The sequence below is a fragment of the Canis lupus genome, chromosome 29, assembly GCF_003254725.2.
Source record: "Canis lupus dingo isolate Sandy chromosome 29, ASM325472v2, whole genome shotgun sequence".
NCBI classification, from domain to species: Eukaryota; Metazoa; Chordata; class Mammalia; order Carnivora; family Canidae; genus Canis; species Canis lupus.
In genome coordinates, this window is record NC_064271.1 from 20,914,436 (window position 1) to 20,986,524 (window position 72,089).

Genomic DNA, 72,089 nt, shown 5'->3' on the forward strand with positions numbered 1-72,089 from the left:
TTAGGCCACCGTGGTTCTATAAAGAACCAGATTAAATCTAACAAAGCAAATTTGTTAAGTTGTAAAACAGAAAATCAAAGTGTATGTGATCAAGACAGGATTGAAAGTGATAATCTGACATAAACTGAATCAATAAAGAGAAATGAGGAAGCAGTAGGAAAGATCCATTCTGTGTAAACTGGGCAGAAAAAGATCTGAGGTTCACAGTGATCTGCAAATAAATACTAACCAGTACTGTAAAAAGTGTCTTATGTGCTTTTGTGAAAATGGTTATTAGCATTAATACATAAATGGGGATATGGGGTGGGGAGGACATATATGAGTTGTTTTCTTGATTTTTTAAAATCAGACTAAGAGTTAAGTCAGCCAGCTGTGGCAAGCTGCCTTTGCTACCAAGCCCACCACATTAGGCTGCTGAGTTCTCCCAAAACGAGGCTATCTTTTTGCAGATAGGTTTTCCCACAATTCCCACTTTTTCCAGGCAACGGTGGCCACCGGTCTTGAGCATTCTCTCCTACTGCCCAACCTCACAGTTATGTGAGCATGAAGATGTAATGAGAAGGAACTGCCCCAAGAGGAGAACTGGGAAACAAGCTCTTCGGTCCAGCTGCTTTGCCAACAACACCTGGAAATTAGTGGCCACCCTTTGCAGCTGGAACAATTATTCTGTTACTCCTCAAAGCACACATAATCACCTCACCCCTCCAACAACATGCCCAGCAACCCCCACCCAGTCACTGTTGCCTCCCATCTGTCAGCACCAGTGAGACAAAGGAGCTGACTGGGAATGTAGGGACTGAGCTGGGACATAGATGCCCGGCACACACACACAGGTCACTGGACACCTGACTATAACTTCAATGTGCTGAACCAACTTGGAAAATACTCAAGAACAATGGTTTGGGTTTTTGGTTTTTGTTTTTTTTTAAATTGATTACGGATTTGGAAACTTGATCTGGAGAGGAAAAGAAAAATGAACTGTATGTATTTAATGAACAGAAGAGAATCCTGACAAAGGACGTGATTAAGGGACTCTGTTTGCAATGGTCAGCTGCCATTTTATGTGCTCTTGAGAACAGCTCAGAAACCTGCAGCTTGATGGCTTTAGGTTAAACATTAAGGCCTTCCTAAATGGACGATTTACCAAGATAATGAACTTTGCCATGGTGATACATACAGACTTTTGGAAAGTTTGAAATCACACTAAAGGCATGTGAATTCTGAACTATCACCAAAGGAGGACTTTTTGGGACACATTTGTACATTTAGGGGGAAAAATCATCTTCAGTAAAAGCTCAAATGTATAGGGACTTCCCATCAGATGGCCTTGAAAATTGTCTTATTGCTTCTATTCTCCATATTTTTTTCTCTTGAGCTCTGGAGCCATATTTTAACTAGGGTCGTAGTTACAGTTGAAGATAACTTTTAGAGTCATAGGAAAGGGGCATAGAAATGACTAAATAGGAATAAAGCTTAGTGACTTAACTGGCTCTGTGGTCCTGAATTAATTAGACTTTCTGAGCCTAATATTGTTCTTATATGTAAAATAGGGATAATTATAATGATACCTACTTTGCACTGTTATCAATAGGATTAGTATTGATTCAAATCAGACTCTTGACATATAATGACTCTCAAATTATAGCCATTATGCACCTGTCCACTCACATTCCCCATCCAGAGCTTTTTTTTTTAAAAAAAGATTTTATTTATTTATTCATGAGATATGCAGAGACAGAGGCAGAGACATAGGCAGAGGGAGGAGCAGGCTCCCTAGAGAGCCTGATGCAGAACTCAATTCCAGGACCTGGGATCACAAGCAGAGCCAAAGGCAGATGCTCAACCACTGAGCCCCCCAGGCACCCCTCACCCAGAGCTATTATACATATTGTGATGTTTATCTCTATAAACATGGTAGCCAGACACTCAGCTAAATTTGATATTTAAGTTTCAGATAAATAATGTTCTTCCTAGTATAAGTATGTACCATGCAATCTGAGGGACATACTTTTTTTAATTAAAGATTTTTATTTGTTTATTCGCAAGAGACACACAGAGAGAGGCAGAGATATAGGCAGAGAGAGAAGCAGGCTTCCTGTGGGAAGCCCGATATGGGACTTGATCCCAGGACCCCAGGATCACAACCTTAGCCAAAGGCAGATGCTCAACCCCTGAGCCACTCAGGCATCCCTGGGGGACATACTTATACTAAAATTTATTTGTTTTTATCTTAAACTCAAACTTAGCTGAGTTCTTGGCATTTTTATTTGCTAAGTCTTTTTTTTAAAGATTTTATATATTTATTCATGAAAGACACAGAGAGAGAGGCAGAGACATAGGCAGAGGGAGAAGCAGGCTCCATACAGGAAACCCGATGTGGGACTCGATCTCTAGACTCCAGGATCATGCCCTGAGCCAAAGGCTCATGCCCTGAGCTCAAGTGCTGAGCCACCCAGGCATCCCTTATTTGCTAAGTCTTGCAAGCCAACCTACTCAGGATTTATTCCCTGCTTGCCCCTTTCTAACTTTCTGTATATTTTCATTCTAGTAATGAGCTATCCCCAATAATAGTTGATTCCACCTGACCTCAGATGTGTTGTGCCTGGTCTAAGCCAATCAACACATAACATATTTCATCCCCTCTGGCCAAATGATTGGGTATTTGGTGGGCATGTGACCTGAGTCAAAGTGAACCTAGGGACTCTTGTTTGGAATATAGATAGAGTTAGGAATACTTGCTCTCTCTTGGACATGGATGAGAAGTGAAGACTTCTCCCAAATTGTTGATCATTTGGCTACCATTAGGGAAGATGATCCACAGAAGATGCAAAGCCCTGGAGTGGGATCAGCTTCCTTTGAGACACACAAACAAAATCTTTCTTCTTCTCCTCCACATTCCCCTCCTTCTCGTTCTCTTCCTCCTCATGCTCCTCATCCTCTTCCTGTACCTTCTCCCTTTCCTCCTCCTTTTCCTTCTTCTCTTCCTTCTCCTCATTCTCTTTTTCTTTGTTCTCTTCCTTCTTCCTTCTTCTCCTCCTTTTCCTTCTCGTCCTTTTCCTCCTTCTCCTCCTTCTTCTCCTTCTTCTTTTCAAGAAAAGAAGTAATAAAAGATACATCATAGGGAACTGCCAGTATCCACTATAGGGTAAAAAATGGAGCTAAGAGAAAATGTGTCCTCCTGTGAGTTAGAATGCCTTAGGTACAAGTAATAAAAAAAAAAAAAAATTAACCAGACAGGTATAAACAATCAAGGGAACTTAAAGTTACTATAACATAAAATCCCAAGGGTAGGTGAGCTTCAGGTTTGGCTTCAAACTATCTCGAGGAGCTCTCTATTTAATAGTAAAATATTGCAACAAAGAGAAAGAGGATTTGTTTTTGTTTTTTTTAACTTAGCCATTTCGTCTATTGTTATTATTCCATAATTCTATGATGATTTGGCAAACTCAAAATGCAGCTGTACTCATCAGTTTTCCAAATTAATATTTATATAACTTGATGCATTATCCAGGGCCAAATTTTTAGTAGAACTCTGCAAACATTTCATTGAGTTTCAGTCTTATCTGCTTGAGAAATGCAAGCGTCACATTTTCCTATACATATCCCAGAATTACTTTTGCCAATTCAGGATTTCATGAGTTTTCATGATAAGTTTGCATTTCTAAGTCTCATTTCCTGATTACTAGATTTGTGTCCTTGTAAATTATAATCCTGTGCATGTTCAGAATTAAAAAGACAATAAAAAATAAGGTCTACATGGCTCTTGCTGCCAAATTTAGATCGCAGATTTTTTACAGATATTTTTCCTACAGATGATTTTAATAAAATATATAATGATAATTGCTATGAAAATGAAGGACATGTGATAAGGAATCTTCCTTTCAACTTAGCAAACGTGTTTTGAACATCTTTATATCTAGCACTAGGATATTCTTATATACATAAATTACTAATATGAATATGATAGAAGATTCTTGATCCAGAAATCTGAACACTGGAAACATATAAATAGTGGAACTGTTCTGAGATAATGTTTTCAAATGGCTAACCATTTTTAAAATTACACATTGACTTACTTGAAGATAACATTATTAGGTACCTTGCAAGGAGCAGAAATGATAGCTCAGTGTTGCCCTATGGCCCAATAAGTGTCAAGGCAGCAGTCTGAGTAAGATTACACCTGGTAGGCTTCTGGGTACCATAGTTCCTGCCTCAGCTCTCAGCTGGTACATAGTTTGGAAGGCAACAACTCTAAAGCGTAATTTTCCAAGAATGCAAATATGCACTGTATAAATCATTCCTTAATTAGTATAATGAAAGAAATACCACAAGAATGCATCTAGTGTAACAGAGCAAGTGTTCCCGTAATTGCTGGGCTCCAGCGGAGTTAAGGTATCTCAGCTCTAGAAATACTGTTGATCTGGACTATGACGGATTTCAGATTGTCCCAGTAAATTATCCTCTACTGGAAATACCATTTTATTAATAATTGAAACAAGAATGGCTTCATGGTAAATATAACTACCAAACTGCTACTATGTCAGGAACTGAGCTAAGAGTCATACACACCATCCTATGGGTGAACATCTTTCTGAGTCCAGAGAGATAAGGGGCCACTTGGCCCATCACTGTAATAGCAGAGCCAGCACAAGGATGCCAATCATCCCTGGGTTCTGCTGGCATCATGAGCAGTAGGTTATACCCCTTAATATTAGGGCTATCTGAGACAGGTAGTAGTGTTCCCATTCTATAGAAGAGAAGAGCTAGTCATTTCCAAACTCACTATCTGATAAATGGAGAGCCTGGATTTAAATTTAGACTTCTGAACTCAACTTCATTGTTCTTCCTACTACCTATCTGCTATAATCCCATTCAAATGCTTTATCAATTTTTACTTATTTAGCATTAAAAGCTAGGAATGTTCATGACATCTCCCTTGACAAGAAGAAACATTCAATGACAGAGCTAAGACCAGCTAAGGAACTTTTGTGATATGATTGATTTAGGGGTGTAAACTTTTGAGAAAACAGTGAGCCTCAAAAACAGATCCTCTTTGGTCAGCATGAGTGAAGGTAGCTTAATCTAAGCAATAATGTTTTAAACTCTTATGTTTCTTTTACCCATAAGACAAAAAAATAAAACCATGCAAACAACATTAACTTGAAGAGAGATGTTTTCCTCACCATGCATTCAAACAGTATATACAAAGCTCTGTTACTGGCATTGCTGAGAAATTGTTTCTTTTATGTAATTTAAATGACAGAGTCTTTCCTTCAGGGTCTGGCTACAACTCAAAACACAACAAACTACAAATTAAGACCTCTCTTTTCAAATTATTCTTTTGTTCTGCAGAGCTGGGTATAGCCCTCTAAGCCAGAGAAATTGGTATTCCAGCAGAAGGCTGCTGCTTTAGGCAGAACAATCTTTAATATGGAAAGATTCTCCTCAGATTGCTGAACGTTTGCAATTCCACCCTAGTCAGCTGAATTATTACAATCTACCACCAAGAATTATCTCTTTCACTGTGAGGTCATGAGAAGCACATAGGATATTCTAAAGGTCAGCTTGCCCATTTCACCTTCTATTCTGTACTTTTCATTAAAAAGGATCATATGTGGCAGTGGCGCTTGTCATCTCATCTGGATGGGGCAGGTTCCAGAGCATGCTGTCCCTAACTATATAGGACTAAATGTTTGTGTGAATACATCTGTGTGCATATTTGTGTGGGTGCAGTCTGACATTATTCCACCTGCCATCTTGGAAAAGATCACTTGTCCTTTTAGATTGTAATGTCCTTATTAATAAATGAAGGTACTGAACTAGATCAGTTGTTCTCAAAGAATGTCTGGGAACATCTACGGATTCCCGAGACCATTTTGGGCTATCTCTAAGGTCAAAACTATTTTCATGATGACACTAAAGGTATTATTTTCCTTTCTCACTCCCATGTTCTTCTCATCAGGGTACAGTGAAGTTTTCCAGGGGTGCCATTTCATGTGATGTGTCTTATCTAAATGGCATGTCTGAATATGTGCTTATGGGTTTTTTGTTGTTGTTGTTTTAAAATTGTCTTAGTATCTAATACCATAAATATCAATATATATAATCCACATAAAATCTACTGGGTCCTCAATAATTTTGAGGCATGAAAAGAAGTCCTGAGATCCAAAAATTTGAGAACTGCTGGACTAGATCCTCTCTGCCTCAGTGGTTTCTTTTGTTTTTTTAAGAATTTTTTAAAAGAGAGCAGAGCAAGCATGAGCAGAGGTGAGGGGCAGAGGGAGAGGGATAGGCAGATTCCCCATTAAGCAGTGAGCCCAACGTGGGGCTTGAGCCAAGGATCCCAACATCATGACCTGAGCCAAAGGCAGATGCTTAACCGACTGAGCCACCCAGATGCCCTGCCTCAGTGGCTTCTAACTGCTAGTACTAGAGTTAATATATCCTATTTTTTTGTTAAATGATGGTGATGGTAGATGTTAAATATTGAAATACTTTTTAAGAATGTCCTATTTGGTAAGATAAAAATCTGTGGCCCTTTGTCAGTTCCTTCATTAAAAAATAATTATACTGCTAGTTTTTACATGGGCAGCCCTGTGATCCCTTTTTGTCATCTCCTATAATTCAGAAAAAAAAATCATTCCTTTCTATGTAAAGTTAGGGATTTTGAAATGTAATAAAAAAATTGCAATTCAGGATGAAATCAACAAATATTTTCTTTCCCAAACCTATTATATGGTAAAATAGGGTTATCATGTTCATTTAATCTAGATGAAGTCCATACCATTAAATGATAGATCAGCTAATTAATTGCTTCCAAATCACTTTAGTAGTGCTGAAGAATGCTTTTCTTACTCTCAGACTCCCTATTTAACTGGATTTCCAATACATGGTGTATTTCTCTTGATTTTAAGTACTTCTTTTTATTCTTCTCCATTACCTCATCTTTTTTCCTCCTTGTTGGACTGAAGTGACAAGGGACCTTGAATTCATGATGAAAGAAGATGTAATTGAGCCCAGTGAACTAACCACAGGAAAATCTGAGTTCAAGCTCTGGCACCATCTCCCCCTCATTATCAAACCCTGGAGTTTCATAATCGGGACAATGTATATTGATATAATACTTCATGGAGATGTAAAGATTACTGAGTACGTTTCCTTTGGCATCACTAGTCTAAAGAGCTAAGCAGAGATAAATGATTTTCCAAACACACTCCACTTCAGTGAGGGTGCAAGGTCTGGGAAACAACTCTCTTCCAAAATGCCAATCAAGTCAACAGCAGTAGAAACAAAATGACTAGAAGTATGCTTTTTTCACTTGTAGGAAGTTGTAATTAGCCTAATTTCTTTTGGAGGGAATCTGAGGGACTTGTCTATAGTCTAGGAAGTAGAACCTGTTCTTCTTGCTGTGAAATTGACTTCTTTCTGGTATTGGTTTCAAAGGTAGGTGAAAAGAGCAGGGAGCAGGTCTCAGATCTGAATACCCACACTGCTCCATTACACTGACCACTTGTCTTTTCATTTGCTCTCTGGGAAAGTACTAGTCAATGGTTTTCAGTGCAGAATCCCTTTGATCACTGCAGAGTTCTATTATGTTCCCATGGAAGAACCTGAACAATGGTGACATCTCAGTCTACAGCAGGCTTCTCAATCTCAGCACTATTGACATTTTGGAGTAGATAATTCTTTGTCTGGAGGTGGGAAATTGTCCTGTGTTTAAGAGCAACCCTGGTGTCTACCTGTTGATGCCAGTAGTTTCCCTCTCCACAGTGCTAACAATCAAAAATATCTCCAGACATTGCCAAATATTCCCTGGAAAGCAAAATCACCCTCACTTGATAACTGCTAGTCTGTAAATTGTCAGAATTAGAAGATAATGTAGTTCTTTTTCCCAAAAGTCATAGTTTATAAACTACTTGTGGTATACTTAATGAGTTTAGGTAGAAAACAGCATTAAGGGCAGCCCGGGTGGCTCAGCGGGTTAGCACCGCCTTCGGCCCAGGGTGTGATCCTGGAGACCCGGAATCGAGTCCCACGTCCAGCTCCCTACATGGGGCCTGCTTCTCCCTCTGCCTGCATCTCTGCCTCTCTCTCTCTGTGTGTCTCTCATGAATAAATAAATAAAATCTTTTAAAAATTTTTAAAAAAAGAAAACAGCATTAAATGGCATCAAAGCACATAACAGAAAACAATGATCTTGTCTTTTAAAAAATTATTTATTTTCAAGCTTTTATTTAAATTCTAGTTAGTTAGCATATAGTGCAATATTGATTTCAGGAGTAGAACTTAGTGATTCATCATTTACACATAACACCCAGTGCTCATCCCAACAAGTGCCCTCCTTAATGCCTGTCATTCATTTAGTCCATCCTCTGCCCACCTCCCCTTCAGCAAAAAAATAATAAAATAAAATAAAATAAAATAAAACATTGCCTAAAATGGAAAAAAGAAAATAATTATCTCTTCAACAGTCTTTCAGGTGTTTCTTTAGTGGAGGAGTCTCTGTTCAGCATTAGAGCACTATTAGCATCCCTTAAATATTTTCCTGTGATAGCAATGAAAGCAAGAAAGGTCTCAGGTACAGATCTCTCAGAGATATTAATTATCTGGCTATTATTTGGTAACATTGTTTTCTTTTTATGGTATTTATTTTGTATGGTTGTCTTCTGTTTATGAAGTCCATACCATTAAATGGCACTGGTTGTCCTACTGATGTAAGGGTTTCTTTTATTTATTTTTTATTTTTTTATTTTTATTTTTTTGGGGGGGTTTCTTTTAAAATTAATGTATTTGGTAACCACATTGGAAAACATTTACCTATGATTTAGCAATCTCACTTCTAGGCACTTATCCCATGGAAACGAATTTATATTCACCAAAGACATGTGAAGAATGTTTTAACGGTCCTGTTTATAATGTTCCCAAGTTGGATTTTATCCAAATACCCATGAAAATATACACAAATATGCTCATCCAGTGGAATATATGCAGCCATAAGAAGAATGAACCAAGACTACAATAAAGATGAATTTCACAAACAAAATATTGAATGAAAGAAGTCAGGACCATCCCCCTAACCCCCAAAGAAGCACATATGATATGATTCCATGCACAGGAAGGCTCAAAAACAGGCAAAAATCAATCTATTCAGTTAGAAATCAGAATAGTGGTCACCCTTACAGAATAATGACTGAACAGACTATGAAGGGTGTTTTGGGTGCTGGTGACATTCTGCTTCTTGATCTGGTGGCAAGGGTGTGTTGTTTATAAAAGTTCATCTCACATATAATTGTCATTTGTAGACCTTTTTATCCATACATTATACTTCAATAAAATTTCAAATAAATAAGTAAAATAGTAAGTAGATTAAGAGAAAAATACTAAGCAATATTAAATAAATGAGTATACAGATCGAATGTCAAATAAGGGAATACAACTGTGTACATGGTTTATAAATGACTGAAGTCAGGGAAATCATGGTTTTGTATAACCCCATCATTACAGATGAGGACATCCAGGGCCAGGAGAAGTGGCTTGCCTAGAGTCATCAGGTAAAAAGTCATTGATGACTCTGCAACTATGACCAAAGTTTAACTCCCAGGCCAGTGCTTTTTGTGATGAAACAGGCATGTGCCAGATTTCCTCCCCACCTGGTGTCAACCCTCAGTTTCTGGCACCCACTATTTCTGCCTCCTAACTCAGCCTCTTGCCATGGTCACACCAACACTTTGGAGTTACAGGTCTAAGACTTATTGATCTGATGCCCTCACCTTTTTTGTCCAGTTCCTTCAGAATATCCAGATACCCAGAGGTCTGCGATAGCACTCAGGTCCCTGCTTCTGACTGAGATAGGCCCCTAATCTTTCCCTGTCAGTTGAAATAAATGAACAAAGCAGAGAACTCCCAATCACACTTATTCTCATTATCTTAGTAGAAACCACACTGATAAATTCTAACACATGACACTGTTTTCAATAAATTTCCAATTATTATTGTTTAACATGAAAGCAAAATGAACAATATTGATTTAGAAAAGGGAAGAGGAAAGAGTAAAGGCTCTCTTCATTCAGCAAAAAACATCGACTAGAAAAGATCCTCGCCAGGACCATAAAAGGTAGCAGTCTCCAACCATTGTACTCTGATGCTTGCTCATCAGTTCTGCCAAGAATGCTGCTTTTTTTTTTTTTTTAAAGATTTTATGTATTTATCTATGAGCGATACAGAGAGAGAGGCAGAGACATAGGCAGAGGGAGAGTCAGGCTCCCTGCAGGGAGCCCGATGTGGGACTCCAGGACCCCAGGATCACTCCCTGAGCCAAGGGAAGACGTTCAACCACTGAGCCACCCAGGTGCGCCCCCCCCCCCAAGAATGCTGCTCTTAAGCTCAGATCTACAGCAGTGAAGGGGTAAGGGTGCTGAGTTTGGTGTGGTATACTTCCACAGAGGTTGCTTATCTCTCTTCATCATCTGTGAAATAGGGACAAGCAAACTATGTCCAATTTATCCCACAAGGCTGTTATAGAAATCAAGTGGGAGAAAATATGTGGAAGTGTTCATGAAGTGTAAAGTAAGGTGTAATGTTTCTTCCATTAAGCAGCTCAAATACTTTACCTCACCTAGTGGACATTATATTTGGCATATCTTAATATTAAAATTAAAGTGGCAAAGCTAGTTAGCCTCCATAGCATATTTTAATGTGGCAAGATAAAGCATGTTAGAATTGCCTAATTCATAAGAGTGTGACCCCAGGCTTAAAGTTCTGTAAGAAGTTTTACATTTCATAGCAACAATAAATTCGACTTTAACAGATTTACAACTACCCTGTCACTAGAATGATTATTCTTCTAGATGGAAGCACTTTTTTGCACTTTTCCCCATGATAAGCAGTACTGCGTTCTGGGAATCCAGCCAGCTCCAGTGGAGAACAAGGCATCATGGAAAGTTCAACGTGCATAATATACACAGTGATTCTATATCAGTATTAGAAATTATGCAAAGGCATGCTAAGTGATTGGGCTGATAGTTCTCAAATGCTACTACATCTCTTCGAATATGAAATCAAAGTGAGAATAACATTGATCTTTGGCTTGCATTGCACTGAGATTTGATTTCTTTTTCAAGTGATTTTTAAGCCTAAGTGGTAAGATTTCTTACTTCACAGACCAAAATTATGTCAACAGCAAAGGCTTAATCGCTGTCTTGTCAATGTGTTTGGGTACAATCAAAGGCCCTTGTTTCTACTTATGTGTGACAGTTACATCAGCCTGAAAGAACAGGAAAAGCTACTAGGATGAGAAATTCTACAGCAAAGGGACCCAATATTTGCAAGTTTACAAGTTGTTGGATTTCAAATAGCATGAGAGGAAGCCCTTTGGGCCGGAAGTTGACATGTCATTCTGCTGCCCTTAGCCTGACCTTCTCTAAACATAAGCCCAGACACAAAAGACACTGTGCTCCAAATGACTTTTTTACCTCCAGGCTGGTAACCCTATCGTCTTCCTGAATGACACCTCTACCACATCCACTTTTGTCAGGAAGGAAGTCTTTTAATTCTTCGAAGCTCAAAGCCAGCAATGTTCTTCACGGTGACCTTGAGGGACTGCTCACCCTTTGGTACTTGGCAACTGCAGATTAATTTCTATTGTTTAGCCCAGAGAAACCTGTCAAAGAACTATGGATGCATGTAAGCCTCCCTGATGGGCTAACTCAGTTTAAATTTATTTGCAGATGAATTTGTTTGTTGAGATTTTCATGGGAATTACAGAACATACGAGGCTATTTAAAGCTCTGTTAGAAAAATAGTGTGAAACATCAGTGGAGATGAATTTATTTGCCTCCATATAAGAACTGCAAAATTGTGAAAAGAAAAAAATAGATGTTAAACTATTCTGTTAACTCTACCAAGAGAAACAAAGCCAAAGACTAGATTTGAGGGTTGGCCTCAAATAGTTTCCTGTAATGAAAATCGGGATGAGAGAAACAATCCAAATGCAATGAAAACCAAGTTTGATTTAAATAAAGTTGTTGAAAGCTCTGAGAGTAGTTTTCCTTGCTTTGTTTTCCATTTAAAAAAAATCTTCTTTCTCACTTAGGCTACGTGAGAAATTGCCCAGAGATTATTGAAAACACTTGTTATATGAGACATCTAAGATACTTTCCTTCTGAGCAACAAGAGAAAAAGCTCAGGAGTCCCTCAAAGACATCATTCAAGAACAGAGCGGCTGGGAGTTGAATTCAGAGATGCTTTTTACAGCTCTGTGTCCTGGCATTGAATTGAAATAGAAGGTCTTTGGGTCTGCTGCAGCACCATGCACTTCTGGTTGTCCTGTGTGTTTTAGGGCCTGTGTAACCTTTACCTCCTTATGGACGTGTGCGTGTGCATTTGTGTGTTTTCATTGACATGAAATTCACATAACACAAAAATAGCCCTATTAAAGTGTTCAACTCATTGCTTTTTGGTATATTCACAGTGCTGTAAAACCATCACCTCTATCTATTTCCAAAACATGGTCATCCACCCAATGAAATCTCATACTCATGAAGCAGTGCCTCCCCATTCCCCTCCTGCTGGTCCCCAAGCAACTATCAACCTACTTATTATCTCTTGGATTTGCCTGTTTGGGATATTTCATATAAATAGAGTCACGTAACATGTGACCTTTTGTGTTTGGCTTCTTTCACTCTGCATAATATTTGCAAGGTTCTTCCATACTATAGCATACATTAGACTTTATTCCTTTTCATGGCCAAGTAATATTCCATCATATAGTTATACCATATTTGTTTATCTATTCATCCACTGATAAATATTTGGGCTGTTTCCAGCTTTTAGCTGTTATAAAGAGTGCTGCTGTGAACATTTGTGTATAAGAATTTGAATCCCGATTTTCAATTCTTGTGGGAATATGCCTAGGAGTGAAAGGGCTAGATCATTTCATAATTCTCATTTTAAGCTCTTGAGGAACTGCCAGCTGTTTTTTGTAACATGCTCTCATTTACTTGTGTATATAATCCATCTCTTCTCTTTTACCATCTTTTTGAACAGGACTCAAGTGAAAAAGACTGTTAGGTGACCTGATCTTTTTGAATCTTTTCAGTGTGGAACAGAAGCTGCAATGGTTCAGTATTCCATGTGGGAAACCTGATAATATTGGGGGCTGATAATATGAGATTCTGTTCAGCCTGCTTTGAGAATCACAGCAAACTCTAAGTCTGTCTCCACATGGGGGGACAGCTGTCATATTTGCGGAGTATTAAATACAGTTAACAGTTATTATGATACAGTCTTTTAAGGCCTGAATCTGAAATTAGAAATCTAACCCCTTTCCTCATATTTATGTAGAGCAGCAGGGAGATTATTTTATTTATTTATTTATTTATTTATTTACTTATTTACTTATTTATTTACTAACTTATTTATTTATATTAGTTTCAGAGGTAGAATTGAGTGATTCATCAATTGCATATAACACCCGGTGCTCATCACATCACATGCCCTCCTGAATGCCCATCACCCAGTTACCCCCTCCCCAACTCCCTTCCAGCAACCTTCAGTTTGTTTCCTAAAGTTCTGTGTCTCTTTTGGTTTGCCTCTCTTTCAATTTTCATCTGATTTTTCTTTTCCTTCCCCTATGTTCATCTGTTTTGGTTCTTAAATTCTACAATAAATCAAAGGAACCAAGCCCCTGAGGCCTTTGAAGTGTCTGAGATCACTGTGTTCTTGTTACTTCTCCTGGATCACACTGCTTTTTCTTCTCATCCCACTCCTTCACATATCCAGGAACTGGGCCCCTGAGTCTTGAGAGAGATGGAAGAAATTTGGCAGGTGGGCCCTAGGAAGGAAGGAGACCTCAGACAGAAAAAATGCTCTGTGGAAACAGATATTTGTAAAGGGTGCATGAGGGGAAGAACTCTTCAGAAGGACATGGAGCATTTTCAACTCTGAGGGAAGTGGAACAGGCAAATCAAAAACTGCTGAGAGGAAGTAAGGAATCCCCTATACAACAGGAATCATCTTTTTAAAAATTTATCAGTTCTTTTTTCATTTTCTTCCAAAGTTAGAAAGAAAGCTCTTATGCTCTGTCAGAAAAAACCCACAGACCCCTCTGAACACTATACATTACCCAAATTCATACACAGATACATAAAAAATGAGGTTTTGACATTTTGGAAATTATTCAAACCAATTGTTTAATTTTTTTAATTTTTATTTTTTTAATTTTTATTTATTTTTTTAATAAATTTATTTTTATTGGCGTTCAATTTATCAACATACAGAATAACACCCAGTGCTCATCCCGTCAAGTGCCCCCCTCAGTGCCCGTCACCCATTCACCCCCACCCCCTGCCCTCCTCCCCTTCCACCACCCCTAGTTCGTTTCCCAGAGTTAGGAGTCTTTATGTCCTGTCTCCCTTTCTGAGTTCTTCTCCCTTCCCTTATATTCTCTTTATGTTCTGACTCCCTTTCTGATTTCTTCTCCCTTCCCTTATATTCCCTTTCACTATTATTTATATTCCCCAAATGAATGAGAACATATAATGTTTGTCCTTCTCCGATTGACTTACTTCACTCAGCATAATACCCTCCAGTTCCATCCACGTTGAAGCAAATGGTGGGTATTTGTCGTTTCTAATGGCTGAGGAATATTCCATTGTATACACAGACCACATCTTCTTTATCCATTCATCTTTCGATGGACACCGAGGCTCCTTCCACAGTTTGGCTATCGTGGCCATTGCTGCTATAAACATCGGGGTGCAGGTGTCCCGGCGTTTCATTGCATCTGTATCTTTGGGGTAAATCCCCAACAGTGCAATTGCTGGGTCATAGGGCAGGTCTATTTTTAACTCTTTGAGGAACCTCCACACAGTTTTCCAGAGTGGCTGCACCAGTTCACATTCCCACCAGCAGTGTAAGAGGGTTCCCCTTTCTCCGCATCCTCTCCAACATTTGTGGTTTCCTGCCTTGTTAATTTTCCCCATTCTCACTGGTGTGAGGTGGTATCTCATTGTGGTTTTGATTTGTATTTCCCTGATGGCAAGTGATGCAGAGCATTTTCTCATGTGCATGTTGGCCATGTCTATGTCTTCCTCTGTGAGATTTCTCTTCATGTCTTTTGCCCATTTCATGATTGGATTGTTTGTTTCTTTGGTGTTGAGTTTCATAAGTTCTTTATAGATCTTGGAAACTAGCCCTTTATCTGATACGTCATTTGCAAATATCTTCTCCCATTCTGTAGGTTGTCTTTTAGTTTTGTTGACTGTATCCTTTGCTGTGCAAAAGCTTCTTATCTTGATGAAGTCCCAATAGTTCATTTTTGCTTTTGTTTCTTTTGCCTTCCTGGATGTATCTTGCAAGAAGTTACTGTGGCCGAGTTCAAAAAGGGTGTTGCTGTTTAATGGTTTTGAAGCCATACTTGTTTTTACTCAGTCTTTCCTGGGGGCTTCCAAGTTCTCATGAATGAATGAATGAATGAATGAATGAATAAATAAATAATAAATAAATAAATAAATATCATTTAGCCATTTCTGAGAATTGCTTATGTTGGAAAGACATTTCCACCCTGTAGTCTCCTAGCATCCCTTTTACTGTTTGCTGATAAGTATTGATACAAACATTCCTTGATTCCCTGAGTGTTCAACTGGGCTAGAGTTTCTCGCTAAACAGAATTTCAAAAGGAGCTCATTCTCTGTCTTCAAGTCATAATGACTTCTCCATCTTTACTCATTTATTGGGAAGACAACTTCCTCCTGGAACTATTTTCTTGGCTCTTGTAAAGTCACTGAGTTAGAAGCTTGCTACCAGATGGCTTCATAAAGGGCCTGGATTACTACATTGCTCCCCCTGGTGGTGAAAGAGGTCTTAGATGACACTCCCAGCAGTTAATCTAGGATCCCGGGGCTTACTTGAACACAGTGCAGGGGCCCATCAGTCTTGAATTTTTTTTTTTTTTTTAATCGTTGAATTACAAAGTCTTTGAAAATCTTGCCTCTACATTTTCTCTCATCATGGAATACTATTACTTGCGAGACCAGGAAATTTTAATGGTATCTCAGCTACCATTTCTTTTCCCTATTATAAAAAAATGGGAGAGCTCATATTTAAGAATGATTTCCCAGATGCCAGGGTGGCTCAGTTGATTAAGCATCTGCCTTTGGCTCAGGTCTTGACCTCAGGGTCCTGGGATGGAGCCCTGCAGGCTTCTTTTTTTTTTTTTTTTTAAGATTTATTTATTTATTTATTCAGAGAGAGCGAAAGAGAGGCAGAGACACAGGCAGAGAGAGGAGCAGGCTCCATGCAGGGAGCCTGACGTGGGACTCGATCCTGGGACTCCAGGATCACACCCCGGGCTGCAAGCAGCGCTAAACCGCTGCGCCACCAGGGCTGCCCCCTGCAGGCTTCTTGATGAGCAGGAGGTCTGCTGCTCCTTCTCCCTCTGCCCCTCCCTCCACCACCACCCCCTTGCGTTCTCTCTCTTGCTCTCTCTCAAATAAAATCTTAAAAAAAAAAAAAAAAAAGAATCGTGTTTCCAATGACTTGAATAAGTAGTGATGTTATGAGAAAGGGGTTGAAAAGAAATAGATCTCCCAGGTCTTCTGGAAAAGCCAATGTAATGCCCTGTGTGTTGTTCCCAGAGAGGTACAAAGTTGAGCTAGGGCAAGAGCCAACACTGGAGACAAGCTGGGATGCCAGGTCACAAAAGAGCCACTGCTGAGCTCCCTGGAAGGAACTTAGTTGAATCAATCACAGAATAATCCACACTCTTTTCTCAGTTATTTTCAAAATACAGCGCTAAATGACATAGTGAAGTGTTGAGAACTCTGGTCTAGGGTCATGGCCTGTTTTATTATGTGTTTAAAAATGTAGTTAAGAGGTTGGTAGTGTGAATAGAGAAACCATCACTCAAAAGAGAGTACGGACTCCCAGGCATACCATCTTTGAACTTCTTTTACACCCTGCCAAGCCAGGCCCTCAAGTTTAACCTGATTTGTATGTTAGACAGTGTCCCTTTATTTTAAGGGGGTCATGAATTCTGTTTTGCTTTCCATGCTTTTTTCCTGAAAGCGTGCCATAGCGTTACTGTACCTTTCCCCAAAGTGAGTCAGACGTGCTGACCATTAGAACACCAAAGTGGTGGTTCCCATAGCAGCCAGAACCACATGGAAGCAAACAATAAAATACCAACACTGTTCTCAAACCCAGTGGAGAACTACGATCACTAGACCATATCAAGGATGCAGTCAAAACGCTGTGCCTTTCTGAAGTTGACATTTCTTTTCCACTCTGGAAGAGTGGTACCTGCTTCTCTGAAAGCGTCTTCACAAAGTGAATATTAGAGCCACTCAAACTTTCCATGGAAGGACACTCTTAAGTTTCCTCCTGAATGCATGGTTATGGCTAGGATGACGTTATATGGTGGACTCACAAACAAGACCCTTTTGTGGACTTTCAAAGTAAAGCCAGATGTTATTTGCTGCTTCCACAGAGACTAAATGAGGTTTCAGGTAAATTAGATATATACATGATTATAAAACTGCATGGTCCACTTCATTGAAATCTGCAGTGGTGCAGAACATGATCTCCATGGTTCAACCTTAAAATGTTGAACTGAGAATTTACCTGGAAATATTTTCAACTTACACAGAATCATATTTGGGTAAAATAATTATAAGGACTCACCAGTTTTAGAATATTTATCTTTGGAATAAGGGAACAGAAGAAACATGTGTTCTTAGAAATATGACCAAAAAATATTTTCTTGATTCTGTGTAAATGAGACCCAGAAGGCATTACCTAGGAAGTAAAAAGGAAAAATTTCTGAACTAATATATTTGCATGCACAATACAGAGACAGCATAGCTAAGCAGTTAAGAGCATATACTCTGGAGTTAGCAGATCTCAGTCTGTCCGTGACCTTAACATCTCCAAGCCTTGATTGCCTTCCCTTAAGAGAGAAATTATAGTGATAGTAATAGTTCCCACTTGTTGAGCATTTCCTGTGTGACAGACATTGTGGCACTGTTTTATCATTTAATCTTTTCTTTTAATCATTTAATCCTTAAAACAACTTTAAAAGGTAGGTGCTATTACTGTCCAATTACAAATCAAGAAACTGAGGTAGAGATAATTCAAGTGAGTTGCCCAAGTACTCCATAGAAATGATCTGTGAAGTATGCAGTTACAAGAGTATCTGATACAACTTAACACTAATAAATGACACCTGTGACGGGATTGGTTATTTTGGAATAATCCACACAGAAGAACTATCTTATGTTTTATTTTGAGTTCTATTTTCTTTTTTCTCCAGTTTTATTGAGGTATAAATAGCCTGCAAAAAATCTGCACATAATTAATGTATACAATTTGGTGAGTTTGAAAAGATTTATGTATTTGTGTTACCATGACCTTAATCCAGGTAATAAACATAACCATCTCCCAAAGTTTCTTGTGTCCCTTTGTTGAGGTTTTGTGTGTGTGTGTGTTTTTTTTTTTTTTTTTTTTTTTTTTTTTTTTTTTTTTTTTGGTTTTTGGTGGTAAGAATACTTAACATTAGGTCTACTCTCTCAACAAATTCTTGAGTACACAATACATTATTACTGTAATTATTATAACATTATAATACCTATTATTAACTATAGGCACTATATTGTATAGCAGATCTCTGGAACTTATTCCTCTTGCATAACTGTAATCTTATACCCATTTTCTAAAGTCAAAATTTAAATCCTAGAAAGTAATCATCTCCCCTACAGAAAGTAGCCAATAGATTCTCAAAAGAAAAGTTTTCTTATGCTAGATTTTCTCTATTTTGAGTCATCATTAAATGTCAAGGGGCAGTTTTACTTTAAAAAGCTGTTTTTATGCTACTCGAAAAATGGTCACGTCATTTCCAAATTTTTTATACATTTTTTTCTGTGTTTTTGAGAGGGCAATTCACCACTAGTTTTTTAAAGACTCGCTTTCTCACCTATCGTGGGAAAAGTATAGAGCAAAATTTCTTTAGGGCAATTTTTTTCCAGTGAAAAGAGAAAGCCTAAAAATAAATCGGAGTAATCCAAATATCAGTGCTTTCAAAGAAAATATTCGGATCCTCATATTTATACATATACAGAGATATACATATTTTCTTGAAAGTTGGAAACAGTCCAACTCTTGACAGTTTCTGCAATGATGAGAAAAAAGTAAATGCGCATTGTATCCATGATATAGTGAAAACTCTCATAAGCCTTATTGTTTCATGCCAGATAAAATAAAAGTGAGTTGATTGGGAAAGAATTCCTAATAATGCCAATGTCATCAAGAAATAGGTTAAAAGATCTTGTAGTGAAATGAAGGCCAAAACAGATAATCATGGACTTATTACATAAATAATAATCTGTCCTTCATATTGTGGTTGTGGCCCATAAATTTTGATTCATTTTTCTGGCAATGAGAATGAATGCATGCTGACCCCTTCACACAGTCTTGTCTGGACCACCTTGTGATGAGGGGTAGGAATTTATGGACAACGGGTGGGGTTTGTGTGCTATCCAGAACATGAATCAGGAGCTCAACTTGCTGGTCCAAATCCTGTCCTAGCCATGCTGATATGAAGCTCTAACCACAGGAAACTGACAGCTTCTACACAACTTTATTTCCAGAGTTTCAAAGGATATTCCATATACCTTTATTGAATCACATTTCTAAAAATACAGTTCTTATTAGGGCTGACAATAGCAGGGATGCACTGGAACACCACCATCTCCTCTGAATATGGTGTCCATGAGTTAGAGGTTAGTAAATCTTTGAATATAACTGAGTGATTGCAAAGTACAACATAACCTGTTAATGGAACAGACCTCTCAAAAGTTTGAAAGCATATTAGATTTTAAAAAGATCAATGAGCACTGGGTGTTATACTATATGTTGGCAAATCGAACTCCAATTTTAAAAAATACAAAAAATAAATAAAAATATCAAGCAAAATCAGACATTCAGAATTTAATGTCCAAAACTGGCCTTATTCAGTCCACTTAGATATGAAATTTTTAATATTTTGCTTTGCAGATGAATCCCTTTCCAGGGTTTCCAGTTGAGTGTTGATAAATGATTCTTACATGAAGGCATAAGCTTCCACTGTCAAAGAAATTATTTAAATTAACCTTCTGTAACTATAGGATCTACCCGCTTAAGCTAATCATTGAGTCTAGGGAGAATCCAGACTTCATAGCACTTTCAAAGTATACATTTAGACATCACAGTTTTGAAAAACTTCCAATACATTTGCCAAGTGCCTCCCCCCTCGCTTTTAATATTTGAACAGATTTAAAGGAAATCTAATCCATATGTTTCTGACTCATTTACACTCAAATCATAAATATATTATTTTCTAAGAGCCATTTAATATCCAACAGCTTTTGTCACTTGCAAAATATATATTTTTAGACCTTTTCCCCTTAAAAATAAAAAATCAACTTTGAGTAAACTAACATAAAGAATAGGTACAATTCTAGTTCAAAGTTCCTGTTTTTGAGCTCATCTTAAACTTGGCAAAGCGTGCTCCTTACATGTTCCCTATTTGTTATGTTAACTTCAGAAGCATGCCAATTTTTCATTCTTTTACTATATAATTATTAACTTTAGTGCCATTGTGGTTCCTGTTAATTCATTCCACACGTTGGATATCCTCTGGAGACTTTTATTTTTCAAGTATCTTTAAGCTTAGGTCATCTGGGGCTTAAGGAGTAAGAGAAATGGGGCTGGGGGGCCAATTTTGCTTTTTTTGGAGTGTGAATAATTTTTCAGAAAATAATTTCTGAGAGGCACATACACAGTGTGATCCATATCCAGTTTCGAATTATTTTTTCTTCATTTTGAAAACAAATAAAATACCAAACAACACAATCATTCTAGGAAAATCCTCCAAGGAGGCCAATAGACATTAACACAGTCCTTGAATTTAAGGTGATTTGAATCAAAATCTGCAGTTTCCAACGCATTCATGAATAAAGAGGATTGAAGGACTGGGAACCTCAGAAACACTAGTATTACACATTACTGTATGACAGCCAAAAGCTTTTATTTTTTTAGCAAATATTATTTTTTCACTTTCTCCAAAAAGTTCATCTTGTTTAATGCATTTCAGTAATGGCCATAGATATGTTTCTATTTCTCACTGAAAATATTTCTATTAATTGCTTCCATGTGTTGGTATCCATGCTGATGTAAAATTGTCTTTGCTGTGAAGCACCCGGTTATTTATTTTGACATGACATTTTAAACATCCTGTCTTTTCCTTACATTTATTTAACAGCTTCTTACACTTGATGTAATACAATTGCTATCAGATTTATAGATCCATCTTGAGAAATAAAATAGAAACCAAGAGTCTTCAGAAGAATAATTACTGTTGGCCCCATGAGATATTTCATGCATCTGTATGTGATCTGGTGAGCTATCTTCCAATGCCCATATAGCATGGGTATAAAAACACATGGCAAGAATATCCAAGCTCCACTAAGCTATTTAGCTCAAGATTTTAAAATTGACTTTTCAGTTAAAAAGCACATATATGCATCCAAATATATCCATAAAGTTTATTTTTATCAGGAGTTATATCAGAGGTTATTATTAGAAGGTACAGTAAAAGAGTTCAAACTATGTCTATGTGATATACTCATTGTAGTTTTACATATGTGAGTCTGCAGCAATTCATGGTAGATGCAGAAGGAATGGCATGATCACAGGAATGGTTGGTGTGGGAGGCCTTCTCTTTGTAGCCTAAAGATTTCCTGGTCCCACCCCATGAGCCATTTCATCAGCCCGTGCCCTTGACAGACAGTGTCTCAGGACTTTCCTTCCTATTTTTCTTCTTTGCTACCTCCAGTGCCACTTTTCACCCTATCACATTTAAGGCAGTCTATTCCCTTTGTCTACCTCCCACCAACATTTACAGAGACATTGGGATATAACCTTGCACTCATAGGAAGAAAGCAAGCTAGTATTTTTGAAAAACTCACAGAAATTGAGAAGGCTTTTGCTACCACTTTCCATGATTGATCGAAGTTGAAGAGCACAGGAAACTTTCAGTGATCAATAAAATCCTAGGATCACAATGCCTTGCATACCTAAGTATGCTTTGGAGAATCAACTGCTCATTGCTAATCTGTAGTGTAATTTACCTCTCTGGGTAGGGTCTTTCAAGGAGACACACACAAAAGATTTTGTGAACTCCTTTGGTAGCCATAGTGCTTAAATGTGAATGGCATGTGCCAGAGAAACAACTGCTAATATGAGCAGTGCCAATAATTGTCAATTCTATAATTAAATCCATGTTTTAAATCTCTGTTCTTATCTTAGAAATGAAAAATTCTGCCCTGATTACTACTTCAAGTCAGGGAAACAGAACATACACTTGGCAGTATTGGAGAGTATGGGGAAAGTCTCCAAGCAGAAGCCAACTCCTTTAGAGCTGACATTCCAAAAGCTTGTTTCTTAAGGACCCATAGTCAAATGTTCAGAGGACTTATGTTCTGGAATCCTGACTCTACCATTGGGTTGGTACACTGTATAGGGCATGTCATTTGGATACCCAAATAGCATGAAAAAGTAATATGTTGATCTGCACGATGTAAATAAATGAGAGAATCTGAAAATTTTCTTTTAACATGTATCTGTGAGAAAGTAAAAGCCAAAGAAATATTAAAATAAAATGGATGTGTTTACAGAAAGAGGTATTTGAAGAACTAGATGATATGGTTTAAAAGAAAGAAAAGTGAGAAATCACACTCACACACACACACACACAAAGATAAGGTAAGGTGATTTTTGCTTAGATAAAATTAATTTTCGCTAATGTGCTAGTTCCTGCTGATGTACACCACTCCCACAGAGTGAACTTTTGGTGTGGAATTGTTGGACACTAGCCAAGAGTAAAAGTTCATGAGATAGAAAGTTTAGGGACCACCATCTCACCCTTGGGGAGGTGAGTACTCTAGAATAATTCATATCACCCCAGCTGAAGGACTGCCTCATGTACACCTGCTGTAGGAGACATGGTTACATGGGTTGTCTGATATACCCATTTATGGCTCCTAGGGGAAAGAAAATATTTCCAATGTTCACTCTAATGGATATAACAAACCACTCCTACAGACGTTATTTGAATATACTAACAAATAGAGTCAGAGGCCCAGGAGCATAATGGATCTGGGAATGGAGAAATGGGGAAACAGTGTAGTGTAATGGAAAAAAACATGGAACTCAGAGGTAGAAAGCTCAACTTTAGTTTGCTCCTTACTGCATGACCTTGGACTAGTTATTGAAAATCACTGAGCTTCCTTAGTTTTAAAATGGGAGTGATATTACCACTCTGTGGGAGAATTAAAGTACTCCATATATAAATAAAGCCATGTACAATTGTCACACATTACTGTTATTTATTTAGTCAATGATTATTTAAGGAGAATCTGTTATAAACCAACCAAGCATTATTAAGATGCTCTCAGCAAGAGTAAGATGTGTAGGTCCCCACCCTCACAGAATGCTAAGGCCAGTCTAGTGGGAATTATAAATAAGAATATAGGCAATTTCAACAGAAAGGAGTATGAAAAAATCTAAAAGTTATTACCTAATCATTTAGGGTGGTAACTAGCTTTATTTAGAAAAAATATACCTTGAAGGTGAGAAGAGGAAAGGGGTATAAGTTAGCGGAGACTTTTCATTTAAGAAATGTTTCCTGAGAACCTATTATGTGCTAGACTCCCTGGCTTTTGGGATCCATCAATAAACAAAACCCAAGAGTCTTACTCCAATGGAGTTCACGATCTGGTGAGAGGAGACAGACAATCATAGACAATGATTTAGAGGGTAAAGTGCTAGAAGAAGGGAAAGAAATGAGCTTTGTGACCATTTGGGAAGCAGTGTACCAGGTGGAGTCAGCAGCCAGCACAAGATCTAAGATGATGGCATGCCTGTATCTCCTGAGTGCAGCAAGAAAGCCCCAATGAGCATAGGGGAAGGAACATCTTAGACGGTGCTGGAAGATGAGATTGAGAAGGACCTTATAGGTTTTTACAGGCCTATCAGGTGTCAAGATGGACTTGATTGCTGAGATGTTGAGTTTTGATAGAACCATGATTTGTGTATGGAAAGGATCACATTGGTTAGCAGATCATCCTGAAAAGGAAAGAAAGGGAAAGGAAAGGAAAGGAAAGGAAAGGGAAGGGAAGGGAAGGGAAGGGAAGGGAAGGGAAGGGAAGGGAAGGGAAGGGAAGGGAAAGGAAAGGAAAGGAAAGGAAAGGAAAGGAAAGGAAAGGAAGGAAAGGAAAGGAAAGGAAAGGAAAGGAAAGGAAAGGAAAGGAAAGGAAAGGAAAGGAAAGGAAAGGAAAGGAAAGGAAAGGAAAGGAAAGGAAAGGAAAGGAAAGGAAAGGAAAGGAAAGGAAAGGAAAGGAAAGGAAAGGAAAGGAAGGAAGAAGGAGGGTAAAAAAGAAAAGAGAAAATAAAGAGGGAGGGAGGAAGGCAGAAGGGAAAGGAAAGGAGGAAGGAAGAAGGGATTTCAAAGGGAAAAGAAGAACAATGTGGGGAGGCGAGGGTGACAGCAGACAATTCCATGGAAGTAGTCTGGAACTGCCTAGAAAAGTGAGAATTTCCCAGCAGGGGGATAGAAACATTTAGTCCAGAGATGTTTAATGTTTGGATCCACAGGTGGTTTCTGTGGCCATGATACGAATTTCGAACACCTCTGCAAATCCTCAGTAAATTCAAATATTCATACACCTTTTAATGGTAGTTTAGTGGGGAATAAAGAATTATGCAAGGGGGCATCTTGTCTTAGGGAAGAGCAGTCCAGGGTTGCAAGAGATGAACAGCAGTGGAGCTAAGTATGAAATAGAGAAACAGCTATAAAGGGAGTTAGCCTGAGAAGGGTGGGGGGTGGCCCACTGATAGGTACTATAGTAATTACACCTGACAGAGTCTCTGGGTGCCAAGGGAACACCACGTAATAGTTATCTACTAGTATAGTTGGGAAAAGCATCTGATAAGAAGTGGCTTCTAAGTGAAGACCTAAAGAAAGGTAGACTGGGGTTGAGGTATAACACAGTAGGGTTCAAGTGGAGGGGCTAGCCTGCACCCAGACTTAGGTATGATTACAAACATGGACATAGGAGAACCCATGGTAGTGCACAGCATAGCTAAGGAGTAGAGTGAGGGCAAGTAGCAGGAGAGACGACCTGAGCCAGACTGAGATGAATTCTTTAACCATGCTCACGTTTGTATGAGCATGGCCATACAAAGGAAGCTACTAACATTATTAAGCAAGGGGTTGACAATCATTTAGAAAGTTCACTCTGGCTACAAAATAGGGTATTATTGAGGTTTGAGGTCAATAGAAGCACTATGTACCTTAGGAGGCTGCTCAAGGATTATTCTACTGCACTCATGGGGGAGGCCACCACTTAACCAGCACCTACAATTCTAAGGTACTCTTAATTCTGATAATTATAAAATACAATAAGGCAGATGGTATTGCATGAGTTATCTGAATGGCAAAAACGGCTTAGAAAACTTACAAGTACTTCCCCAGTGCACTCCATTTTGTGACTAAAAGAATAGTCTAGTAACAGTGTTTGCCACTTGATTAATCTTTAATATTGCTACTTGTATCTACCAAATTATCAAGGATACACTAGGTGATAATAAATGTAAATGATTCCAACTTCTTCTAGGTCATCTTTGGGAGTGAGACAAATTAACCAAATTCTCAATATGATCTTCAGACATCTTAATGTGACAGTGACTGGATAAACTGCTAATGTCAGTAAATGACACATTTCCTCCTATTCCAAATAAAATATCCTACCGAAGTAAGCATTCTTTTGAGTTAATTCAAAATCCATTCCTGGACCACTGGGTTCCTTTAAAACCTATCAGCCTCAGTAATATTTCCTTAACTGTGGCTTCTGGGAGAGACTGTTGGAGAACTTGGTATGGTGGCCAGAAAGGAAAGGAATAGGAGGGAGAGACAACTTGAAGTATGAATTGAGAAAAGATGAAGTGGCAAAAGCGATACATTAATCTGCAAAGGAAATTTTGCACTTGGGACAGAGAGAATTAAATTTGGTCCAAGCCAGGGAGAATAGTTGTTCTGTGATTGTTATTACATCTGATTGTGAAGTTATTCTTCACAGGTCATACATTCATTTTCCAATGGAAAAAAATATTTATTTCACTAGTTGCTCCATGGGACATGACTAATAAATAATAAATGGAAACAATAACTCCATTTGGTGCAATTTATTTCAGAGGGTCAAGGCATGTTTTTATTGCTTGCTGTCAAGGACCTTGTGTTTGGAGTGTGTTCATGTGTCTATTTATCAAGAGACAGGTACTGATATTGGCGGAAGACGGGGACCAACAGGAACTAATCAATTCCAACCTCGTGGTTTCTCTTGAGTTCCTCAGCTGCCAATGCACAGGCCATATTCAACATCCTAAGAGCCTAGGAAACCACAAGCCAGTAAAACCTGCTTTCCTCTCACAGTTATACATCCTGTAGAAGGACAGATTTCTCTGGTTTGGGGTGCACTGTGACATTCGGTGGTAAGAAGGAGGTGGGGGCCAACACTGGCCTTCAGAGCAGGCCTGGCACTGTTGACTGTTGAGCCAGCTGTCTGGCGTCACATTACTTGGAAAACAACCCTTCATTTTTCACTCCCCTGAAGCTGGAGGGCGGTAATTCTTGGGCTCATTACCCTTGTCTGTAAAATATAGGAATGTGAGAATGTGCTGGAGTAGGTTTCAAAGCTGTCGGACTTTGTGGTCTTGATATCTGCTTGGGTGCCCAGCTTTGCATTTTATAAAACCATCACCTTGTGTGCTCTGTGGGCATCATGCTGGATAAGCATTTTTCTGCTGCCAACACTTGGAAGACCTGGAGTGAGCAGACTATTACACTGTCTGTCATTAAAACTCTGATTGCATAGCAATATTTCTAGGCTATATATTGTGAAATGAAAAAAAAAACAGATTACAAAAGATGGAGAGATCTGTATATATAATAAATTTTATATGTAATGTTCAGAGGGGGAAACCTGGAAAGCTATGAAAAGCAATGTTCCAAACAGTTCCTTCTGAGTGTGGGATATCCTCAGGTTAGTTTTTCAAGTGTTCATTGCCTGTACTTCCTACTATTTTAAGAGAGCAGACTCTAGGCTTGAGTTCTGCCTCTAGCACTCAACAGCTGGATGATTTTAGAAGCTATTGGCTTTTCTAAATTTCAGCTTCTCCATTTGTGCAAATGAAAATAATAATTGTGTCCACTATTAAAAGAAATTAAATGAGGTAGATATATATGAAAGGCCTTGTTCACATCCTGGTTCACAGGAAGCACTCAATAAATGTTACTTATCATCGTTCATACAGTCCTATTATGTTGCTGCTGTTCTTGTTATGGATGCAGTATATTCATCTGGTGAAACTAACAGAAGCATTTCCAGACCTGGGATTATCAGGTCATGTGCCATCACTCATAGACCCTACCAGCTGGGGTTGTCCCAGTACCCCTTTGCAAGAAAGGTGCAACTGGTGAGTTCCAAGCCCATCCACACCACTCATCAAACTGCCTTCATTCAAACTTCAAGAAAATCATAAACTCATGTTTGTACCTTAACTAAAAAGGAAATAATGTTCAGACCATGGCATCTCACCAGATCCTTTGACTTCTCTTAAATAATTAGAGTTGTTCTGAATGCCACAGCAACTTGAGATCTCTTGAGAGAATTTCAGAGTAAACATCTCTCTTTGACCGAGTGTCTCATCTTTATGAGACAAGGAGAAATAGCCTCTAGTGCATGGTACTTAGAGCTTCAAAGACCCTGAAAAAAAATTAGACTATGCATAAGAATTGCATACGTGGAAATTATGTTTAGTTACGGTGCTGAATCCTTACATTCCCACATGCATCAAAGCTGAAACATTTGGAAGAGATGGTTAAAAATGTGGATTGGTCTCTAAATATTTTGAATTTCTCTATAGGTTTAGGCTATTTTACCTGAATCTCTTCTCTATAAAGCCATCTAGATGAAACAATGCACACTTTTTATATGGAGAATCAATCTTATGCAGGAGCACCCACCTACTGATAAGATTCTGAAAATCTCAAAAAGTTATGTCTTCCAAAATGCAGTTTTCTGTGCATCTGCCAAGATGTTGCCCTCTCCATCTTTAAATGGGTCTGAAATTCCCTCTATTGATTCATTTGCCTGGATGATCCATTGACATTAAAAAACTGGCATTTTGATGGTAATGGGTTAGGATTCTAGCTTGAGGAGCAACCTCAGCTCACTCCTCTCCTCATGGGCCTCTGGCCTTGGTAAGCCTACTTGATGAGTACCTTCTATCTGCACTAGAACTTTCCAAAATGCTTTTAGCAAGCTAAACCCTGTACACAATGACAGATGCAGAGAGCTGGAGAAAATACACATAGCCAAGGCTGATTAGGTTCAGTGAGCGGAGAACAAGCTCTGAGAGGCTTAGACAGTGCGAGTGTGAGTGAGAAGTTGCAGGGGAGGAGTAGAGGAAAAAGCAGGATTGTCATAGGAGTTGTGCCCCAAAGGAAGCAGAAAGAACCAGTCTGTCCAAAGTGATTTTCCTATTTTTGTCTCAGGTTGATTTTTCCCTGTAATTATATTAGCACAGGAAACCTTAGAGATCATCTTGTCCAATGGTTCTTGATATATTGTGTCTCCCAGCCCACTTCTAGAGGCTCTGATCCACATATCAGAGTAAAGGCCAAAAATACACATTATAACAAGCACTGTGAAACTTTTGATGCAGGTTGTTTGTGAAGCATACTTTGAAAAACTCTTCAACCATTTCATTTTTACGCATGAAGAGATGGAAGCCCAGAGAGGTCACATAACTTACTCCGTAACATATTGATAATTTGGTGGCAGATGGAGCTGGAATCTAGGTCTTGCTTACTCACACACCTACTGTATGGCAGAGACTTTTCTAATTTCTAATTTCATGCCAGGCTGCCGCTCTATAAAAGTAATGATCTCCATCTCCTGGAATGTTCTCTGGGAATCCTCTGTATGTTAATGACAAGTCAAAACTGTGTCCAACAAAATATGTCAGAATTGAGATTCAAAGGACACTGGACACCAGTTGGCCACATAACTACAGATTGTATAACTATCAATTATTACCTAGCTTCAATCCTGCACAATTGATGCCACATAAATAGAGGGCCCGGATCCTTAATGCTCTGGAACCCCATCTCACAGACCCAAGCCAGTATCAGGTAGCAGCAGGATAGTAATTCTCCAATTTCACAACTATGAGAGCAAGGGTCCACAGAGGGCTCTTGCCCTGCGTCCTTTCCTCCCAGAACAAGCACCTTTATTTACCAGGCAGGCGGCCAGCAAATCCTGTTCTCAGGGGAATAAGCCATGACAAGATCACTCCTCAGTGCCACCTAGCATCCAATGCAGAAATCTCACCTTCAGCTTCTCTCTGGGATAGATGTTTAGATGACATAACTCTACAGCTCCTCTATTTAAAACCAGGTTATGATGGGAAGCACCATAATCTTTGAATGAGGCCATTTGGACATGAATTTTATGCTCTCTGCCATTCTCTGTAGCTTCTCAGCAGCTAACTCCCCAAGCAGGTTGGTCAATGCACTGAGCCTTGTTCCACTGATGCCACACAGCAACTTCTAGGCCTGGGCTCTTTGTGGGAAAGGGCCTCAAAATCCACAGTGAGGGCAGGGTGTAATGCTCAAAGACAGATGGTGGAGGGCTCAGGCTTGCTTTTTGACTAAGAAGTCTCCTGAGGGTACAGTTGGACAACCAATGCTGTTCTGGGATCTTGAACTCCCAAAAGTGTACAACATCCTGTGTCTGTGGTCATTGGTCAGCTCAGTCCTTTTAATAATCCTTGAATCCTTATATTTGACTCAGTAGAGGTCAGGGTGGTAGGACATGGCTAGGAAGCTTCATTCTTTACCCCTAGGACTCTTAAGGAAAAGCCCAAACTGATGATTATGAAAATTAGAAACGGCATAGTAAGACAAATGTGATTTAACAAATATCTTACATGGAGAAGTTTGCTCTGATAATGAATCAAGCAGTTAAAAGAAGCCATCCACATGAAGTCTGTCTCTCTCTCGCATACATACTCATACACAAATATACAGAGGATTGGCAAAACATCAGAACATCAGATTTTTGAAGAGTCAAAATACTGAAAGAAGAACAAGTAAGTCCAGAGCAGCTGAACTGTGATTTGAACATTGAAAAAATATGGGAAGGTGTTATAAAAACACAAAGCAAATAATTCTGTTTGCAAATTTTGACATTTTGGCAGCCAATCCTATCATTCTGAACTTTGCCATATAAGTCTATAGAGTTAACACTGAGCTCCTAATCTTGCTTTTCTTCTTCCCTTGCCCTTTATTACAAAAATGTTCTAGAATGTTGAGAGACCACTTTGCCCCAAGAGATGCGATCATAAAGCACAACTGATGATAGACTATGTAGGTATCTGACTCATGGAGGGTGCCAAATTTCCCACACCTCCATCCATTCTTTCATGCATTAATGTATTCTTTCATCCTTAGGCACGTATTTATTCACTTACTGAGATTCACATGCTGAATTCCATTCCAAGATGCTCTCATCCTCCTCCCCTTGAATTGGCCTCTTCTCCAATGTTGACTATCTTTGTTAATGGCATTATTATCCTCGACTTCTCTGGTCTCCTCATTTGCCACACTGTTCTCAACACCTTCAAAAACTGAAGCAGTGACCAAATTATCTTCCCCCTCACCTCCAGTCAGGGATCTTCTGATTTCTCTTTGAGTTCCTCTTGTGAAGCAGGTACCTGGTCAGAGTAGTTGTTTAATAAAAGTCGGAATGAATGAAAGAGTAAGTGATTCATCCAAGGGTTTCTCTAACATCCGTATCCTCTTTCTGCCACTGTGGTTATGATTCAGGTCTATAACCCCTCTTAATAAAGCACTGAAGTCACTTGCTAACCCAGTCCCCAATTCCTTTTTTTTTTTTTAATTTTTATTTATTTATGATAGTCACAGAGAGAGAGAGAGAGAGAGAGAGGCAGAGACACAGGCAGAGGGAGAAGCAGGCTCCATGCACCGGGAGCCCGATGTGGGATTCGATCCCGGGTCTCCAGGATCACGCCCTGGGCCAAAGGCAGGCGCCAAACCGCTGCGCCACCCAGGGATCCCCCCAGTCCCCAATTCCTATGTTCTCTCCACCTCCATTTTCCTGAACTTGAAAGCAAGTTATAATCTCATAACTCCTCATGAAGTCCAAAGTCCTTAACTTGGCATTCAAAGCCCTCCACAATCCAGCTCCAATTTCTTTTCACTTCTATCTCATGCTGCATCCCATCCTGAAATCCTTGCTTTAACCACTCTTGACCACAAATATGGCCTTACCAATTTCTGAACCCTTCCTGCCTATATGCCATGCCCACTACACCTCATCTAACTCAGATTCTATCCACTTTGAAGGCTCATTTGTACAGAGCCTCAACTGGTACTTTGGCCCCTCAGGGCAAATTTTACTTATAGCATTCATCACATACATTCTTTCCCACATTTTGGATATTTGTAACCATATCTTCTGCAACTAGGGGAGAATTTGTTTTATTTATCTTTCCCCCTAATAAGTGCTTTATACATTTTAAGCACCCATAAATGACTCTCATTGAATTGAGTTGAAGACAAAAATACAATATAGCCCTCACTCTTGAAAAAAATCAGGAAGAAAAATATGAGAAAGAACATGTCAAAAGGAATCATCAGCTTTTTGCACTGGGGATATTTTACTACCAGCCAGATAATGCAGATTTATACCATAGGCTAGCACTGTCTCTAACGTGTCTGGCACTAACGGTATAGGATTGTCTCCACTCCAATACTTCCAGGAGATTAGCAATAAAAAGTCAGGCAGGCTCACACACAATTAGCCTTTTGTTTAATACTGGATTTACTGATCTCTTCTTAATTCCTCATTTCAAACATGAAAAAGTTGAACAAAGTCCAAGGAGTTTAATAATGTCCTTATACATTTATTATGTGCCAGATGCTGTGCTAGATGCTTCACAGGCAATTCACCTTGAATCCCTATCACCCTGTGAAGTGGGCACAATTATTATTAGTCCGCATTCCATAGATGGGGAATCTGAGGCTTGGATGTGGAATTAGGGTTACAATCCATATTTTTTATGACACAACAATGTTCTTTATTATGTAGATAAGTAAATGTTTTCACATTCATTAAGTTCAAGATAGGTATGACAATTCCAAACTTCTGACATCCATTCTGTGTCTCCTTCATTCACCATGTTCATTCAGATTTTGCTAGTAAATAGAACAAGTTGGTAAGTGCTTAGAAAATGAAAATCAAAACATAATAGAATTTGCTTCATATAGCCAAATGGTGGGTACTACTCTTCTTTATCTGTTCTAATGTCTCCTGTGCTTTTCTACATGTTTGAAATTTTCCATAATTAAAAAAAAGTGCCTATGGCAAAAAAAAAGATAAAATAGGATTTATTATTCTGTAATAATAGAGAATAATTCTCCAGGGAAGAGCTGGTCCAGAACTCACTGGCAGGCTTCGTTTTTATCAAAAATACTTGTTTTCAAGTATTTTCTACCAAGACTTATCTAACAACACAATTTTACATCTTGGTAATGAATTTTCAGACAAAATATATCAGAAATAAGTAAGAAAATCTGAATATTTTTTTATCTGAGAAGAGTGGGAGGTTGCAGGGGGCATGCAAGGGGATCTTACTGGGAATCTATTCTTTTCATAGGTATGGGCTGCCCTCTGCTGTAAAAAATAAGCTTTTACAACCTCTTGTCTGATTCAACAGGACAACTCTTTCATCAGATGTGCCACATGTAAAAGGGGCAGCATTTATGCTCATGATGTGGTAAGGTTATTGCCTCAAACCTGAAGGGCACAATCTGGAGATTCATTGGTAGGTTAAGTCAGTGAGATGATTTAATTATTTTTGTTTAATAATGATTCCTTGAAAGACCAAATCTTAGGTAATGGGAAGTCAGAACCACTAGCCAGAGAATTTTTCTTACTCTTCTGTCAGAAGAGCCAACTGATGAGACAAGTGCCCACCACAGGACTCTGATCCCGATTAAATAACATCTGTGAAGCACCAAAGCACAAAGACTAGCCCATCGTAATTGTTCAACAAATAGTTTTCCTTATTATCTTTTTCTTCATCATAATCATATCAAGAGGAGTGTATTAGTCTGGTAGCACTGCCACAACAAAATACCACAGACTGGGCAGCTTAAATAATACGAATTTATTTTCTTATAGTTCTGGAAGCTGGAAGTCCATGAACAAGGTGCCAGCAGGGTTGGTTTCTGAGAAGGCCTCTCTTCCTGGCTATGTTCTCATTCTCACATGGCCTTTCCTCCATTTGTGCATGAGAGAGAGCATTCTGCTATCTCTACTCAAAAAGGCATGAGTCCTATTGGATTAGGTCCCACCCTATGACCTCATGTAATTTTAATTACCTCCATAAAGGCCCTATCTCCAAGTATAGTGACATTGAGGGTTAGAGCTTCAACATATGAACTTCAGGAGTGACAAGTTCAGTCCATAGCAAGGAGAAGAAAGATCTCTTGGTTCATCCTGAAATGCACAGACAGGCCGATTGCCTGCCCTTCTACCCTTTAGGTCCACAACTCAATAATAAAATGAGCTTCTGGGTATGATAAAAATGACTCTCAAGCACTTCACAATTCTCCTGTATCTCCAAACATGCAATTTACAAGGCTGGCCTCACATATTTCAGGAGGATTTTCAATGAGGGCTAAAACAATTTATATCTAATGCAAAAAAAAAAAAGGAGTTGCATTGGGGTGCCTGGGTCGTACAGTAGGTTAAGTGGCCAACTCTTGATTTTAGCTCAGGTCATGATCTCGGTCATGAGATGGAGTCCCACATAGGGTTCCATGCTCCGTGGGAAGTCTGCTTGAGATTCTCCTTCTCCCTCTGCCTCCTCCTCCCACCCCTGTTCCCACTCTCTTTCTCTTAAAAACAAACAAAAACAAAAAAGAGATTTCCATAAATCTTAATTTAAGCTGAGAATTTAACAAGAAAACCTTATCCTTAAAGCCATCTCATTAAAAGAATCTTTACTCTTTTTTTTTTTTTTAAGATTATACTTATTTATTTGAGAGAGAGAGAACACAAGCACATGCGTAGGGGTAGAGGCAGTGGGAGGAGTAGACTCCCCACTGAGCGGGAAGCTTGATGTAGGGCTCCATCCTGGGACTCGGGGATCATGGCCTGAGCCAAAGGCAGTTGCTTAACGGACTGAGCCACTCTGGTGCCCCTTCATCTCACATCTGAAAGTCAGAACAGATTCTAGTGCTGACAAATAAGAAGAGAAGTTAGTCTGTCCTTTGTCGATGCCAATACTCCAGAAGAATCAGTGACTCCTAGTCCTTAGTGGGAGGTCACTTTGTGCAGTGAATCAGTTAAGTTGTGCTCACAGGACTATTTCTTAACCTCCCAAATTGGTATTTCATTTGTAAGTCATTTAAGATCCAAGACATTGTTTGGTAAAAGGTAGTAACTACAGTAGGAACACTGCAAGTGCTAAAATCTTCATGAGTTTAGCAAAAATAATAATAATAATAATAATAATAATAATAAATTAATTAATTAATTAATTAGAAATCATGAGTGCTTTGTCCAGAACATAACTTTCTCCAAGCTGGTCACCATATCTCTTTTCAAGAAATAATTCAGGAAAATAGGACAACACATCAACAACATTACTACTTTGCTTGACATTGAAATTTTTCTTGTTTTGGGGGGGTAAGGAGTACGATAGGGAAAGAGAAAAAATTCACAAAGAGAATAATACAATTAATCTACATATTGAGAACAATGAGTTTCTGAATTTACACCTCCTTCTTCTCTTATTATGAAAAATAGTCCATCCTTTGACAAGTAGTCAAACCTTATTGCCAGAGAGCACTTTCCTTTTGGAAAATAACAATCTTTGCAGTTTTAAAAATCTTCTTCGTCAACCAAAATTATTCCTATCAGTGTTTTGACATGGAGCAGACACTTTTGTAACTTCATTCACTCTGTGATCTCAAGGGACTTGCTAAGATTGGAGACTCCTTAGCAAGGCCCCAAAAGACTTTTAAGGATCCAGCCTCAGGCTTCCTCCCCAGACACCTTTTCCTCACTTTCTGCTCCTTCCAGCCAACCAACTCATTGATCCCTAAATACACTTTAATTGTTCTCTTCAATCACTATGCCTCTGTATAAACACACTTTAATTGTTCTCTTCAATCTCCACGTCTTCTTTTCAGAATGCATCTCCAACCCCATCTTGTTTGGCTATCACACTTGTAATCATTTATGTTTAAGATCACATCTTCTGACACAGGAATGTCTTCATCACAACAGATTTCACTTTCCTAAAACATACCTCTATTATAGCACTTCTTGTAGTGAAAGGCAACTATTTCTTTACATAATAATAATATCTGACATTTCTTGAGTACATATAACATAGTAGGAATTCTGTTGTATATTTTACATTTTATTTCTACCTCCCACTAACCATGAAATCATATAGATGTGGGAAGGGAGGGTTAGAAGAAATAAGTGATTTGCCTGTGATGACACAGCTTGTGTGTGTGGAGCTCAGATATAAATCTATTTTCTTTTGGTCCATGTCTCTACTATCTGTCACCACCTCACACTGCCATTCCATCCACTATCCCCACTGGATGATGAGTTCCTTTATGCCAGGCACACAACTGGTTTCTTTTGGTATTCCTAATGTCAAGGATGGCAACCTATATCTAACTATTATGTCAAATGCATGATTAATGGGTAAATGAAATTAATTATTCACTATAAAACTTTTTTTGAAATAAAGATTAAATAGTAAGAAATCTATTTTCAAAGACTGAAAAAGGAAGTCCTCATAAAGAGACAACATGTTGACTATTGGTCCCCTCTCATTTACTTCCCTGATTTCCCTGTCTCTGGCACTTTGGTAAATAGAGCTGTTTAATGGCCACATCTTCAAAATCACAAGCACAGCTGCCCAAAGGGCTGCAAATGTTTTCACTCTTCTGTCCCTTTACTTGCCAAGACCTTTCTCTTTCTCATCCGTGCAGCTTGTGAAATACAAACTCCTTGACAATACTTCCCCTGGGCTAATCAGACAAGGAGTAACTACAAATAAGAAATGCTATAGAGTGCCAGGCCATGAGGGGCAGCGGTGTGGAGTGGTCAGACGGGAGGGTTCTGGAGTCAAACACACTTGAGTTCATTCAGCACTGCTGCCACTTACTTGTCACACCATTTTGGAAAAGTAGTGAAAAATATCTACATGGCCATCTCTTCAAGTATGCCCATTTCCAAAAAAAAAAAAAAAAAAAAAAAAAGTATGCCCATTTCCTGAGAACTCATGCCTCCAAAGCTCAGGATTTGGTACAGTATAAGCTCTCAAGGAATATTAGCTAATATGATTAATATAAAAGGAAATAAAAAGAAAATGTAACCTTTTGTAGATGAATGGTCAAGCAGAATGAGAAGGGATTCAGGAATGACTTCTAACCTCTCTCCAGATTTCAAACCCAACTTCCAGTGATCTTATTAAAAAAAAAAAAAAAAAAAGTAATGCCTGAGCTACATACATGGCTACAGCCATTGTCTGTGAGTCGTCCTTTGAAAACAGATTGAAACTATAGCAAAAACTATAGTCCTCTATCCATTAAACCACATAACAACTACAAACCCTGTGATTTTTGGCAAGGAGATTGATTCAAGGGCAACTGTTCAGAGAAAACAGGCCATTTCCTGTTTTTTGGAAATAGCTCATAAACACTAGGGATGTAGTCTTTGAGCTGAAGCATGTCAGGTCTGCAGAGACTAACGTTCTTAGAAATTATTAATTGCAAGGCAGGGACACTTAACAAGTGTTGAGTCTCAAAAAAAAATTAATGATGATTTCTTCAGTGCAAAGAGGAAGTGAGGTGGGAAGAGGAGAGGAAGTAGGCTCCATCAAGGAGCAGGGACCCATGGAGAGACAAGTGTGAAGATAACATTGCCTGACTGACTTGCTTCTTTTCCTAGTGAGTCATGTACTTCCTTTATCACTTTGGCCACAGGTTTCCCAACAACCTCTTTGACAAGTATATGTAACATTTTTTCCTTCCTTAGTGTTCCTTTGAACTAAAGGCTACACACAAAAACAAAGCTTCCTTGGGGAGAAAAATCTTTGGAGAAATCAATAGAATGTGGTAGTCAAAGCATGGGCTTGAAAGAAAGGTAGCTCTGGGTTTAAATCCCAACTGTGTCACTCAATAGTTACATGACCTTGGGCATTTTATTTAACATCTCTGAATTTGGATTTTTTTCATTGTAGTAATGTGGATAACTCATTCCACTTCAGAAAATTACTGCAAGGATTCAATGAAAATAGTTATAAAACACACTTAGCACGGTGCTACCATACAATATTTGCTAACTATGATAATTTTAATCATTAAATATGTATGTATATGTTTAATAACAAAATAGGGGCACCTGGGTTAAGTTAAGTGTCTGCCTTTGACTCAGGTCATGATCTCAGGGTCCTGGGAGTGAGCCCCGTGTCAGGTTGGCTGCTCAGGGGAGAGTCTGCTTATCCTTCTCCTTCTGCCCCCCCAACCCCCCACCTTCACTTGTATTCTCTCTTGTGTACACATGCGCACACACTCGCTCCCACTCTTGCTCTCATGCTCTTTCAAATAAATAAATTAAAATCTTAAAAATAAAAAAAATAAAAATAAAAAAAATAAAATCTTAAAAATATATATATTTGTAATTAGCCAAAATTATATTTGTGGTATATTGTCAATGCCCTGTGATAATATATCTACTTAAAATGCTCAACAGGGATGCCTGGGTGGTTCAGTCAGTTAAGCATCTGACTCATGTTCTCAGCTCAGGTCTTGATCTCAGGGTCCTGAATTCAAGCCTTGCATTGGTCTCCACAGTGGATGTGGAGCCTACTTAAAAAAAAAAAAAAAAAAAAAAAGTTCAGTAGAATGTCTATTTAGGCATTCTCCAGAATGGAGAAAATCCATTCATTGTCCATCCATTCCCAAAGTCATTTTGCCACTCAAGGGAATCAAAAAAGCTGTACTGATGTGTCAGGTCATGATATAATTTTCATCTTAGGGTACCTTCCAGTTTGGTTATAGCCAATGGGAAAATCCACCTCATTATTACCAGGTTGAAGCCACTCGACCAAGTTAAAACTCAGCTTTAATGAGCTTAAATGAGCAATTTAAGCCACAGCTGAAGAGAAAAGGTTATTATGTAGAATTTCTAGAGATAATGTGATACTGTGTATTCACACCCTCCTAGAAGTAGAAACATGTAGGTCACTCACTAGCCACTGGGCAAGCACCAGCCTATACTTGATAACTATCCAACTATCCTACTAGAAGAGTTTGCATTGGCTTTTCAGTAATAATCTTAGGTAAGGAGGAAAGATATTAAAAAAAAAAAAAAAGAATAAAATCAGCTCAAACTTGGCATTTTGCCTTATAGAAATTACCATAGGATTTACAAGTTTGCCTATATTAAAATTCAAAACTTCTGGTCATCAAAAGACATCAGTCCTTAAAGCAGAAGGAGCATTCCTCACACAAGAAGATATTTGTAAAACTCATAACTAATAAAGGATCATCATCTAGAAACTAAGTTCACAACTTACGCCAGATTAAAACCTGAATTTACAGCATTCACTTTGCAGGCCTCTGTACAAATGCAGCCTATGACGTTCCAAACAATGATGTCATGAGGACTGGATCTGCGCTGCCTGCCTGTCACAATACAGTTGCTCAGTAATGTGAACAGATTAGACATTAAGATCAAGTTTAGACAGTTTGTTTGGGGACCACCCGGAAAATGTGTTATCTGTGCCAAGGAATCTGACATCTCCAACCCCAGTCAAATTAGGCAAGCTTGAGAATACAAAAGAAAAGTAAAAAAAGCTGTGGGGTAATTTCTGATGACTGAAGAGCTTATAAAGGAAGCTTAAAAGTAAGACTAAAAAGGCAACTGAAGTAACAACCAGATTCCTTGGTATCATGGAACTTGAGGCCAGACAGTGACCCAGTGTAATGGGTTGAATGGTGGCCCCCAAAAAAGATATATCCATACTCTACTCTCTGGAACCTGCAAATATGACCTTATTTGAGAGAAGGGTCTTTGCAGATGTAATTAAAGATCTCAAGATGAGAGCATCCTGAGTTACCCAGGTGGTCCCTAAATCCAATTACCCTAGAAGGGATGCCTGGGTGGCTCAGCGGTTGAGCATCTGCCTTCAGCTCAGGGCATGATCCTGGGGTCCCAGGATCGAGTCCCACATTGGGCTTCCTGCGTGGAGCCTGCTTCTCCCTCTGCCTATGTCTCTGCCTCTCTCTCTCTGTGTCTCTCATGAATAAATAAATAAAATCTTAAAAAAAAAAAAAGAAGTGCTCTAGAAGAGAAAGAGAGAATGCACAGAAGGGGGGAAGCCATATATGTGTTAATGGACACAGAGACTGGAATGATATGGCCAGAAGCTAAGGATCACCTGGAGCCATGGGGAACTCAAAGAGCCAAGCAAGTACCCTCTCATGAAGACTTCAGAGGAAGCACAGCCCTGTTGACACCTTCAAGTTTGAATTCTAGCCTGTAGAACTGTGAGAGATAAATAGCTTTCTGGTTTTTGAAGCCATTACATTTATAATAATCTGTAACAGTCCTAGGAAACTAATATACCCATATTCTATCAAAAAGTCAACTATACTCTCATTACCTAGAATCTTTTTTTTTTTTTTTTTTTGAGTAGGCCATCTCAAATATTTAAGTATTACATACTTGGCCTCCTCTGTTCTCTGTTAATCTTCAGAGCTGCTGAGCCATCTGAGTCTTCCATGGGAACATCCTCTTTCAGTCTCCCAGAAAGGGAAACAAATTTAAGAAATCAATAAAATCTCATACTCAATAGCTGGATACCCCAACATTAATCTAGTTAGGGCCCACAACTGAAAAACTTACAAGCTAATTTTAATTTTGCTCGTTTAATGATAAATAGATACAGATGCAAAGTCATTAATTAGGGAAAACAAGATACAACTGTACGAGTAGAGGGTAAACAGGTTATCAGTGAAATGTGTGAAAAACAATGAAGCTAAATCAATAAAAATTGAAAGCAATGTGCTTGTCAACAGAAACAATCCTAAGTTGCCTTAATGAACAGAGCAAAGAAGGCAACAGGCTTGGGTCTACTTTACCCAATGTCATTCCTGCACCCCGCTGCATGCTGAGAACCACATCTGCCAAGTTGAACCCATCTAAGGGAGGGCAACCATGACATCAGAGTGTGGGTGTGATGACAACTGAAGGGCAAATGAAAGACTTAATGATTCTTAGCTTAGAAAAAAAAAACTTTTAAATAAATGTGATGAATTCTTCATGCCTTCAAAATGATCATCATAGGAGTTACATTGGGCCTTGGGTACCAGGGGCCAGAAACAGGTAGAAGAGGGTGAGCCTGCAGGACAGGTTAACATAAAGTGGCCAAGGAGGAGGGAGAGACACCAAGAGCCTGTTGTGTCTTAGAAGTCAAAGGGGAGCTATGGCCCTGCAATGTTATGTAGAAAGATAACCATGGTACCCCGCGGACTGCTCATCACCATGGCAGTGCAAACTGAGGTATGAAGAGGAAGGAATCTTTGAATACTCCCACGCTTACACTCTGTATACTATCACATATCCATCTGACCTTAATTTTGGTCAGTGTGGAAAATAACCCAATTCACCTAGCTTCTGCCTTCACTTAGTGGTTTCTAAATGATCATCCATGACTGCCTCCATCAGAGAAAAAAAAAAAAAAAGACAGGACAGTTAGTTCCCCAACTCAAAGCACTCAACCTTCATTTTGTTTTTGTTTCAAGATTTTATTTATTTATTCATGAGACACACACAGGGAGAAGCAGAGGCAGAGACACAGACAGAGGAAGAAGCAGGCTCCAGGCAGGGAGCCCAACGTGGGACTCGATCCTAGGTCCCCAGGATCACACCCTGGGCTGAAGGCAGGTGCCAAACCACTGAGCCACCCAGGGATCTCCTACTACCCTTCATTTGGAAATAACATCCTTCCTATTTTTTCCCCAGAGTGTTAAAAATGCTGCTGCTGTTTTTAAATCATGATGATAGTTGGAAACTGATGTTCTTAAATGTCTGATATGGTGAAACTAAAATGGACAACCCTATTTGGGTTTGTTTAATTTCTTCTGGGAAACTAAAAAATCTGGGGTCCAGGACTCCAGATTATAATAGAAGGAAAACTAAAATGAATTGTTAAAATTCAAAGACAGGAACCTCAAAATTATTATCGAAGAGCTCTTTTGCCTGAGAAATTACAATAAAACCCACAATGTTTAGATGTGTTACTTTTAGTTTGAAGAGGTTTTAAAATCCACAGGATGTGTGCATTTTTAACAGAGAATCAAATAAGTTAGAATAAGATTTGGACTAATTCAGTTACAAGCTTTTATATTTAGTGTTTTAGTTAAGGTTATTCTAGTTTAGGAAGTGAGGGCATTAACTGCTTTGTGCTTACCTTCATCCACAGAGCTCTTTTCATGCTTTATCTGCTCAGAGCAACTCTCTCAGGGAGACTCTCACCTTCACTCCACTTGAGTGGAGTGGAATCTGAAAGTTTAGAGAAGTGAAGCCATAAAGAAGGAATTAAATTCTGTGCCAATAACAACCATGGTACAAGCAGATTCCCAAAATAACTGCTTTTCTTTCTCACTGGCTCCCGGCATTCCTGTGATACTATCATTGACCACAGGGAGGAAGCAGAGACTCAGATTTGAATGGGTATTCATTTTTAAGTTACCAAATTTCACCTATTCCCATATTAATTAAAGCAGTGCAAAATGTAATAATACATGTTAGCAATTTTTTCTGTGCTTCTTTTTTTTTCATCCATAACTATTTGGATGGAGTGGGGAGCCAAGATGGAAAAAACGAACAGAACACAGAATTGCACTAGAAAGTGTGTTCTCTTTAAACACAGAGAAATGGAGTTAAGTGTAATTTTTCCCACTTACCTCCCACAGGACAGTTGGAGATTCCAATGAAATGATCATCTTTGGCTCTTTCTTGAACTAACTGCTTCCTCCAAAAATCCTCTAAGAATTATAACATCACTTGCAAATATGAGACAATGACAAGGCATCAGGGCTAGCTATACATTTGTGTCTCCTTAATAAATAAAACAAGTGTAGGTAACTTCCTAGAGCTTCTTCCTAGAAGAGCTGCAGTAGTGACAGTGTTGCTACACTGGATCTAAGGGGATTGCTACAGGGGATCTAAGAATCCACAGATGCCCACAGACAGAAGAAATGGTGGCCCTGATGATGGGGGGTGGGGGACAGCTGATGTTGACATGTGCACAGGTAAGCCTGGGATTCCTTCCAGCAAGGTTATGTCTCTAGAAAGACCTCTCTCGGGTGCCTGATGGCTTACTCGGTTAAGTGTCTGCCAGCCCAGGTCATGATCCTGGGGTCCTGGAACTGAGCCCTGCATCAGGCTCCCTGCTCAGTGGGGGCCTGCTTCCCCGTCTCCCTCTGCAGCTCCCTCAGCTGCTCCCCCTGCTGTGCTCTCTCTGTGTCAAATAGATAAGTAAAATCTTAAATAATAATAATAATAATAATAATAATAATAAATACCTCTTTCACCAGCTGCTTTATTGAAGTCTGCAAGGAGGCAAATGTATTGCACTCCATGGCTGCAGACCCTGAGGCCAGGAGGGAATCACAGGGCTTGGGAGGGGAGGATGTCAGCATGGGACATTGGAAGAGGGTAGGGTCACCCCACAGGGGGCCCAGGCCGGCCTAGAGGAGACCCTCTGTGGGGGACCACTCTGAGGAAAGGGAGACGGTGCAGGAGGCAGGAAATTCCCTCTAGCCCTCCAGAGGACCCCCACCCGCACCACCCCAATGTGGGAAGCCTGGGATTCCTGCGGCCTCTCTGAGGACGTCCTGCTGGTCTTAAACCTGTGGCCCACCTGGACCCGCACCCCCTGAGGTTTGCTCTACCTCCTTCCCGGGCTCCTCACCCCCATTTCCTTGAACTGTCTCCTGCCTGGGGTTGCCTCTCCTAATAAGGTGTTAGTCCGCAAGCTTTCTGCTTCTCCTAGGGCACCCAGGATAGGACAGCTTATGTGTTATTTTAGAACTTGAGGTCTCCAAAAAAGCACTAGCCCTGATCCTTGTATTCATGACCAATATTACCAAAGGCACTTGAGCTTGAAGAAAAGGCAGGAATTAACCTCAGGGGTTAATACGTACCTGCCAAGGGCTTGCTGCTACTTGCGTACTGACCACCAGGTGGCGCGCTAACCACGTCCTTTCAGAGCCGGACAGGTCGCCCGGAGCTCGGCCGTCTGGCCTCCTTCCAAGCAGTTACTCTTACTATTGAATCTTGGGGTAAGAGCTGGAGCTGCAGAGTTCCCAAGATAGCAGAACCCGTGGTTATGTAAGCAAATAATATAGTGTGGAAACGTCCATTGACAGATGTATTTACTGCCCTCGAAGGTGGGTTTCAAATCACTCTTATTTTCTTATGCTGGGTAACATCTATAACTTTTTGTTTTAAATCTTTTTTTTTTTTTTTTTTTAGGGGAAATTCACATGACTTAAAATGAACCATTTTAAAGTGAATAATTTAGTGGCATTTAGTACATTGACAGTGTTTTTGCAATCACCGTCTCTACCTAGTTCCAAAACATTTCCATCATTCCAAACAAAAATTCAGTTTAAGCAGTTTTTCCCATTTTTCCTTTCCCCGGCCCCTGGCAACAAACCAATCGACATTTTGTCCTGATGGATTTATCTCTTCTGGATATTTCATATAAACTGAATCGTACAATATGTAGTCTTTCGTGCCTAGTTGCTTTGACTTAGCTGAATGTTTTCAAGGTTCATCCACATTGTGGCATTCATTCTTTTTTATGGCTGAATAATATTCTACTTTATAGATATACCACAATTAGTTAATTCACTGAGGACATGTGGGTTTGTTTCTACCTGTGGGCTATTGTGACGAGTGCTGCTATAAATATTCATATGCATGTACTTATTTGAGCACCTGTTTTCAATCCTAAAAGTGGAATTGGTGGGTCATGTGGTAATTCTATGTTGTTGTTGTTTTTTTTTAAGAAACCTCAAAACTGTTTTCCACAGAAGCTGAATGGTTTCACAGTTCCACTAGCAGTATAGGAGGGTTACAATTTCTTCACATTCTCACCAATACTTGTTATTATTATTATTATTATTATTATTATTATTGAGATGCCTGGGTGGCTCAGCGATTGAGCATCTGACTTTGGCCCAGGGTGTGATCCTGGAGTCCCGGGATCGAGTCCCAAATCGGGCTCCCCGCATGGAGCCTGCTTTTCCCTCTGTGTCTCTGCCTCTGTGTGTGTGTGTGTGTCTCTCATGAATAAATATCATTATTATTATTATTATTATTATTATTATTATTATCCTAGTGGGTGTGAAGTGGTACCTCATTGTGGTTTTGACTTGGATTTCCCTAATAACTAATGTTGTTCAGTATCTGTTTATATGCTTGTTGGTCATTTGTGTATTTTCTTTGTAGAAATATCTATTCCTTTGTCCATTAAAAATACTTTCTTTCATCCTTCATCTTTTCACTTTTTAAATATCATTTGTTGTACATAAGTTTTTAATTTTGATGAAACCAAATGTATTTTTTTCTTTTGTTGCCTTCCTTTAGATGTTATGTCCACTGTTAAATCCAATATCATGAAGATTTACTCTTAAACTTTCTTCTAAAAGTTTTATGGTTTTCACTCTTATATTTAAGTCATTCATGCACTTTGAGTTGATTTTTGTATATGGTGTGGGGTAAAACTTCATTCTTTTGCATGTGGTATCCAATTGTTCCAATATCATTCCTTCCCCCAATGAATGGTCTTGGCATCTTTGTCAAAATCAATTGGCCATTGATCTATAGGTTTACTTCTGGACTTTCAATTCTAACCTATTGGTCTACAAATATATTTTCATGCCAGTACTACACTGTTTTCTTTGCTGTAGCCTTAAGGTAAGTTTTGATATTGGAAAATGTTAAGTCCTCCCACTTTGTTCTTCTTTTGAAGATGTATGACCAGTCCAGGTCCCTTGCAATTTCATGTGAATTTAAAGATTGACTTTTCCATTTCTGCACAAAAGTTCATGGGGATTTTTACAGAGATTCCATTGAATGTGTAAATTACTAATTAAAGTGAATTACTCTATGTTGTACTGACATCTTAACAATAGTAAGTCTTCTAATTCGTGAACACAGGATATCTTTCCATATTTTCAGTTGTTCTTTTATTGCTTTATGCAATGTTTTATAGTTTTCAGCTTACAAGTCCTTCTTGGTTGAATTTAATAGTAGGCGTTTTATACTTTTGGATGATCTTGTAAATAAGAAACAGAAAAATAGTTTTCTTAATTCTCATTTCAGATTATTCACTGCTGGTGTATAGAAACACAACTGACTTTTGTGTATTGATCTCGTACCTTGCAATTTTTCTGAATTTGCTTATTCACTCTTGTGGCTTTTTGTGGATTCATACAGATTCTTTCATAGATATATAGAATTATGTCATCTGCAAATGGAGATAGTTTTAAATCTTTCTTGCCAATTTAAATGTCTTGTATTTGTTTTTCTTATCTAATTTCTCTGGCTGGAACTTTCAGTACAATGATGACTAGCAGAGGTAAATATGCCATTTTTGTCTTGCCACATTTCCAGGGAAAAGCTCAGTCTTTCACCACTGTGTTTGATGTTATCTGTGGATTCTTCATAAATACCTCTTATTGATGTTGAGGAGTTCCCCTCTTTTTCTAGGTTTCTGAATGTTTTTATTATGAAAGGGTGTTGGATTTTGTCAATGGCTTTCTCTGTGTCAATTGAGATGATCATGTGGATGTTTTCCTTCGTTGTTATAATGTAGCATATTACATAGATTGATTTGCTTGTGTTAAAACCACCTTTGCATTCCTGATCTGTTTTTAAGACTGACTTTAAAAAAAAAACGAAGACATATATGAAGTGTTGTAAGAATATAAATGAAGTAGAATTGATTCTGCAGGTCAGGGAAGAAGTCATAGGAAGGGTGAAAGGGATGGGAAGACAAGCCAGCCTAGAAAAGAGAGATAAAAAAAGACCTTGAATGATAAGGGGGAAAGCCAAACTTTCAAGCAGAGTTTTTTTCTAATCCCAGATAGATGTGAAGCCATATCCAATTTCCAAAGATACAGCTTCACTTTCCTTATCTGTAAAATGAATAGATTATTTTGGTTTTGACTATCATTATTATGATTATAATTTGTTCTCATGCTCATACCATAAACCTTTCCAGTGAGGCTACGCAGTTTGCAGACTATAATTTTTAATTGTTGAACAGCAACCCCTAGAGATAATCACAGTAAGCATTTAGATTCATCTTTATTTTTCATTATTATTAGCATACTATGATGAATACAAAGCAGATTATCTATGAGACACCTTCTAGATCTAAAATGTTATGGCTTTCTGAGTCCATGAATCTGTATCACTTGCTCCTCCCTAATTCTACAAAGTCCTAATCCCCAATCCCAGGTTATTAGAAAAATTCTCTATCAGGCAATTTCATGAGGTCTACCTTAATTCTCCAGACATACTGTCTCTTGCCCTGTCCTTCTGAAGACAGAAAAATAGCGAATTAGCTGTTCCTAGTGGAAAGTTGTCTTTCTCAACTCCCTTAAATGGGTATCCATTACACACATCTAAAACTGATTGGCTATCTAGTCAGAGCAAGGGAATCATGAGAGAACGCTTGTGGTGAGAAAGGCCCACGTTACAGCTTTTCCTGATTTTCTGTACCTCATTTTTTTTTCCTTCCAGCTTTTTTCTTCTTGCCTCCGCTGCAAGGCTCTCCAGGAGATATAATCCTGTGAGCTAAAAATCCCAAGTGAGGATAGACCTATCTTTTCAGCCTAGCACATAGACATTTGGCATTTTTCAAATCATCTTCATTAGGAGCTAAAGAAGAAAACCAGACCAAAAAGAAAAGATCTCTTTATAGATGAAAAGTGCATTTCTCTGGGTTGTTTTGGCCGCCACTGCCAGCCAAGCAGACAGACCCTGGCTCCTTTCTTCACTTCCATACCATTTGGAGCACTTAGAACCAGATATAACTCTGTGGCTCATCTACTGTCCAAGTTAATGCAAGGCTGGAGTATCCTTGTTGGTGAATGTCATCTTCCTATCAGCTTCCTTTCCACCTGGGAAAAGTCTTTGGGGAGGCACTAGGACGGGATTGGTTAAGGGCTCAGATTCTGAGCTAGAGAGAACCAGGTTTAAACCCTGACTCTACCAACTAGGGAGAACCAGGTTTGTGTGTACGTTTTTTATTTAAATGCAATTTAATTAACATCCATTGTATTATTAGTTTCAGGAGTAGGATTTAGTGGTTCATCATTTGCAAATAACACATGGTGCTCATTACTTCAAGTGCCCAATTACCCCATCTCCTGACTCCCCTCCCCTCCAGCAACCTTCAGTTTCCTATAGTTAAGAGTCTCTTATGGTTTGCCTCCCTCTCTATTTTCCTCTTATTTTTCCTTCCCTTCCCCTATGTTCATCTGTTTTATTTCTTAAATTGCACATATGAGTGAAATCATATGATATTTGTCTTTGAAAAACCTAGGTTTAAACTCTGACTCAACCAACTAGGGTACTGTGTGGCCCCTGGCAAGTTACTAAAGCTTTGTGAGTCTGTATTTCTGCCTGTAAAATAAAAGAATAACAGACCCACTAATGGTCTAATGAGAGATTTAAGAGAATATTACCCGTAAAGTATATTGCATGAGACTTAGCGTGGTTACAGTATTAATTTGTCTCCTTCAAAGCTCTCTTAAAGCTTTTGCCCTTTTTTGTACTCATTCAAATTTCTTTTCAGTCTGAGAGATCCTGAGAACCACCAGATTATGTGCAGAGCTGATGTGCTGTGTCTGCAACAGGAATGAACATAATTTGTAAAGCAGTAGTGACTAATTATACCAGCGTCCTGGTTGTCTGTGATGACTACGTATCTCAGGTGGCTCCAGAAAATGGACTTTCCCAGATCATCATCATTTCACAACAGAAAAATAATCTAGGCCAAAGAATCTAAGCAATGACTGTTTTCTGCTAAGAATAATTTATTAAATATTTACTAAGTGCTTGGTTTGTACCAGGTATACAGAGGTTATAATTTCATAAAGGTACAAACCTAAAACCCATGATGCCTGTTCTGAAGTCACTGTGGCTATTTACACTCTAGCCACAGGAAAAAAAGGCTCTGGGGCGCCTAGGTGGCTCAGTGGTTGAGCATCTGCCTTCAGTTCAGGTCATGATCCCGGGATTCTGGGATCAAATCTTGCATTGGGATCCCCACAGGGAGCCCGCATCTTCCTCTGCCTATATCTATGCCTCTCTCTCTGTGTCTCTCATGTATAAATAAATAAAATCTTTAAAAAGAAAAAAAAAAAAGGCATGCTCATGCAGGAGCCAGGCAAAGACCTTATTTCCAAGCTTCGAGTCTCTGAGTCAAATAGCCCTCCTCTCTCTTTGAGCACTTAATTATTAGTATAGCCCCCTTTGAATCTGAACCCCGACAAGAGGATAAGATTTGATAAGAATCTCCTTAAGCCAAAGGACAGTGGAGTTCCTATTTGAATAGCCTAGTTTCTAAATTCTGTACTGTTTTAAACTTGCCCTTTTAAACTTTCATGATAAATGATGACTCATGATGACTTTGCTGTTCACTGTCTGGCCCGAGTTAGAAACCCTGTAGTCAATGTTAGTATCTTCCTGTCTTTCATCACCCACATCCAGTGTATAACCTAGTCAATTTGATTCTAGCAGTAAAGTGTCTCTTGAATGTATCCCTTGTATCCCCACCACCATTCTCAACCTGGGATCTCAAGCTTCCTTGCCTGGCCTGCCCTGTTCCTCTTGCCTTTGATCCATCCTGCCAGTAAGCCTTCTAAAAACCTCTGCTCAGAAGAATCACATCTCAGGGCATGCTAAAGGTTTAAAGGTGTGATTCTAAAATACCACCAGTACATTTTGGGAAATCATGGAAAAAGGTGAAAGTGTTGCAGGAAAGCAGTGGAAAAATATCCTATGCAAAAGAGGGGAAAAACTTGCTAGATTCTTGAAACAATAGGCCAGATTTTGCTATTTCCCACCCAGGCTTCTAGTTTTTAAAAAAGCCATCTTGGGACACCTGGGTGGCTCAGTGGTTGAGCATCTGCCTTCTGCTTGGGTTGTGATCCCAGGGGTTCTGGGATGGAGTCCCATATTAGGCTCCCCACAGGGAGTTTGCTTCTCCCTCTGCCTATGTCTCTGTGTCTCTCATGAATAAATAAATAAATAAATAAATAAATAAATAAATAAATAAATAAATAAATAAATAAAAAATATATATATATTTAAAAGCCATCTTATTTGTTTGTTTATTATTTTGCTGAGGATTCTTTTATTTGGACATGATGCTTTCCAACTATAATTTTTATTCTGGGTCAAATTAATCATAGAATGCTTATTAAAAGTTTTGACAAATCTTGGTTTATCATTTTTTTAATGCTAGTGAATATCTGCCTTTAGAAAGAAAGAGCTTAAATACCACAAATGGCTGTGCTTCTTTGATTTCTCTAGCATACCAAAGGAGCCTTTTTTTGCCCTGGTGAGACTGAGTACTTATAATAGAAATGAAGAGTCTGTAGTGAAGTTTATGGTCAACACTAAAATCACAGAAATAGCAGAGTTCTGTGTAATAAACAAGTCAAAGGACACTTGAGGGGTTTGAGCTCATCTAAAACACTGGAAAGCAGGTTGACTTTGTCCTTCTGCTCTGGCTTTAAGCCTCCCTACTTGTAATATACTGATGCTATTCAGAAGACCCCTAAGAAACAGAACATTATATTTCTTTAAAAATGTAATTATTTGAGAGAGGGAGGAAAAGAGCACAAGGGGGAGGGAGGAGCAGGCTCCCCACTGACCAGGGAGCCCGACAGGGATGGGGGGGTACTGCAAGGGGGTCTCAGTCCCAGGACTTCAGGATCATGACCTGAGCAGAAGGCAGACGCTTAACTGACTGAGCCACCCAGGCACCCCCAAAACAGAGCATTTTAGAAATGTAAAGGACTTAAGGCTTCATCTAGCTCAATTGGCCCATTTTGGGTGAGAAACCAAAGTTGGAAAAGCAAGTAATTACCCAGGGCCACCCAACAAGTCAGGTCCTCAGAATGGTCTGCTTGTCACCCCAGGCAGACTCCCAAGTGCTTGGCTGGTGCGCATCGAAAGCAGCTGCAGAAAGTAGCTGTCATGGTGCCAAATTCTTATCTGCTGGTGTCCTTCAGATTGGGTGGGCTGAATGCCAAGGGGAAACTCAGAGTCTATGAATTCTAATCCTGGACAGTTCTGGTCACAGGGTCTTAAATTTCCCTCCAGAGCAGAAGTTCTGGGACAGATCACAGGGGAATGAAAAGCATGAGTGCATCCTGTGGGTGCATCTGAATCAGTGCATATCTTCGGTGCTGTTTTTAACAGCGGTACCTTATTGTGGCCATATAATCAACCTACACATTTTCTATCCAGTCATCCTGACCATGCAAGTATATGTTAACAATCTGTTCTCACATTCCCATATATATGAGCTAGATGTGTGGCTTGTCGTTTGAATCAGTACCTTGAAGATTTAAAAGTTCTGAACTTGCCGAACACTCTAGAAGAGAGCTGAGACAGGATCCCAGTTAAAGGCTCAGATTTAAGGAAAAGTAAGGGACTCTAAAAGTCATCAGGGACGTGATCCTTAGCATTTTCTCAAAACATGCCAAGGGAACATGCAGATCATCTCAATGTGATGCCGCTCTGGATGCTGACACTAATAGACCACCCTTTGTTGACTACCTACCATGCCAGGCGCCGGGCTGAGTATTTGACCTCTACCATCGCCTTTAATGTCCATAACCCCCTCAGGTGAGTCATATTACATCCTCATTCTACAAATGAGCAAATGGGAGCTCAGTGATTTTAAGTCACTTATAAAAGTCCATGCTCTTTTTTTCCCCCAGTTGGTCCAAAACTCATGGTAAAAGTCCATGTACTTAACCCTCACACTACACATTAATCCCAGTCACCAGGCTAGTATTACTTACAGTTCTTTCTGCTAAGCCCTACTCTTGCCTTGCCTGGTACTGTTCCAGTACTCACCTCACCTGTCATCTCTCTGGGAAGCCTGCAACCATCCAAGGATGTGTGTTTTATTCCCCTCCTCCCAGAGTGGCACCTTCTCTCATGGCGCTTGGCATACTGTGTTTCAATTATTAGTGCATTTGTCCACGTTCTCCTTTAGAGCACTTTGAGGGAGGGCAAACTTCGTCTTATCCAGCACTGTCCCGGCTCATAGCAAATGATCAGTGAGCTCCTTGGATAAAGAGCTGAGGTGAGAATTTATTTGGCAAGATGTTTTGGTTATCCATTGCTGAGAAACAAACTATCCCAGATTTGTAGTTTAAAATGACAAAAATATTACCATCTCTCAAGATTCTGAGGCTCAGGAATTAGGACAGGGCTCAGCAGGGATGACTGACCTTTATTAGATGTCCTCAACAGCTTCTTCACTGTCCACTAAGACATGTCCACAGTTGGACGTAATAGCTGTCCTGGGATCTTATGTCTGGGGCCGCAGTCCTCACTGTCAGCTGGGCTCCTCAGTTCTCCTGTGTGTAGACTCAGGGCTTTTCTCTCATGTGATCTCATGTGATTCTATGTAAAACTTCTTACATAGAAACTCAGAATCCAAAATAAGTAAAAACAGAAGTTTCTAGTCCTTAAGGCTTAGACCTGGACCCGCCAGTCACTTCCCCCACCTACCATTGGTTAGAGCAAATCACAGGACTGACGCTACACAAAAACATGGATAATGGAGGCCTGGTTCATGGGGGACCATCTTTGGTGCCTGCATCCCTCTGTCCTAATAGAGTCAACTCCATCCCTGCCCAAGTCTCCAAAGTAATGGTATTACTCAAGGATGACAACCAGGGAAAGAGAATAGCTCAGCCTATTGCCTCCACCACAAGTTGAGGGGAAAATCTATAATTACAGCATATAAAAGTTAGAGATTCCCAAAGAGTTTTGTGCACAATGAACAGCCAGTGGGATAGTGCCGGGTAAGAAACACCTAAAATGTTCTGTTTAGAATGTAACATATGGCCTACATCTAGCAACATGCAGGTTATATGTAGCTATGGTCTTTCCTCCCCTTAGGGCTCTCTCCTTTTCTCTCTCTGTATGTGCTGTTTAGCCACCTTGTCCCCCTCAGACAAGGGCTTCTACCTCTTAGAGCACTGCCCTTTGTGATTTAGATGTTCCTTAATCGAATTTAGCCAGAGGAGTTCCTATCATTTTTGCACAAGGATACTCCCTCCCGACTCCCCAGCTCTTGGAACAATTTCCTTAAGGATCATCCAAATCCCTTGGACCTCATGTGGCTGAACTGTTTATTTTATGGGATCCATTCTGTGCATTTGAAGATGTTTGCTTCAAAAGAATTTGAGAATTTGTAGAGTTTTTGTTATTGTTTATTTGTTTTTGCTTCTCTTGTACTCAGATTTTGTATGCAAAGGCATTTAGCTACTTCAGGGCTGTGTCCTGTATAAGTTAATCAATATTATCATGAATAAATATATTTGTCTGCCACTTGGCAAACTTACATATAAAAGACTCTTTGTTGAGGATCAGTGGAAAAGATTCCCACATTTCCTTAAATAAATTTCTTCATTAGGACAAAACAACGCTAAGATTCTAACATAGCCCTCAGAGAATATGAAGATATGGACAAAACAAATGGGATGTTGCAGTCATGAGTTTTGAGCATCATTTTCCCTTTCAGCTGAAAGCCAGATCCAGCTCTGAGGCTACAAAGGCTTAAAACAGAAGGGCCAAAGGAACTGAGAAGGGGGCAGAAAGAACAGGGAAGCAGTTCAGAAATTCTGGGAGCAGCCTATATGACACCAGCTTAGGCACTGGCCCTGCTGATTTGCCTGGCTAGACTACAGCGGTATTTCCTGGGGGAACGTCTGCCCCATCCAAGACACCACCTCCTAAATTCTCTAACAAATCTCTCTGATCAAATATTTGCTCCTATATCCAACCTAAACATGATCTACTTACTCCTGTCCTGCTAAGATTGCCACACGATCAAGAACACATGGAATCCTATCAATGAAAAGGGCCTTAGGAATTACATGGGATAGTGGTTCCCAAATTTTGTCTTGTTTCTGGTCCCTTTACACTTTTAAAAATTATTAAAGACCCTGAAATGCTTTTGTTTAAGTGGTTTATATCCACTGATATTTACTGGATTTGAAATCAAAACCGAAACAAAACTTTTTAAAATTCATTTTAAAAAACAATAATACATCTGAATGTAACAAACATATTTCTAAGGAAGGATGACTATGTTTTCCAACACATTTTAGTGGGAAGAGTGGCATAGTTTATGTCTTTAACATCTGACTTAATAGAGGATAGCTGTATTCTCATCTCTGCCTTCTACATTAATCTGTCAGGATATGTTATTTTGGTTAAAGTATATGAAGAAAACCCAGTCTCACATACATATGTAGCTGTAAAGAGAAGAAGTATATTAGTGGCCTTAATGTGGATATTCGTTGATATTATGCCAAAGATTTCACAAGTGTAGTTTCTGAAAGGTGGGCTGCAACGTGGAATCTGAAATCATATCAATGAACTTTTTGTATTTTATTACATCCAAGTCCATTTGTCTATCTTGCATGAATACATGAATTTGTTTTTTTATCCCATACATGATTTTTTTTAAAGATTTTATTTATTTATTCATGAAAGACACACAGAGAGAGGCAGAAACACAGGCAGAGGAAGAAGCAGGCTCCATGCAGGAAGCCCGATGTGGAACTCAGTCCAAGGACTCCAGGATCACTGAACTGAGCCAAAGGCAGACAGACGCTCAACCACTGAGCCACCCAGGCGTCCCCCATAACATGACTTTTGATGCTGAGTGTTATGATCTTTATTTTCAAGAGGAAACTAAATGAAAATTTCTCCTTAGTGGCAAACAAAGAAAGATCCATTAGTTTAGGAAAATTACATATGGCATAAAAAGCAAGGTGATAACAGCGGCAGAGAGGAATGATGGGACAAATTTGCAGATGAAGAGTAAGGACACCTAAACAACTGTTAGAGGAAAGAAAGAAAATTAGGAATACAATTTTTTAAAATTAGCATTTATGGAGCATTTCTCAAGTGCCTAATAGAATTATCTCATTTAATCCATTTTCTGTGGGGTAAGATCTATCACTCTTGTCTCATGGAAGAGTGGTAAAGTCACCTGAGATTGCAGAGCTACAGAATTGTGGGACTAGACTGGAACCATCAACATCCAGACGCGGTAGTTTGCAGTCTTTAAAAATGTACTTTTTGGGATCCCTGGGTGGCGCAGCAGTTTGGCGCCTGCCTTTGGCCCAGGGTGCGATCCTGGAGACCCGGGATCGAATCCCACGTCGGGCTCCTGGTGCATGGAGCCTGCTTCTCCCTCTGCCTGTGTCTCTGCCTCTCTCTCTCTCTGTGACTATCATAAATAAATACAAATTTAAAAAAAAATAAAATAAAAATGTACTTTTTTTTAAGTTCCAAAAATAACATATAAACTCTTTTTAACAAACAAGGAAAAGTAAAAGACAAAAGCCTCTTGCTCCTTGCCCCCACCCCTGCCCATTTCTACTGCTAATAGTAATAGTCAATACACATGCCATATTCTTACCAAACAGAAAGTCACTGCTCTTAAATGCTCCATGATCCTCTTTACTACAGGCAATGAAAGATCCCAAAGTTGGTCCATAATCTATCTATCTCGGTGATAGTAGAACTAACAGGGGTGAAATAATTTGAGAGAACTACTATCTTACTGCTAGTTGTGTTTACAGGATTACATGTGGATTTCCGGTTCTGGCAACTTTCTAGACTCTTTTAAGAGTCATAGATTCACCTTTCACTGTTATGGGAGAGAGAAGAAAGATAATACAATGGCTCAGAACAGAATAGAACAGGAGATGAAAGGTGAAAGGTGGATGGGAAGTGCAAAAATGTAAGCAAGGGCGCCCCCAGGGGGTAAGCAAAAGTGCCCGGTGAAAGGACTGTAGCCAGGTTCTCAGTTACAAAGGGAATCAGCTGTACCTTCTAGCGACTTTTCTCTGAAGTTAGATGCTTGGGAATGAGACGTCAATGGTTAATATATCTGTTTTTGTTCTTCCAAACATTACTAAAATGACTTTCTCAGTTATTGCTTTTTTTTTTCAAAATTAGTAGCCAAGCTATTTACCTATTGCCTATTAAAATAGGATGCGTGCCACTTAGTTCTTTTTATGGAGAGACTGTCTTTTTTTTTTTTTTTTTTAATTTATGAAGCATTTACCACCGGGGGGGGGGAGGGGAATCTGTATTTATTTTTAAAAATCTTTGTAAATTGTGATGGTCAACGTCACTATCTGTTGAAGGAGCCATCAGGCTAAAGTGAAGCTGTAACTTGAAGCTCAGTGCAGAAGAATATGCACAAAATCAATTCAACATCCACAACTAGAGAAACGCCTGTTTCAAGATTACAGGACCGAAAGCATTTCTTTTAAAATATTCATCTTAGGAAGAGGCTGTGAAAGGGGATTTTTTGTTTTCTTTGATTGAGTCAGTATCACTAATAATAATGCCCTGGTCTCTCAAAAAGCCCCCTCAAGAGTATTTTTCAATTTACTCATTTTTCTTTGCTATTCAGTACTTTTTGCATTATATTTCTTAGACTTTTCCCCCCTCAACTTTTCTCACACAGCAGTATAATCAAACTGAAATAACCCAAAAGAGAGACTTTCTTCTTCTTTTTTTTTTTTCTTAACCTCCACCATTCTCAGGGCCAACTCCTATTTCTTCAACCCACATTCCTGAAGGAAAATGAAGGAAAAAGAAAATGAGGAATGCCTTTCTACCACTTAGTGTGCACAGTGGTCATGGCCAATCAGGAAAAGACTGGTTCAAGGTCCTTAAAGCCTCTCCCAACAGCTACCTTTGCCCAGAAGCTTGAGCAATTTACCCTGATTCACTGAGATTTACTAGAAATTGGCCTTTTGCTTTCTTCTTCTTTCTTATCACTTAAGACTTGGCATTGAACTTTTTACAGTAACTGGAGCAAAAACAATTCTTCAGAAAGTTTTTTTCTTCTCTATAAATTATAGGATTATGAAGTGGCAATAAAAATGAGTATGCAGGATACAACAGTCTGCTTGTGTAAATCAGTGAGGAACCCCACTTCAGTATGGGGAGCAGGGACAGAGTAGGGGCGGGAAAATTTACCCCTGAAGTGCCCTAAGAGAATATAATTATAGAAAGAAGTATTTAGTTTTTTATTTATGAAAATGTGCCCAAATATTGTCTTGTTTATTCAAATGCTTATCTGTATTTAATACAAATATAGCCTCCCCCCATTTTCTGTTCTGCTTTTGTTGGACACTTCGGTTTTATAGTTGTAATCCAGGCATTTTAAAGCTGGGCTTCCAAGTCTTTTAAGATTCCTGAAATGCCCACCTGTTTAAAGTGCTCCCTTTGTCAAGCAAGTCTCCCCACTTTTTTAAGGAGTCAACTTTAAGGGCGCTTTTTACTGCCCACTAGAAAGGTTGCTTAAAAATTATCACTTTTTTTTTTTCCTGATGGCAATTTTCCCAGGCAGGCACTATTATTACTCCCATTTCGTAGATACTGCAACTAAGACTTAATGGGGTTGCACATGGCCACTAGTCTGTGGATGGCAGAACTTGAATTTCAGGTGGGGTTCTATAGACATTCAGGTTCATCTTAACGACATACTACACTGCATCCTTCCCTGGAAAATGATCGCTTTTGATGGAAGCTTTTGCAAAGGCTTGGTCTGAGAGCTGGCCTCCAGGAGACACCCCTGCCAAAAGCCAGCCACTCAGAACTTCCCAGGGGGCCTAAGTGCATTTCAACCACTGTGTTAGGGTTTTCGTCACTAGTCACTCCCTACTGAGTTAGTTTTTACCCTGGAACTCCTAATGCCATGGAAACCAACTAGTGTAGCCCTGAGCCCACTTCTGCTGCTGAAGATTAGATCCTGAGGGCCACAGCCCTCTGATGAACAAAGCTCAAGAAAATGGTCTCAGAAAGCAGTTCTCCAGAGTTTTGGTTTAGTTTAGTTCAAAACAGGAAATCATTCTCCCCCCCTCCCACCTCCCTCTCACCTCCTAAACTCCAGCTGTATTTTCTCTTTCTGGTCAAGAAAACTGCCTTTCGATTTTTATAAAATAACGAACACACCCCAAATCAGGCAGTTGTTTAGGTAGTTTTATCCTTCACACTTTTCCTAATTTTCTAAATGTTCTACAAAGAGAATGCAGCTTTCAAAACGAATGGCATTTAAAAAAAAAAAACCGTCTGATGGGTTCCCAGGCTATTACTTCCCAAGAAAATTGCAGTGAAAAACGGAAGAAAATAACAAGGAAAACGAGGTGGTGTGCGTTAGAAACGCTGTGTAAACATCATTTGGAAAAAAAAAAAAAAAAAGCTCAACTGAAACACAACTTGGTGCCTTGTATTATGATTTTATTCTGCCAATTAGACTTGAGACCCATCCCCCACTCCGGTGTGTGGGCTGTGGGGTTCCTGAACTACTTGCAATGGTTAAGGATTGGAGTGTGCTTTAAGCTGCAGAAAGCATCGTGTGTGTGTGTGTGTGTGTGTGTGTGTGTGTGTGTGTAAATATAAGACATGCACCTATATCACTTTGTAGAGCAAATACCTTTCGACGTGGCCCTGGCCCCCAAAGACTCTTCAGGCCACTAAGCCTAGGCTTCTTGCCTCCCGGTAACCCTGGCCTCCAGAAGAATCAGAATCATAGAAAGTAAAGAGAGTTCCATTTGGAAACGCGGTGACCCAAATGGGACCAGCACCCTTCCGCTGGTAAAGAACCAGTCCCAGCCCAGGGCTAAGAGGGCACCTTTAAATGAACTTTGGTACCAAACTAAAGGCGACAAAGACCACATTCTGACAGCACCCAGGGCCACTCAGGTTTCACACTGTGTTTTATTATTCATACAAAAATAAATTTATTTACATTTGCTAGTTACCGTGGTAGTGCAGCCTCGAGACCGCGGCGCATCTCCCCTGAGGGGGGTCACTAGGCACCGGCCGCCGCCGCGGACCACCCAGCGCACTGCACTCCTCCCGCGAGCAGGGACGTGGGCGCGGGGAGGCTGCGCTGCAGAGCGAGGCCCCCAGAGCCTGGGTGGGGGAGGGCAGCTGGGGATGGTCGGGAGCCGGAGGGGCTGCAAGGAGGTGTGGAAGGAAGGAGAGGGAGGCCCGAAGGAGACCCCAGCGGGGGCGGGGGGGGCGCGCTGTGCCGGGGGTGCGGGGGTCCAGGCTCAAGTCTACACCGGGAGCTGAGTAAGAGGGTAGACAGAAGCCGGCCTGGGAAGAGGCGGGAGCCTGGGGTGCGGGGAGGGTTGGGGGTTGGAGAAAAGGGCTTGACTTCGGCCTGGAGGCAGGATCGCCCGAGCGCTCCCTGCAAACCCAGGCTAGGTGGCCTGTGGAAGCGTGCCTCCACCTCTCCCAGGGCGGAGGGTGCGTGCCCCCGCCCTGGGGGGAACAAAGCTGGCCCAGGGATGCCACTCTCCTCTCTTTGCAACCTAAAGACATGCCCCGATGTTGGTCACGCGCGAAGACTGCCGTCTTTAAAGCTAACCATCCAGAGCACGTTCTGACCACTGCCTAACATGCCTGTGCTGTGCAGAGCCGTGCCATCATACACAGCGATCTGGCTCAGTCGGGACACTAGCTCCTAGGCGTTTTGGCGCTGGGTTAGTCTACACTGTTAAAAGTCCGAGGTTGGATCTGGTTTCGAGCTGCAGAGACAGAAGGAAGCTCTTTTTGGAGAAGCAAATTGTCGTCGCCCCCGGATCCACAGCAGCCTCAGACCTCGGCGTCCTGTGATGACAGCCACGCGGCCACCCCTTCGGGCTCTGCCCCCAACACCCGCCACGTGTCGTGTTCACACAGTTCGCGTTGTGGGGGCGGGGAAGGAGAATTTAGGAGAATCCGATGGAACTTCCCCCATCCTCTGGGGGTTCTCACACTCCCTTCTCTCCGTGGCCCCCAAACACCCGCGCTTAAACAATAATCCCAGCGAGAGAGTTCGATCTAAGCGGTGGTCCCACATAATCTGTTGGCTGCGGAAACTTCTTTGGTGTCAGAGTCGGGCCGTCCTGAGACCACAAAAGGCCATGTCTGTAAAATCAAAGAGAGCGTCAGATACTGGAGAAAGTACCGTCTCAAACCGAAACCTCTCTCCTAAGCGAACCCTGGAATATCCCTGGTTTTTAGTAGCTCAGATTTTATCAGTGCTCTGGGAATTTGGGTGTCTTCTCTCTAAACTAGGACTTTAACTTTACTGAATTTTAATTGCATGAGACATGAGAGGTCTGTCCATGCTTCCTTCTGGTCTCTCAGGATGATTCCGTGAAACTTGCATGAGTTTGGGATTTTGTCTGTTTAATTCCCTTCCCCCTAAACACACACACAGGCACATCATCAGCCCTCCACTCCAAGTAGGAACTAGAATAGGTTCTTTCTCAAGCCGGGAAAGTTGGCAGGTCGGAGAGGGACTTTCCAGACAAATCCCTTTTGGGGAAACCTTTCGTATTCTGCAAGAACTTAAAAAAAAAAAAAAAATCCAAAGGCTCTTAAGTAGAGCTCGGCCTTCCCTCCTTCCTTTCAGAAAGTAGGGCTTGTGAAATCGACTCTTTTCTCAGACTCTTAGTTGGAAAAAGTTGGGCGAGAGAGATTTGCCATTCAATCTGCAACCGGGTAGTGGATGCAGAGGGAACCCAGATTCACCCCGGACGTAAGAGACCGGCCAAGAGCTGTCACGGGGCAAAGTACCAGGTACCATGATCAGAATGAAGGAACACTGACGGGTGGAGGTTCTTCTCCAAGAAAGCGCCCTGGCCCCTCCCCTGATTGGGATACATTAAACTGGACTCGTCATCCCCCATTCCAGAACCCCCCTTTCGGGTTCCTTCCCCGCGGGCTGGCTCTGCCTGGCGCTCGGGGGCTCCCAGTGCGTCTCCCGGCCGCTCGCCCCGGGCCTCGCGTGCGGTGCTCCTACCAGGTTCACCGGGTGCACGTAGCCGTTCTCGTAGCGGTCCTCCTGCAGCAGCTGCCGCAGGTGCGCGATGTAACTGGATGCCAGCCGCAGCGTGTCCAGCTTGGAAAGCTTGGTGTCGGGGGGCACCCACGGCAGGCTGGTCTTGAGCCTCGAGAAGGCTTTGCTCAGTACGCGCATCCGCGCGCGCTCGCGGGCGTTGGCGGCGTTGCGCTGCGACTGCTTGCAGTCGGCGGCCGAGCCCTTGGGCGGGAGGGGCTTCTTGCCGCCGCCGCCCCCAGCCACGCGCGGCCGCTTCCTCCTGCAGCCCTCCGCGCCGCCCGCCGCGCCCAGCGCGCACCGCTCCTCCTCGCCTTCGGGGTCCTCCTCCTCCGCCGACGAGTTGTCACTGGGCGAGATGTAGCTGCCCTCGGCGCCGCGGAGGGGCGGCCTCTTGGGGGCGGGGGCCGGGTACCCCCGCTGCAGCCCCCGCAGCTCCATCTCCTCGGGGTCGCTCACCGAGCCGGTGGACATCACCGCGTCGCCCACGCCCACGCCCACGCGCGCCCGCCTCGCGCCCCCAGGCCAGCCTCGCGGGCTCGGCCTTCGCTCCCTCTGGCGGAGGCGGGGGCCAGGCCGAACCCCGAGCAGCACGAGAGGCCCGGGTGGGCGGCGCGGGGCCGCGGGAGCGAGGCTGCCGCCGAGCCCCGGGAGGGAGAGCGCGGCCCGGGAGTCTGCGCCCCCGCCCAGCCTCCGCGCGCACGACCGCGAGCCGCGCCTTTTGACACGACTATTTATTTGTACTCCTCGGAACAAACCACCCGGGCGAGGGAGACGGGGTTGCAAAGGGGGGCAAGAGGTGGGGCGGGGGCGTGGAAGGGGTGGGGACCGGTTTTCTGCCCTCGGGAGCTGTTGGTGGGGGCGGGGAAGGGGAAGTCTCCGGCGGGCCGAGATTTGGGGCCCCGGGGCCGTGGGACCCTCCGATCGTCAAGCGAGGGGCCAGCGTGCGTCCTGCGAGTGCGGGGCGGGACCTTGTTCGGACCCACCCCACCCCACCCTACCCTACTTCCACCCCCAACTAGTCGTAGCGACGGCGGCGGTCGCCAGACACCTGGAAACCCCGGGACCGCGACCTCTGCTTCTCCCTCTCCCGATCTTCTTCAGCGGAACTGTTCCCCCGGCGCGTAACGCCGACTGCAGGACAGCCTCCCCAAGGCTTGCCGGACAAAAGGGTAAAAAAAAAAAAAAAAAGGCAAAACAAAGCAAACGACACTGAGCAATCCGCAGCGGTTAACCTTTATGATTTACAAAACACTTTGACTCTCTTGGTCCTTTCCGTTTTCCAACAATATCTGTGACTTAAATGTCATCTCCACTTTGCATAACTTCAAGTGAAGACGCAGAGATAGATATTTAGCTAAAAGACCCCCCAATCGCCAGGCTGTTAAGTAGAATATGGACTCGAAATGCGTGTTTGGCATCCCTGGCCCCTCGGTCTTCCAGTTGCTTGCTACACGCCTCCCCCGCCACGCACCACAAGCTGTTATATCTGCTATTTCCACCGTCTTGAGACTTTCATGCTTGATTTTGTTCTTAATACCACAATGCATAAAATAGAGGATCTTGCCCCCAACTCCTTGAGATATAGTCTAGGGAATCAATTACTATTTTAGATTGTGTACTGAAGAGCACACTCTTGGATGCGGAATGCTAACTCACAACAATCTTCCAAAATAAAAAGGACAAAATAGCATCCAGAATTATGGTGTCCTATACCACCCCAAAATAAACCCTCTGCCCCTTTGTTTCCTTTGGGATCCACCCAAAGGAAACAAAACAAAACCGCAGTCTCATTTTCTAACTCTTAGAACCTTTGCGATACATGGTCTGGGGATGGATACTTCACTTTGGAGGCAGACACCAGTGGCCAGCTATCGGGCGCCTGCTGTGTTCCAGTTACTGGGCTAGGCACCCTATGACTGCCCACTGAGTAATTAAAACAACAAAATAATCAAACCACAAATAGGGTAAGGTATGGTCACTCCGTTTTGCAATGAGAAAGCGGAATCTTCACACCAGTTTTCTTGTCGTTTCCCTGAAAGTTCATAGATTCCCGAACCCAGCAAAGCGCAAGGAGACAAACGTGCAGTCAGCCCAGGACAGTGGGAAGAAGCCCTGGGGCCAGCTTCCCTCCACCAGCTCAACAGAACAAATGCTCCCGGCTTCGTGCCTGAAGTGCTGCAACAGGTGGCTGGCCGGGGCTGACTTCATCATTCAGGCATCGTTCCACCTTCATCTCCAAGGCCAGGCCTCCTTCCTGGGGGATGTTTCACACAACCTCTCCGTGTCACCGTCATTCGCTGAGGTTTTCTCCCTGTATATTTTGTCATTTTGTTGAGGGATGGGGGAGGGGCTCCTTTTGGGATCAGTTGAATAAAAATATAGTTCATTTTAAGTTCTCTCCTGGCTGGGGAAAAGCAGGCAGTACTGGACAGAATGTAGAGTTCTTTAGCGGAGTGCTTGAACTTAAACTTGACTTCAGGTGTGCTGGGTGAAGGAGGGAAGTAAAAAGTGAGAAGGGGAGCAAAAAGATGTAAAAAGGAGATCTCAGGCTAGCTTTCTGCATCACCTATTGATGACTTGAATCTATCAGTATAAATACATAGTCTCACACATTAGAGGCAGGCATATAGGTTTTAAAATTCTGGGTTGTTTATACAGGTGCAGAACAAAGTCTTTCTTTAGAAAAGATTAATGGTGGGGAAAGTGCTAGATTTTCTCTAAACAGTCGCAAAAAATCTGTACCCAGCCCCAGCGCGAAGCGGGTCATGGCCAGTTTCTTTTTCTTCAAGGAACTGACTGACCCCAAAAGTTCATGCTTATTTTTTTTCATAGCTTTTTCTTTCCCTTTATCTTTTGTGTTCTTTTCTTTTTGATTCTCTATATTCCTTCTTTCCATTCTTTTTCCTTCCTCTGTATCTCTCCTCCTTCTCCCCTCCCTCCCTCTGTTCTCTTTTAAGAAAGACAGCTCTTTTCACCATTTTTCTGTTATCTTTCTTTCATTTATTTCTAATTACATTTTCATCCTTTTACTCATTTTTTTTTCAAGTTGCAGACTCCCAGTAAAGATTAGGGCATGTATCATCAAACATTTCATATTAGTATATAACTGTAGTTTGCTTTAAACATATTTGTAATATCTTCACACTTTAACATCCTTTTGCTTTTCCTTCTCTCTCAATGCAACAGTCCCATGAGCTGAACAGTGCAAATATAATTATCTCTTTTGAGAGCCTAACTGTTTTATTGTTTTGGCAAGTTACCATACATTGCAAATGAATAATAAAGCCATTATTTTTGTATTTTTTAAAAGCATATTGAAAACAATTCCTATCTGTCCATGCTTTGCAGCCTTTTAAATTTGTAGCATGAATATACAGTTGTTTATGGTATCCATTAGTGGTCTTGACATTCCTTAGGATGTGCTTTTTAAGTATGCAATGGAAGGGTGGGTGGGCTTAAGTTACATTGTAAAACAAACATTAATACATTTAATAATGTTTTGTAATCCTGGTTTTCCTGCTTATTGGCTGTATGACCTCTGGCAATTTACTTTTTCTGAGATCCAGATTGCTGATCTATAAAATGAACTATCTGTCTTATAAGGAAGAGGAAGTATGTAAGCAGTTTTCTGGCCCAGAGCCTCATACATAGAAGAAGATCGATGAATGCTAATTAGTTGTATTATTATGAATTGTTCTGCCAAACAGCTAATAAGTATCAGGTCGGGAGCTGACCCAAGTTTTGTACCCCAGGACTTGTTCTGGGTTTTAGGTGAGACCAGGATGTTTCATTTGCTTTCGTAGCAGACTTCTGGAGTTTGAGGTACATAATCCCATCACCTGACATTCTCCATAGGTCTTGTAAGAGACCTCACTGAGGGAAAATGGACAGACCTGCATTAGAAACCTTTTTTTTCTCGAAAGTTCCCTTACCCTAAAGTCACAGCACTTCTCCAATCCTCACTTTCTCCATTTGAAAATTGGGGTAAAATTCCAAAATCAGAGTTATTGAAAGGATTAAATGAGATTGTGGTGTATGTGAAAGCACACTCAGATGTAACACAGAAAAGGCATGTAATATATTAAATATATTTTAAAATGCAATATTGAAATATTGAAAATATTTTATAATATTAAAAACAGCTTAAACCTTCTTAGGTTTTCTAAAAGGGTAGAGTGAGGTTGGTTAATAATTACAGACCATAAAAAAATAGGCCATTTCTGGCTACTGTCCCCTTCTAACCCTGCCTATAAGTACTAGGTGAGGAAGTCTGGAGTTGGGAAGGTCAGGTGGGTGTAGGCTTTAGGGAGAGCAGGGATTGCATCCACCTTCTGTGAACAGCAAGTCAAAACATTAGTAGGTAAATGCTTAAAAAATGATTGTTGTGGGAATGCATTTGAGCCATCCCCACATGACTTTCCTGGTGGTGTCTTCCCAAAGTCTCCTGATTTTCTGAGCTATCTGTTGGCTGAAGAAATTGCCCATAGCTTTGATCTACAAACACACAGTTTCCAGCTGGCCAATATGGGAGCCACTAGCCACATAGAGCTATCGAGAACTTGAAATGTGGCTAGTCATGTACAGTATTGTATAATACACACCAGATACGGAGAACAATACGAATAAGAGAATGTAAAATATCTCATTAATATGTCTTAAAAATTACATCAAACGTTGACAACATTTTGGATGTTCTGGGTTCGCAAAAATGTCATTAAAATTAATTTCGCCTTTATAATTTCGCTTTTTATAATGCGGCTAAAATTTAGAATTTAGAATTACATATGTAGCTCACATTATTTTCTTTCGGATAATATAGCGATTAACTATGCCACTGTACATTGAGTGGCCACTGTTTAACGGGGCAGGTGCTGGTGACGTCAACTCCACCCCACTCAGAAAACACGCCCTGGGCGGGGGGAGCCCGATAATGCGGGGAGCACACGTGGCATCAGGCATCCTCGCCCTCGTCCCAGTCGTCTTCGCGGCGCCTCGCCACGTGCACTCAGCCTCGGCCGACCCCGCCCCATCCTAGAACACGTGGAGAAGCACTTCCGGTGGGTCAGGCTTTCCGCCCCACTCGGTAAACGGAAGCCTTAGCCCCGGAGAAGCGCGGGGCTTGATCCCTCAGGCCGGAAGGACACCCTGGGGACATCGCCCGAGCTCCAGGCCCAGTTAACAGCCCTTCGGAGCAGCCGTACCTGGGGAGCAGGATGCCCAGGCCTCGGAGATGAAGGAGCCCGGGCTACGGCGCGGGAGTCACGTGGTGTACGTGGCGTGCAGGTCACGTGGCGTGCAGGTCACGTGGAGCGGGTCGGGTCGCTTGGAGGCGGGTTACGCTGAGAGCACCGAGTCGGGCCGGCCTCACGCCAGGCCCTGGCCGGTCTTCCTTCACCTGCACGAAGGCACGGGCCCAGCTCCGCAGCCCCAACCCCGGAGGGAAAGGAGCTCCCGGCCCTTGGACGCCGCGGCTACGAGGTCCCTGGGGCGCAGTCGCAGTGCACGGCGGGAGTTCTCAGTTACCCTCCACCAGTGCGCCGCTGCTGGTTTAGTTTTTGATTTTTTTTTTTTTGAGATTTTTTTTTTTTTTTTAATTTATTCATGAGAGAGAGAGAGGCAGAGACACAGGCAGAGGGAGAAGCAGGCTCCATGCGGGGAGCCCGACGTGGGACTGGATCCCGGGACCCCAGGATCACGCCCTGGGCGGAAGGCAGGCGCCAAACCGCTGAGCCACCCGGGCTGCCCCGCTGCTGGTTTATTTATCCAAAAGTCTCCGCGAGCTCTTTGCCACCTTGGAGCCCTGAGAGGTGTCAGCGCGTAGAGCGGCCACTGCCCGGACACATCAGGTTTGCAGCCGCTCACGGTAGAAAAGTCCGGGTAAAGAATGAAAAAGGGGACGGGGAAAGTGGTTAAGAGTCAGAAACCCGATTTTCTCTGCCATTCAAGAGGGAAGAAAAAAAAAATCCTCATTGATAGTTTGACAAATAAAAATACAAGTGGCTTTGGGGGAAATTTTTTTTTTTTTTTTAAGCACTCTCTGTGGATTCTAGGTAGCCAACACCAAGGTATACTGTCCCCTGCCAGTGGAACGCTGCGTGTCTCCTGCAAATGACTTTGACAACTGCATTAACGGAGTAAAACACCCCAGTTCTCAGGGAGAAAAAAAAAGCCCTGTGGTGAAGTCCTGCGAAGGAGGAGGCCTGTTTGCTGAGCCCCTGAGCCTCATTGCTTTGGAGCATCCTAAAGGGTGAACTCGTCTGAGAGCAATCTTATTTTAAAAAAGAAAAAAAAAATCCCTTGAGACAGCCTTTCATTTTTGGGCAGAAGCTAAGGAACTTCTGTGCCAGGAGATTTTTCTTTTAGGGTTTAGCCACAGTGTTTTGGAAGTGTGAAAATATTCCATTACCAAGAACATCCCTTGAAGTACAGCGCACAGCTCTGGTCTCCAGTATGTGGTCGCAAGCCTTGTTAATTGTGGAGTTAGCCTAGGAGAGAAGAACATCCTGCCATGTGGCTCCTACTGCAACGAGTTCCCCTTGCTGTGGAAGTTAGAAGATTTCCGCGTCCATCAGCTGAGTGGCCTTGAGCTGCTTGCTCACCATCTCAGAGTTGTTTCTCTATGTACAGCCACCTCCCCATGTTCAGGCACCCCTGGAAACTGTAGAGCATTGTTCAAGGTCCGTTATTATGTTATTTTCCCCATCTTCACTTTCTCTTTGACATTACATATATTGTCCCCATCCTCTCTCCTGCCATCCTATCCTTTTCGTACGTCCTCTCCCAATAGTGTCATTCCCCTGCTCAGAGTTGTTCTCATTTTACTAGCCCCCAACCTTCCACTCCCCGCCCCCATGTGCCTCATCCCCTATAGAACACCCAAGTGAAAACTAAATGCCTCCTGGCGCCAGAAGGAAGTTCTCATGTAATAGATACTTTGTGGTGTCAGAGAGCAGGGATTCTGTACACTTTGTCAACCAGTCCCTTAATCAACTCCGCTGTAAAAGAGGGGCCTGGCTTATTTACATACAAACTTTGTTTCCCTAAACCCCAAGCCTCTCTGACCTCCAATTCTAAAATGAGCTCTCGGAGGTGATCAGAGAACAGGGAGGTGTTTTGGGAAATGTGCCCACTGTTTCTTGATTTTCCCCCCCTCGGCTTATTTGTGCTGCTCTGCCCAATTAGCAAGGATAACGAGCCAATTAGCTTTCAGGGAAAAAAAAAAAAAAAAAAAAAAAAAACTACCCTGCCATATTCTTCTTTAGGTTTGATTCTCAAGCAGAACTCCTTGGTGATGTTGGAAACAACTATATAAGGGACCCTCATACCTTGATTCATCCCCCTGCCTCCATTCCCTCTTAGACTGTCACATTCGGGCAACTTCCTTCATGGAAGACAAGGAGCAGAATTAAAAAGAGATGAAAGACTAAACTGTAAACTCAGTGGAGGCAGAGACTGTCTTGTTCACCTGGGCATCCCCAGTGTCTAGCAGCTTGTGAAGGGCACTACGTAAATACGTGGTGGTTGAAAACGTTCACAAACACAAGAACACCATCTGGCCTTCACCCATAATTAATGGGAGGTACACACTCAAACCATAATTTGCCCTTCATTTAACCAACTCAGTTTATTCCTATGCACTCTACCCTACTATCAACACTTACAGAGACCCAATTACATTTCTCATTAGCTGAGTGGACCTCTAAGGAATATTTCCTGTTTGCAAATGGAGCTTATTTATTTGCCTGCTTTTCGTGTACTATACTTGCCACAACCCCAGGGTTAATTTTAAATTATTGAAGAATTACATTTATTGTAAACATCCCAACAACAAGACTGTTTCTTATAAAAATGATATCTAGCTTTAAAGGCCATTTGTAACTTTTATTCCTGATTGGAAAAAAATCGAATTTTTATAAACTTTCAGGGGATCATAGACCTACAAAACTTCAAATTAAACTTTTTATCATAAATTAGGGAGAGAATGGAACCCTTAAAAGTTTACTGGGTAGGCAGAGAAGGAGGATTTAGAGAAAAACAGTAATCGGAGAGGTGAGAGGAAAACCAAAAGGGAATACCATCATGGAAAGCAGGGGAGGAGTTTCAGGACAGAATGTGTGGGGACTTCCAGTTGAGATGGTATGGTAAGGTCCCATTTTGAAGCTTCCCTTGTGTTCCAAACACATGGTCATCAGAGTTAAAACGTAAAAATAGAAGACTGGAAAGAGCTGTGTCCAAAAGCAAGAAAAACAACTGTGTGGACCAGGACTGAAATAGAAACTGAATGATGAGTAGGGTTGAAGCTTTTGGCAGTTCTTCAGGGTCCCCTCCAGGCAGAAGAATCCCAGAGCTGAGTACCTCTGCAGATAAGAGGAGCATAAGTGTCCCATGGGAGGAGGGAGACTATCCTGGGTGTCTGCTTAGATTAGGATGCTGGATGGAGTAGGACTCCATCTTAGTGGTTGCTGCCACTAAAGCAGCAAAGGGAAGCAGGCCTAGCCAACATATTTGCTCTGTGACTGGGTCGTTTACAGTCATTTTTGTCTCTTAATTATGGGTCACATTTTTCTGCTGCTTCACATGCCTAGACATTTTTGTTTAGATGCCAGACATTATAAATTTTGCCTGTTAGGTGCCGGATATCTGTATTCCTGTAAATGCTGTTCATCTTTGTTCTGGGATTCAGTTAAGTTACTTGGACATGGTGTAATTCTTTTTGGTCTTCCTTTTGAGATTGGTAGTAGGAATCAGATTAGCTCATTCTAGAGCTAATCATTCCCCCTACTGAGGCAGAAGTCTTAGGCCCACTCAACTCAATGTCCTGTGAACCCTGAGACTTTCCAGTCCATCTGAAGCAGGTATTGTTCCTGGCCCTGTGGGAGTATCTGGCACTGCTCCCTTTAATCTTTTTTTGGTGGTTCTTCCTTCAAGCCTCTGATTGTTTCCTCTTATGCCCTTGTCAATCAGCTGATTACTCTAGGGGGATCCTCTGCAGGTCTTTAAATTCTCTCCCTGAATGGTTCCCTACTTTCTGGAATCTGTTCTGTGAATTCTAGCTACCTTGCTCTCTGCAGTATCAGCTGTCTTCATTCAGTGATTGTGCCTGGTTTCTCCCTTTCTGCTCCTAAGCCTCTAGTCCTTTGTCGTGGCAATAGCTGGGACAGTAGCAATTTTAGGGCTTGCCTTAATAGTTTCCCATCTCTTAGGGTACACTGACCTTCACTACTTCATGCCAATGTTTCGAGAACCTCTGTTTCTTATATTTTGTTTTGTGGTTGTTGCAGATGGAAGGGTAAATCTTAACCTTCTTGGCTGCAAGTGGAAGCCTTTGGAGTCACCTTTAGGTGGAAACTCTTTTATTTTTGTCTTGTTCTTAATTATGAGAATTGCTTGGGTATGGTTGTATGTTGAGGAAGAGATTAAAGGTACTAAAAAATATGAGAAACAGAAGGCAATAGTGATGGGCCAAGTTCCCGGAGGAGGTGGAAAGAATAAGGGCAGAGATTGGCTTTGAAAAACAAGGAATGTGTGTCTCTCTGCGTAAAATGACATGAAAATAATGTGGGATGTGGGGCGCCTGGGTGGCGCAGTCAGTTGGGCGTTGACTCTTGGTTCTGTCTTGGGTGGTGATCTTGGTGTTGTGGGATCAAGCCCTGCATTGGGCTCCATGCTCAGTATAGAGTTGGCTTGGGACTCTCTCACCCTCTTCCTCTGCCCCACCACCCCATGCACATGTGCTCTCTCTCTCTCAAATAAATTAATGAATCTTTAAAAAAATCATAATGTGGGATGCTACCGTAGATCAGTAGAAGCCTGTAATGGGAAGTTTAAAAGGTTAGTTCCTGATGGTCTCTTTTCTCAGTAGCGTGTAAGTTCAGGTTATTAACTTCAGATAGGTTAGTAGGCATGAGGTATCCAGATTAACAAAAGTGAGAAATGTGAGAAGTAATCAATTTAGAGAATATAAGAAAGGTCTTCTAGGTGTAAGGACAATTATTTCACAGGAGTGTTAAGAGCCCCGATGGGGTTGACTGACTAGCATTTATACCCATTAACAACAGTGAAGAAATCTAGCATATGGTTGATACATGGTGGTTTTCTGTTAGAAACAGTTGAATCTTGATAAGATTGCTGTTTACCTCATTGGTAATAAGAACTTGCAAGAATGAGTCATTCATGGGTTCATTAGGTTGTGATGAGGTAGAGAGGCAATTTAGGAACGTGGTGCTTAGGGGAGACTCAGAGATTTAGATGAAGCTTCTATAGTTGGAGACACATGATATATAAGAGACAAAATGAAGGCATACTTATAATTTTTTTCTTTTGGGGTTAAGTGAAGAGGGAAGGATTTGCAAAGATTCAGTAATGCTATGTTGCACAGGTTCTGAGGGTGCCATTGAAATACAGTACAATGTGAAAGAATCTATGTATTTCTTATATTCTTCTATTTAGCCTTATCTATGCAAAAGACAAAAATATATAAATGCATGCATACATACATATATAAACATAAACTATTCTTCAAAATTTAGGCCACCTGCAAGTATTAGTAGATTTCTTTTCAATATATCCCATAGCCATCCCATTCTATAGATCACAGCAAATATTGGGCATTTTAAAATCAGTACTAAGTCTCTGATTTCTCAAGGCACTCACTGGCATGTGATGTAAAGTTTAATGGGGGGAGGAGATGAAGTAGGTTAGCTTGACCCCCCACAACCCTTATTTTTTATTCTGCATACTAAATTTCAATATCTCCTCACATTTTACAATTAAGGTATTGAGGTTTAGAGAGGTGAAGTCCCTCGCTGAGAATAACAGAGATAGTTGAAGGGGAACTCAGAATTCCAGAAAAAGACCTAACACACTTGTTATCATATCATGTCCCTGATGGTTAATTTTGTGTGTCAGCTTGACTATGCCACAGTACCCAGATATTGGGTCAGACATTATGCTAGATGTTTTTGTGAAGGTGGTTTCTTTGTTTGTTTGTTTGTTTGTTTTAGATGAGCTTAACATTTAAATTGGTAGACTTTGATTAAAACAGATTATCCTCTGTAATGTGAGTAGGCCTTATCCAAACAGTTGATTTTAAAACAATCAGGAAGAGTGACCTCCTCAGAGGAAGGAGTAAGTTCTACTAAGAGACTGCCTTCAGACTTGAATTCCACTTCTTGCCTCCATCTCTAGCCTGCTGGCCTACTTTGCATATATTGCTCTTGGACAAAGAATGCTAATCTGAGAAAATTTAGAAAGTAGAATAATACGCAGTGCTAAGCGCTCTGTGTTTAAATTGGGAATTTTTAAATTGTGAGTATCATAAAAAAAATGAATCTCATAGTTGTTGAAATTTAGTCCTTATTTTAGATGTCATAGAAAAATTAGTCTAGCCAGGGAGGAAAATGTTCCAAGTAACTATAAAATATCAACACATTGACTTTTCATATTTTCTTTTAGTAGTATTATGCAACTTGGTTGAAAACTATACATTTTAATTAGAAATTTTTCTTCACATTGCTTGGATGGATATAACCACTGAATCTTTTCTTAGAATTATAATTCTATCACAAAACTTACTCCTTACAAATATGCAATTCAGTAATTTTTAGTATATTCACAAGTTTGTGCAAACATTACCCAAAATGAAATACCATAACAATTAGCAGTCA

General features: G+C 40.7%; 1 protein-coding gene and 2 long non-coding RNA genes across 3 annotated transcripts; 2 read left to right on the forward strand and 1 right to left on the reverse strand.

Moving 5' to 3' along the window:
- The first annotated feature begins 32,306 nt into the window (after positions 1-32,306).
- Positions 32,307-53,212, forward strand: LOC112678403 (uncharacterized). Its single transcript, XR_004810371.2, has 3 exons — positions 32,307-32,391; positions 32,833-33,000; positions 53,074-53,212. It is a non-coding gene; the product is annotated as an uncharacterized LOC112678403 (long non-coding RNA).
- A 5,073-nt stretch (positions 53,213-58,285) lies between these two features.
- MSC (musculin) lies at positions 58,286-61,411 on the reverse strand. Its single transcript, XM_025477992.3, has 2 exons — positions 60,385-61,411; positions 58,286-59,504 (listed from the first exon to the last, which is right to left on the reverse strand). Exons 1-2 carry the CDS (start codon positions 60,892-60,894, stop codon positions 59,418-59,420), a joined length of 597 nt encoding a protein of 198 aa, XP_025333777.1. The 5' UTR covers positions 60,895-61,411; the 3' UTR covers positions 58,286-59,417.
- Positions 59,975-65,171, forward strand: LOC112678606 (uncharacterized). The gene is made up of 3 exons (XR_003147701.3): positions 59,975-60,161; positions 61,443-61,592; positions 62,463-65,171. It is a non-coding gene; the product is annotated as an uncharacterized LOC112678606 (long non-coding RNA).
- The last annotated feature ends 6,918 nt before the right edge of the window (positions 65,172-72,089 follow it).

Bases quoted from the DNA above. Each gene is read 5' to 3' on its own strand.
- MSC (XM_025477992.3), bottom strand. From the start codon at position 60,894: ATGTCCACCGGCTCGGTGAGCGACCCCGAGGAGATGGAGCTGCGGGGG. The intron at 59,505-60,384 runs GTAGGAGCACCG...TTGATTTTACAG, and splicing joins ACGTGCACCCGGTGAACCTG to ACATGGCCTTTTGTGGTCTC.